The sequence below is a fragment of the Dendrobium catenatum genome, unplaced genomic scaffold (genome assembly GCF_001605985.2).
Source record: "Dendrobium catenatum unplaced genomic scaffold, ASM160598v2 fragScaff_scaffold_1090, whole genome shotgun sequence".
Taxonomy (NCBI): domain Eukaryota; kingdom Viridiplantae; phylum Streptophyta; class Magnoliopsida; order Asparagales; family Orchidaceae; genus Dendrobium; species Dendrobium catenatum.
The window spans coordinates 1,160,717-1,224,878 of record NW_021319552.1 but is presented as its reverse complement, the minus strand read 5'-3'; the positions used below and the strand labels follow the sequence as shown (position 1 = coordinate 1,224,878).

Here is a 64,162-nt window from a genome sequence, read left to right as displayed (position 1 = left end):
ATGGAGATTTGGGGATGCAGAAGAAGTGATGCTCAACATTCATATGCTTACATTACTGATCAACTTATTTGCGCCGATGGTACAAAATACAAAATTGTAAGTGAATGTGTAGCCTTTAGTTGATAGTTCTCCCTCTAAAGATGAGTTTGTTTGAAAGAACTTTGCTTCTAATTAAAAGGAGACATCATTTTAAGGGATTTTTTATGATAGGATGATAACATCTATACTTTCTTTAAATAGAGGAATTGTCACGACCCAACCCGACAGGGACGGATCCCGCCCGAGCCGGACCGCGACAAAACCTTCTTATCCAAGATCTGGCTTTGGAGTTCTTAAAAGAAAATGGAGATTTGGGGATGCAGAAGAAGTGATGCTCAACATTCATATATATATGCCAATTGTCTCTTACACCAACTTATTTGCGCCGATGGTACAAAATACAAAATTGTAAGTGAATGTGTAGCCTTTAGTTGATAGTTCTTCCTCTAAAGATGAGTTTGTTTGAAAGCACTTTGCTTCTAATTAAAAGGAGACATCATTTTAAGGGATTTTTTATGATAGGATGATAACATCTATGCTTTCTTTAAATAGAGGAATACCCAATAAAGGCACCTTCGACCCAACTCCAGAGTTCTGTCGGACCACCACCCGATGTCGGACTACCGCCGGACCACCACCCGAAGCAAGAGTTTTGCCAGATTACTGCCTAACGTTGAAGTTTGCCTGAACCACCCACTAATGCCAGAGTTTTGCCAAACCACGGTCGTACCACCAATTGAGGCCAAAACTTTTGTCGGACCACCAACAGAAGTCGGAGTTTCGCCAGACCATCGAATAACGCTCGAACTTTTGTCGTACCACCGCCTTACGACTATGGTCTTTCCAACCCCTGTCTCTTGCCGACTATGATTTGTCCGATCTCCTTCACCTACTATGATCCTTCCGACCTTTGTCACCTACTTTGGTCATTCCGACCACCATCGTCAGACAACGATCTTTCTGACCACTGTCTCCTGACGACTACTATCTCTTGAGAAAAGACATCATTTGTAATCAACAACAAATACTAGTGAATTTATTCCAACTAGGCCAGGCCCCGTTGTTTTTTCTTCTTTTTCAAAAAAATTCACGTAAAAATTATGATGTCTCTTATAATTCTCTCAACCCTCTCTCTTTATATGTATGTGTGTTGGATATTCATTCAAAATTAAGACATTGAACTTTTTATTTCTCTACCATTGAGAATGTTCTAAGATGCAATAGGACTAAATAGTGCAATAGTCCAAATCCATGCATTTGTAGATATACTATCATAATCTTTAATGTTATTGGAAGATGAGCTGTTCTATTAACTTTAAAATTAATTAAAGATGACACCTTAATTAGTTTTTATTCATCAAAATGAACAAGTTGTGTTATTAAAAAAAGACTATCTTAATGTTTATTTTTTTTATGAAAATAGATCATCACATATGCATTAAATTTTGAGTTGAAACCAAAAAAAAAAAAAAAAAAATAAAAAAAAAAAAAAAAATCTACAGATAAAATTTTGCCCCTTATAACAATTATATGTGTGACGAACATAAAGTAACAATCATTTCCAACATTAATCAGAGCACAACATATTCTTATAACTAAATGGCAAATAGGAACATTTTGGATATTTTGACACATTCTATTTGTCCGCTAGTAAGGCCGAACATATCCCACGAATAAACTTGGAGCCAACATATATATAGTCACTCTATATTTTTTAGTTTCAATTTCTTGAGCTTGCTGGCTAATAAGGTCGGGCATCACCCACGAATAAACTTGAAGACATCGTACACTTACACATATATAAAATCAACAAATTCATTGAATTTGGTGGGCTCCCAATATTTTTCCAACTCATAATAAGTATAAAATGTTCAATGAAGTTGATTAAGTAATAAATGAATAAAAAAATATATAAATTTACGTCAGACACTTGCATTACTAAGATAAGAAAATGATAAGATTGCATGTTTGTAATTCATTAGGGTGTCAGCTAAATTTGTAGAATTCTTATATGTTGGCTCAGTGGCACTTTTCTTTTGAGATTGGAGTTACTTTGAAGAACTGATGACCTTTTTAATAAAGAAAACTAAAAAAATTCAGATTGAAAGCAGCTTAAACTTATTTAGAAAGAGAAAAGATCATTCTTACTCGGGTAGTTATTATAATAACATGATAAAAATAATAAAAAATCACTTAAAATATAGAGTAGAAATATAAATTTAAATGATTTATATTATTTTTATAATATAATAATTAAATTTTAATATCTTTTAGTATATTTTATATTAATATTTTTTAAATATGTTTGTTCACACACTAATGAGTCTAATTACGACTTATTAAAATTTAACTTATTAGCTCATCAGATTCATCATGAGCTATTGATAGAATCGAGCTCGAAGCTCTTATAAACAGCCTTGACTCAATCGCAATCCCCAAAAGCAGAACATATAGCTACCATTTAGGATTCTTTTACGACATTTTTCTTATTGCTATTTAAAGCAACATTTTAGTACATAAATTATTTGAAAAGAATACAATTAAAGAGAATCCTATACATCTAAAGCAAGAAGCCGAATGGAGAAGACAAAGAACTTTTCCATTTCAATGAAACGCATACTGCATTCTAAGTTATAGTACAATGGGTTGTATTTATAGAACTATTGTTACACTTATGATGATATGATAGGTTGAGTTTGTTGGGTAGAATGTTCAATCCTTTTATTCGTACTATTTGGTAGAGCTTCATTTCTTGATCTTTGCTGAGCTGTTATTATTCCCCCACAAACTGGCGATGGTGGTTGAATCATTAGTTTGAATCGCAACAATTGAAATCTTTAAGTAGAGAGAGGTTTTGTTAGAATGTCAGCAATTTGATCAATTGTGCAAATTGAAACTATGATAATTTCTCCTGATTGAATATGATCTTGTATAAAATGGAAATCTACTTCGATGTGCTTCATGCGAGCATGAAACATTGGATTCTGCGTGAGAGTGATGGCCGATGTGTTGTCACAATGGATGACAATTGGGTTTGTGGATGGGATGCGAAAATCTGAGAGAAGGCGTCGAAGCCAAATTACATATGTTGCGGCTACTGCTAAGATCTGCATTCTGCTTCTGTGGAGGTGCACACAACAGTTTTTTGCTTCTTCATTGTCCAAGAGATTAGGGTGTTGCAGAGGAATCTGCAGCATCCGGAGGTGGAGCGGCAGGTGACAGGGTCAGTGGCCCAATCGGGGTCGGCAAAGGTCCCCGTGAAATGGAGATTGGATTTGAAGATAGGAAGACCGAAGTCTTTAGTGCCATTGAGATATCTCAGAATATGTTTTAGTAAAAGGAAATGATGGGAAATAGGAGAATACATATGTTGGAAAAGGTTATTGACTACAAAGGCAATATCAGGATGAGTTATCGGGACATATTGCAGCGAGCCAGTGAGCTGCCGATAGATGACTGGATCACAGGAGAGGATATCCGTGGCGATGGTGGTGGGAAGTTTGATGTATGAAGGATTGGAGAGAGGGTTGCAATTGGTGAGACCGGCTTGATGGAGAATGTTGTTAACGTAGGAAGTTTGAGAAAGATGAAGATGATTGTTATGTGTAGTAATTTGGATGCCTAGGAAATTGGTTGGAGTGCCAAGATGCTTTATTGAGAATTTTCTGTTGAGAGAATAAATGAGTTAGAGTAGAAATTGAGGATCATTATCGGTTAAAAGAATATCATATACGTAGATTAGGAGATAAGTCTGAATGTTGTTTTGGTGGAGAAGAAATAGGGAAGGATTGGATGAGCTATGATGAAAGCTGAGGGACAGAAGGTGATCAGAAAAAGTTTTGAACCACTATCGAGGAGCTTGTTTGAGTCCGTAGAGCGACTTTTGTAGAAGGAAAATATGATTAGAAAATTGAGTGTCTTCGAAGCCTCGATGTTGTTTCAGATAAACAGTTTCTTGAAGTGAGCCACAGAGGAAAACGTTAACAACGTCAAGCTAATGTATAGACCATGAATTGGTGAGGGCCAACGTAAGAAGGATGCGGATAGTGGGGAATTTGGTAACATGACTAAATGTTTCTTTGTAATTGAGACCATACTCTTGTCGATGGCCTTGAGCAACAAGTCTGGCCTTGTATATAGCAATGGATCTGACGGCATGTCATTTGGTTTTGTAGGTCCAACGATAGCCAAGGATGAGGGCATTGGTTGGAGGAGGAATAAGATGTCATGTTCCTTATTTTTGAAGGGCCAAAAATTCAATTGTCATAGCATTGCGCCAATGGAAGTGTTGAGCAGCTTCAGTATAAGAGGATGGATCCGGATTTGGTGTAGTGGTTGAGTGATTGAAGTTAAATATTTGTTTAGGCTTGAGAGAACCTGTCTTGAGTCAAGTAAGCATAGGATGAGAAGACGGTAGAGGATCTGGTAAAGGAATTGGTGGGATAGGAGACTCAGTTGGTGAGGGAGAGGAGATTGGAGACGAGGATTGGGCTATAACCGAAGGGATCTATGGGAAGATTTGTGAGGAGTGATGATGAGTATTGTTGGGTACAACATTAGAAGAATGGGTTTTGGATGAATTGGTAAGGGAAGTTGGTATAAGTAAATGTGGATTGTGGGGATGGTCGGGTGGCCTGTTAGGAGACAAGTTGGCATTGTTAGCAAAGGGAAAATAATCTTTATCAAAGGTGACATGATGAAAAATGTATATTCGTCTTGAGAGTGGTTCAAGACATTTATAGCCTTTATATGATGATGCATATCCTAGAAATACCGATTGTGGGGATTTAAGAGCAAGTTTGTGACAGGCATTTGATGGGAGGAGTAGATAACATGCACAGATGAAAGACACGAAAATGAGAGTATTGAGGAGGCTTGTTGTAGAATAGTTGATAGGGAGATTTATTGGAGGTGTTGGGAGATGGTATTAGGTTGATAAGGTACACTGCAGTGAGAAGAGTGTCAAGCCAAAAGTGCAGAGGAAGACTAGCAGTATGGTGTAAGGTTCGAGTGGTCTCTAGGATGTGTTGATATTTTCTTTCAATGAGACCATTTAGCTCGGGTGTGTAGGGGCAGCTGATTTGATGATTAATGCCATATAGTTTGAGATAGTTTTGGAACCTGTTGTTGAGGAATTCAATGCCACCATCACTGCGAATGTATTTGATAGTTGAAGAAAGTTGTTTTTCAACAGCAGAGTGAAAAGTGGTGAAGATATAAAATACTTCCAAAATTGCTCTACACATGTTACATGTCTGATGAAGCTCTACAAATAGTATGGTACAATAGGCTGTATTTATAAAACTAACGTTACACCTGTGATGATATGATAGGTTGAGTTTGTTGGATAGTACATTCAGTCCTTGTATCCGTATTATTTGGTAGAGCTTCATTTCTTAATCTTTGGTGAGCTGTTATTAACAATAACAATGGCCAAAACTGTCCCAAATAAAATTTTTATTTAAAAGAAAGAATTTAAAGCATATTCTTTCAGTTGCTTTTGATAAGCTTTAATAATTGATGGATAATGGTTGCTTCATTTACGGCTTTTAGTGCTTGCTGATTATGTTAGCTTTGTGTGGGTGCGTTTGTGTTAGGATGGCAATGACAGAAAAAATGAATTATGTTGGCTGCCCTTTCCGTTTGTAGAGATGATCTTTACTTTATTGGTATCTCAGGCTATACTTTGAAGAAATGATCTGCTGAAATATCACTCATAATTATTTTTTATATGATTTGATTTTATATTTCATTTCAATTATTTAGTATTATTTTTTATCAATACTATAATATAGATAAAGCAATTCAAAATCTACAATAATGAGGGCTAAAAATGATGAACATAAGCTATTATTATTAGGTGTATAAATTCTTTTATTTTTCATTTTTTAAAATTTTGAACTAAATAAATCACAAGCACACGCAACACATATACAAGTTTTGAGTCCAAAAACTCTTAATTAGAAGATTAAGCCACCAAACAAAAGATTAGAATGAACTGCATTTACTATTAATTATTTGATCATAAACAATTGCTCGAGAAGTCATTCCAATCATTTAATAAAGTGGTCGTAAAGTTCGCAACGATGGCAATTACGCGATGATGATTGTCCATCCAGCTCTCACATTGCTTGATTGCATTAAGATGCATATCAACCCTCCAATTAATACTAATGAAAATTATTAATAGACATCAATCTCACCTTCTAACATAATTCTAGCCCACCAATTCTTTAATAAGTAGTTCTTTTTAGGATCTATTTGGGACAACTTTCTAGTCGTTTTGCTTTTCACATACCAAACACAATTTTGTTTAACTACTGCTTTCTTATTGATTTTTAAAAATTTATGAGGTGGAAAGCTGTTTTCTATAATCATAGTAGCGAAGTTAGTTTCTCTAAGGCTTCGTTTGGGATGGCTTTAATTCTTACTGCTTCTTAAATCCTAAACTTTTTAGTACAATCTTTTATACTAAAAGTTGCTTTAAGAAGTAGTAAGAAAATCGTCCCAAACGAAGCCTAAGTCAACTTCATAATTAACTTTATAAAACTTTGCAGCCATCTCAAACAAACTTTTAATATTTCAAAATTTTCCTTTAAAAATAATGAAGATTATAATAATCTACATTGTTAGCGACAAAAACCCAATTAGTGGATCAGCATTATGCTGAGGAATATGCAAAATGTCCTATGAACCTTTTGTTCAGATAAAATTGGCCACGCACTTTTCATGGGAGAGAAATGACAGTAGGTGGTGAAGGAGCTGGAAACCAAGGGAGAAAGAAAGATAAAAGAATTGACTAAACATTATATGCATTGAAGCAATAAATTAATGAACCACCAAGAAAGGATACTTTGAAAACTACCAAAGCCTAAACGTGGAGGCAAAAAACTAATGCCCAACATTGTTTTTGTTACGCAACTCATCTTGATTTATTGGTTAAGAGTTTTGACTAACAATTAAGATATCTTGGATTCGAATTTCGCGTATATAATGTGTGTATTAATTTGTCTTAATTGACTTAAATGTCTCAAAAAAGTATTATTTTCGACAGCTATTTACTGTCCAAGGAAGTGTTTTGATGAACTTTGCGTGTAAAATTAATTTGTTCATAAATGGCACTTTATGGCTTTTTATTATTTAAATGTCATTCAAGTTGAATGACATGTCATGCCCATAAAATTAACAATATGACTTTGTAATCGCAGGACGGTTTCTCAAATGATGAGTGGGAAAGCTAATATTGTATATTTATTTACATGCAATATAAAACTTTGCTGAAAATATGGCACTATGAAGGAATGTAGAATGTATTTCTCTTTCTGTTTTTTTTTTTTTGATAACTCTGAATGAATGAATCGGAAAGCTTTCTTTCTGGTTTATCACAAGGTAAAGAAAACTGCATTAGAGATTTAAGATCATCTTCAACCGAACTGTATACCACTGTATGCCATTGGCCATTCGGTCCATTCAAACTCCAATTCTCACGCCAAAGTTCCGTAGGTGAACAATCCTGGGCTACGGGATTTGCCGAATAAGGGCATCTCCAACGGAGAACTCCATTTTTCACGGCAAAAAATAACAGAACTCCAAAATTCCGTGGTGCTGCTCCAATAAAACGTCATTTTATGTGCTTTTGCGAAGGTAACGATCCTTCTCCCTTTCGTGCGTTTTTCCATATGAGAGAGCAAAATAGCGCAGGTGAACAGTGTCACGCCAATATTGGCGTCGCACTGTTCACCCGCAAGTAAATGGCGGAAAATTTGGCGATCGGCTGGAGCGACAGAACGACGCCATACGCTCGTTTCGCGTTCGGTTGGAGATGCTCTAAGCACGAGAAAGAGGAGAAAAATGGTTACCTTCGCAGGAACCGTGTGAAAGAAGAGAAAAAATACAATTCGATTGGAGTGAAAAATGGGTTTTCGGTTGGAGATGTCCTAACATGCATATTTTTTACCTGGTAAATAACTTTTCTTTCTTTTTTCCCCTAAAATATATAGGTAATGTCACTTAAAATAGATTTTAAAAATTACTATAAAAATAGAAAATACGAAAGGTTTATAGGACATTTTGCCATACTAAGTAGTCGAATTTAATTGCCATACTAAGTTTAAGCAATAGCTCTATTTGTATTTCAGTTCTGTCTTCATAATTTTGCTTATGTAGTTGTTGTTTTCATTTTTTTCATTCATAACTACTTTCGTTATTTTATTATACTACTGCTATAAACTCTATTGATACAGTAGCTACTGTGCTCGGTTGGGAACCCCCCATCTCGAGTTTGATTCCCTCGAGCGTCAGTCGCCCCTTCAGTGGGGGCCCCAAAGCGCCGGCTGCGGGTACAGTGGCGTGGGTGGCCCAGTAGGTCGGCCGGGGTTTATGGACCGCCAAATGCGCTCGACGAAGCCTGACGTGGTAGCAGACGGTTCCTCGTCACCAAAATAAAAAAATAAAAATAAAAATACAGTAGCTACCCTATTAATGTTGCTGACCAAACACCTGTTAAGGTAGCTGCCACTTACTCAATTTAATTTATAAACAGTAATGACTAAGGCAAAATAAGTTTGGTGCTGCATTTACTCGTAGAGTATATGTGTATATATATATATACACATGCTTGAAGGCTCTTTTAAGGAAGATGAGAGCAAGTGCACTTCAATCTTTCTGATTAACTGCTAAGAAGTGTGAAGAAACTACCAAGACAAAGATGCTCATAGGAGGCAATGGATGCCCAAAAGCTTTGCAGAAGATGAAGCCTTACGTGGCCATGATTTTGCTACAGTTTAGCTATGCCGGTATGTTCATAATCTCTGTGGCAACTCTCAAGGATGGGATGAACCAATTTGTGCTCGTTGTATATCGTAATATTGTTGCTGCGGCTGTCATTGCTCCTTTCGCACTCTGGTTTGAGAGGTTATCTCCCTTTTACCTTATAAGAAGAATAAATAATTTAAGCTTCAGTCTGATTATAATGATTCTGTATGAAATAAGATTTTGATAAGTCAGTTCATATGCTTATAAAATTTTATGGTGTGTTTTGATGCTTAGAGCTTAAGTGAAAGAAAAAAAAAGGTTCAAATGATTAGTTATGGATTCATCATATTCAACCGGAAATTGTTAGAATTTTATTTCATTTGCTTCACTTTTCTTCCAAACAAATTGGAGATTGCAGGTAAGTAAGTTTCCAATAATTTATGGTGGAAAGTTTAAATCAATAGCGATAGATTCATAATCAATCAATCTGTTCTAAATCTTCATTTCATTTCTTCTCACTTACCTTCAATTTATCTAAAAAATCTTTTATTGTTTCATGAAACAAGTGTCTAAGGTTTCGTTTGGGACGGCTTTCTTAATGCTTCTTATAGCAGCTTTCTAGTACAAAATTTTTAATTTTTAAACAAGAAAACTGTTTTAAGAAGCAATAAAAAAGCTGTCCCAAACGAAGCCTAAAGCAAATAATACTCAGAACAAGGTTTCAGAATGATCAAGGTTGAACATTGAACTATGATGTATTGATACTTCATTGTTTTATTACAGGAAAGGGAGACCTAAGATCACACCAATCATCTTCATCAAGATATTGGCACTTGCAGTTTTGGAGTAATGGTTCCAGCCCTTTGCTTTCTTAGCTTAATATTCATTCAATAAAATATGTTGTGGTCCATAGCAAACTAACTATGCTTCTTGTTTTATAATTATAGGCCAGTGCTTGAGCAAAACTTCTACTGTATGGGAGCTAAGTTGACCTCAGCTAGTTTTGCTTCTACGCTTGAGAACATAATTCCAGCAATTACTTACCTTATGGCCCTTGTTCTCAGGTAATCCTTAAATTAATTTGTTGATACAAACACATAGGAAGTTATTTTCCTTTAATTTTACTTTATGTCAAAATATTACCTTCTTCAATTAAGTACAAAATTACATAGTTCAAATTCATTTCATCATCATGATTGTTAATCACACCTCCAATGTTCAGAGATCTGCTTTATGTGTTGTAAATTCTATTTCATCTAAGTTTTTATTTGAGTATACAGGAAACTTATTTGTAGTTCAATTTGATTTCCTTTATGATAAAATTTAAAAAAATTATATATATCCAACATGCATTTAAAAATAAGGGGTTTTAAATACATGACACTAAAAATTATAGAATTTATATGTTTAACCTATAAAATAACACAAAATAACATCCTCCTCTCCCTTTACGCTACAATCACCACACTGATGGCAAGGGAGAGGTTGTTGGTAGTAAATCGATGCAGCAGTGGGGTTTCAGTAAAGGGCGGCTGAAGTTATAAGAGAAGAATACAACGAGGGTGTCACGTTAGGCTAAAAGATTTGAGGATGATTCCGCTAAAGCAGTGCATCATAGATGTCAAAATTCCCGACAACATCCTTCGCGACTTCCTCATCTCTTCTTCGTTAATGGAAGCTCCTGCTGGCAGAGAAGGGGGATAGCGCCATAGCAGTTGAAGCCCCTTCCTAGTAAGATCCGTCGAGACTTCCTTGCGTTAGGCGAGATCCGTCGCAACTTCCTTTTCATCATTAAGGGTTTCATTGACTCTATTAACCTAGTGCTATATTATGTAATAGTGAGTTTTAGGCGTTAATTATGTAAATGCTATAATTTTGACTGCTTTGGATGTAAATCCCCCTTAAAAATAAGGAATATCTGATTGTTCAAAATTGTCTGCTCATAAGTTGGTTTTCTGTATTTCTTAAATCAAACTTCTTTATACTTTTCATCGAACTTGCACAACAATTTTCACCTCATCGTCCAAAAAACTTAACATCATTTATCCCACTTTCTCTTATTATCTTTACAGATATATAGTATACTCCAAACTTAATACTTTACATAAACTTGAACTTCATTTATAAGTTTTTTTTCAAAATTAATTAGAACTGAGAAGTTCGACATAAGGAGAAGAAGAGGCCAAGCAAAGGTAATAGGAACCCTCCTGACAGTGGCTGGTGCAGTTCTCATGATTCTATACAAAGGCCCCATCTTCGATCTAGTCTTTTACTCCAAAGCTCGAGAGAAACAAAGCAACTCTGCTAGTTCCATTGGGCAAGGCAAAGACAGATCCAAGTGGATGAAAGGCACATTTATGATTATAGGGAGCAGCACCAGCTGGTCAGCCTTCTTAATCCTACAAGTAATCCAAAAAAGCCCTTTTTAATTCCAATTTATTAAGTTAAGCATGCACTAATTGCAAGTGATTAACTAAGTATGTTCTATTAACACAGTCAAACACATTGGAATCATATCCAGCTGAACTTACTCTTACTGCTTTGATCTGCTCAATGGGTGCGGTGATGAGTACTACGGTTGCCTTAGTGGCAAATCATGCAAGTAGCAAGCCATGGATTATAGGTTTGGATAAGCGGCTTCTTGCCCCAATCTACACTGTAAGAATATCCTTTCTCTTATTTGTAGAAAGTTGTTCACATAGAGGAAAAGTTCTTTTGGATTTGTATAATGTTCTATATAAATTACAGCACTTGCTATAAGTGTAGAACTTGAAGAAGCCTGTGAAGGTTTTATGTCTGGAAGAGAGCAGCTCTCATGCTTATAATTTTGCAGGGGGTGGTATGCACTGGAGTTGCTTATTATGTGCAAGGGATAGTGATGAAGGAGAGGGGTCCAGTGTTTGCAAGTGCTTTTAGCCCTCTTGTCATGATTATGACTGCCATTATGGGCTCCTTCATTCTGGCAGAAAAGTTATCTCTAGGAATGTAAGCATTAATGAACTATGAATAAGATGTTATAATTCTTTTTAAAATAGTAAATATTATGTCTAGCAATTTAATTATTTGAAAAAATTTTACTCCCATAAATGGCCAACATCATTAGCAACATCTCTATGGGCGGATCCCCCTTAAACTCAGGGGAGGTTTATTATATGATTTTTTAGGTAATTTGTCTATCTTTATCTATTTTTTAGTCTTTATTACGAGTAATTATTACATCCGGACACCGAACGCGTCCAGAGGCCAATACCCACGCGCCACATCACCTGGAGCTTGGTATTGAGCACTCGGTATTGCTCGGTATACGTCCGGATTTCCGGTTTGTTCACCGAATGTAATAATTTTCCCTTTATTACAAGGGTTTTTAGGTAATTGCCCCCCAACATGTTTTAAAATACTATGGTCCTCCATTCTGGAAACCCCCCCCCCCCCCCCCCCCCCCCCATTCTGGAAACCCCCCCCCCCGGGCGAAAAAAGAAATTGTTCTGGGGGCGCTTCCCCCTTGACCCCACGACCTGATCTGCCAGGAGGCGCTAGCCCCTTGGACCCTCGACATATCTGTGAAGCGGATCAAGAATATAAACAAATAGGGGTCGAGCTAAATTCAAGGCAACTTCAACATACAATTTGTAGAAATTGAATGATTAATCATCTTTAGTGACCATTTTATTTTTGTCACTTTTTTTGTCGTTATTGACCCATTTTATTGTAGCGACACCAACAGTTACTTATAAGTTTGCCCCCATGAAAATTAAGGCTGAGTCTGCCCCTGCACATCTCAACTATAGATTTGGCTAATGAATATTCCTATTTTCTTAACAACATTCCATTATAAAGTCTATGCTATCAAAAGCATTTTCTCAATACAAGAACAGTTTCAAACAACCACTGACTGAAAAAATAGCAAACGTTCCTTTAATAACTGCATTGTTGAATTCTATCTATGAACTCTTTTGACTCTTCTTCATTGGTAACTTTTACAGGATTATTGGAGCTATTATAATGGTGGCAGGTCTCTACGCACTCCTGTGGGGCAAAAGCAGGGATTATATAAGCTCATCTGAAATTGAAAGAAATGCAGGAGAATCAGAGCTGCCTGTAGCTACATCCAATGTTAGCAATAGAGATTCCAGCATGAATGGTCAAGATACCAAAGATGAAAAAATATCAATTGTTCTATAATTATGGAGTGCGGTTATACACTCTTGTTTGATAAGTGTATTATCCAAAGTTTAAATTAAAATTAAGTATAAAATATTTATTTAAATTATTTATAATTAAGTTTAAATTAATATTCGTTCATGCAAATAAAGACTAGTTATATAATATCACATATCGATCATTTTAACACATATGAGATTTCTATTCATAAAAAAATAAAAAATAGGAGACATTTGATTCTAGTTTATGTCACTGTTAAATTTAAAGTTTTTCGTGAATCACGAATGACTATATTGAGATTATTGAGCGAAATAAGAGCAGAAAAAAAAGAGAAGAAATAATTTAGAGTAAGAATCTCTAAGATTTCCATAAAGTAAGTTTGAGTATAAAAAACTGGGTAAATTGATCTTGCCCTTAGGTAGGGCTTGAACCTTATAAAATTGATTATATACATGAGTATTCAAAAGATATCAGAAAAATATAGTTGTATATCTTAATTGGAATGCTTAACTATTAAGAAGTCGTCTACTTGATGTATATTAATAGACAAGTAGCTAGATAATCATTCATAGGTTATACATGTTAAGGTTGGTTGATAGGCTGCACTTGTCTGTTTGAGATGGGTTTTTAGATCATAGTCACTTGCTTGAGGTGAGTTCACTTATAGATTAACAACTACTTTTTAAGCTTAGATGGAGTATTCTGAGTTATATTAGTAAGAATCAGGCTGACTAGGCTTGAACCTGATTTTCTAGATATTTAGTTATGTAATAAGGGAATAATTGAAATCTCATATGAAAGAAAGGAAGTCCTAAAAAAATTTTATTGTCTTTCTATTCTCACACCCATAATGAGTTATAGAACTTAGCAAGCTTCAAATTCACACATAGAACCTCCATTAAGGCGGAGACACTAGCTAACTTAATATAATCAGTGTTATGGATGAGAGGACTATAAAGATAGACTTGTTATGGACTCTTTATGTTGATGGTGCCTCAAATGCAAAAGGAGTCTACATTGGAGTAGCTTTGAGGAGTCTAACAAGAACAACAATTTCCTACATGATCAAATTAGGCTTTCAAATCACCAATAATAAAGTAGAATAAAGTGTTGATCACAAGCTTAAGATTAACTATAGGAGTAGGTGTGAAGCATTTGGCTATGTACTATAGCTCTCAGCTTATTGTAAATCAAATTAATAGGAAATATGAGGTAAAAGATGAAGTTCTTCAAAATTATTTGTTCAAAATAAAAAGTTAAAGATTGAGAAATTTGAGTGTTTTAAAATTGGGCACATTCCTAGTCCCTAGAGATCAAAATCAATTCATTGGAATGCTTGGAATGCTTTCTAAGATGATTTTTTTTTTTTGAATGATGGTAATATTAATCTCACTTTGGTAGCCTAGATAGTCATTGGCCCACTGAGCCCTTTGGTTCAATTTATAACTCGTATAAATTTCATCCTAAAATGGGGATGTGTGATGAGGGTATTAAAAATGATTCTTGTGGTGTAATGGTCTTGAAGTTGTTGTGGCTGGGACTGATGTTCGGCAGGCATCCGATACTAATGTGTGTGTAGTCATTTCAAATTTGGATAATGTCACTTCAAGCTACATGTTTCACCTATTAATATTGTGGCTTATGATTATGGTGTTTGTAATATAATAGGTAATATTGTTGATGTGTCTTGTATCAACTAGGAGGGTGCCATGGTGGTTGTGAGCCTTATCTCGTGCTTGGTTAATTGTGTTTCTTCTCCAACTCCGTCTCCTAATGTGGGAGGTGATGCTAATGTTGAGGTAGATTGTAATTATATTTCTTTGGGAGTTATGGGCAGTGAAGCTGATGTTCATTTGGTATCTTCTGCCTCGAGTTTATTGATTGAGAATGTTAATGTCGGGCTTGCTTTGCCTCTTATCAATGATTATGAAAGATCAAAGGTGGAATCTTCTAGCCCTCTCATTAATGTCCCTATATCTCTAATAGGGAATGATGCTTTGTTTGCTAAACTGGCTGCTAATGGGACAGATTTTAAGTTGGCTAAGGGTGACTAGTTGGATGATTATGATACTCCTATGTGGGGTGCTAAGAATGACTTTAATGTGCATGAGTCTATGGGGATTTATGATCTTAATGTGATCTGTGTTGCTGAGGCTAGCTCTTTCAAAAAAGTAGGTTTTCGAAAACGGAGAAAAAGCTAACATGAAATGATTTTGGGTGTTTATATCTAGTCGCTTGTGGTTGGTTTTGGACAATGATGTGCAGATTTTCTGCATTCCCCTTGGACGGACTAGGATTGTTCAACAACCTTGGTGGTTTGTTTTCTCTCAGATTTCATGGTTTTTTATTTTTGTTGGATTTCTGCTGGTGCATTCTCTTCCTCCTTGGATGGCTCAAGCTTGGCATCTAGGTGGCGATCTGAGTCCTGTTGCTTTTGGGGCAGTATTTATTTTGTTTTGTTTAGACTATTTGGCCTCTGTTCTTTATTGTAATTTTGTTGGCTTTTTCCTTGCTTTCTTTGGCCAAATTTTGACCTCATGTTGTATTGCTCATCTTTTCTAATAAATTTTATTTTTTGGGGCCAAAAAAAAAATAGTTGTGCCTTGAATTGATTTATTCTCACACATTGGGTCAAGCCAAAAAGGAGAAAAAAGAATTAAAAAAAAAAGTAAGCCATAATAATATGCTAAAAAAGTCTTAAAATTTGATTCTGCTGGTCAAGCCCAAAATAAAAATCAGCCCATATTTAAAAAAAAATTAGTAAGCCCATAATAATCGGCCATATGAAAAATCCTTTTTAATTTTAAAGCTAATCCTAAACATCATCATGATTATGTAAAATCTCATCTATTCTCATCTAACTCACAAATCATTAAAGGCCCCACATTTCCATTATTAGAATAGTTTAAAAACAATTAATTTTCTGCGTATGCACAAACCATCACATGGCAGAATGCAGATCTCACGCTGATGCATGAAAGATAGAAAAATGAGAATATTGATATCAAAATTATTTGATTTATTTTAAGATATGTTAAATATATAAAATTTAACTAAAATTAAAAAAAAATATATCCAGATTATTCATATATGACTAATTTAGTTCAAGAGTATCATGTTGCCCCAATTTAGTCTCTTGATTATACAAAATTGATTCAAAATAGTCTCTCATATTATAATTGTGATATAAAGTTGATCCCAATTTATTCCATCATGTTTAAAAAATTGATCTCACTTTAGCCCCAAAGAAACCATTTGGGATCAATTTAGTATAGTTGATGGACTAAATTAGAACAACGTTATACTCTGAAATTAAAATTATCATATACAAATAATTTGGAGACTATTTTCAAATTTAATACATTACAATTTATACCATCATCTCAATTATTCTAGTTTTATTTTTATGTCATACACATAAGCAAGCAGAATAGATCCATAATCTTACATAAATATGAAAAACTCAGAGTTGTAGTTTCATAATTAAGGCACAATGCTTATTGTTGTTGTTGTGCACGTCATGTGGTGGCAATTGCAATATAGGTCTTAATGCAGTGTAAGATTTTATTTAGGACAACTTTCTTATTGCTTTCTAAAATGATTTTTTAGTACAAAAATTTTTTGAACTATAAAGTTTGTATTATGAAGCTGCTCTAAAAAGAAGTAAAAAAGACGTCCCAAATAAAGTCTAAGGCTTCGTTTGGGACTGTTTTTTTACTGCTTCTTAAAGCAGCCTTTTAATACAAAAGTTTTAACTTTTATACTAAAAAGTTACTTCAAGAAGCAATAAAAAGCCGTCCCAAACAAAGCCTAAGCTTTGTTATGGTACAAATTCATGACTTTCTGCACATCATTAGTAAAGCAAGTTATGAAAGACTTATGTCTAAAACCAAAACTTCTCATCCTCAGAAATCCTCCCGATTGATTATATCAAGCTCAAGGTTGATTATAAGTTTATAACTGATATATCGAGATAAACAAACGACAAAAATGCAGCCCTCTCAAGCAATCCTAAATTCCTAATCACTTAGGCTGAAGCTGATTATCAATTTTATTTTCATTCAATAAATAAATCTCTCTCTAAAATTTTCTTCAATTAAAAGAAGAAATACTAAAGAACTTTAGAAATCTCATATTTATAAGCTAATCTAGCTTCTTATGTGACAGCTTTTTTTATTGTTTTTAAAATATTTTTATAGTATAAAAATTTTGAATTTAAAAAATATTTATACTAAAAAAATGATTTAGAAAATAATAAAAAATTATCTCCAACGAAGACAATCTAAAGTTTTTCTTATTATTGGCCACATAAAAGTCCAAAACTATTACCGTATATTTAACGAATTCTTATGCTAATTCCTAAGAACTACGAAGCAAGTAAGCAACATCTTATTATTTTAATTTATGTTCACAATATTAAAACAATATAACTAAACATAGTACAGATTAAAATTTCACGCTAAGCCTCCACGTTAATAACGTCAAGGTAACGCTTGCTTTTTTTACAAAACACCCCCAGAAATAAATAATAGCAGACGTACTACTTTCCTAACGTGAAGAGAGGATGCTCCGCACGTTTCATGTTTGATTTTGAGTAGGTTTGCATCAATTGTTCTTCCTTCTAATTCCCCACCAACAACTCACATGCCATTAGAGGACCCAAATTATTATTATTCATTTATAGTCATCGTCATATTTATTATTTTTATTATGTGACAAAATACTTGTGACATTAGAGCATCTGAATTTATTATCTTAGTATTGTACGAAATTAGAATGCATAAAAAAAAAGTTATAAGAGATGGCAATATTTTTATGAAAAGCTGTTACATATTTATGGCTGAAAAAGTTCTATGATATGTGAGTTGTCTTTAAGAGATTATTTGCTAATATGTTTGATCGTAATCTTTTGAAGATGGCAAGTGCAACATAAGTCCAAGTGATGACAATGAGAGTAAAAGTCGGTGCAAAGATATACATCAATTTTATAAGAGATGATGTGCATATATATTATTTGCAACTTTGGTGATTAAATTAATAGGCGTCAGAGTAGCTAGGCGATAATGGATAGAAGGCTTAAGGTCTCGGGCAACGATGGTTGAAAAGCCAAAGTTGGACAATGATGGTTTAAGGATTGTGTTCAGGTAATGTTGGTTAGAAGATCATAATCAAACGATAGTTGTCAGATGATCATATTTGAGCATCGTAGATGGGGTAATGTTTGTTAGAGGATCAAAGTTGATAATGATGGTTAAAGAACTGCATTCGGACAATGGTAGTTGGAAAATCATAGTCAAACGATGGATATTGAAAGACCATAGTTGGGACAAATTGGTCTGAAGACTATAGTCGAGTGACATAAGTCAAAGGATCATGATAGAGCGATAATGGTCAAGAGAATCGTAATTAGGCGACGAAGGTCAGAGAACAGTAGAAAGGTGACAATGTTCAAAGAAATATAGTTCAGTAATTATAGCCAGAGGTTTCATAGTTAGACAATAGCAATTGAAGGCCCATAGTCAAGTTATCGGGGTCGAAGGACCGCAAAAGGGCAACAGTGGTTGGAAAACTATTGTTGGGAAACTATAGTGTGAGGACCGTGGTCGAGCTGCGGTGATTAAATGACATTGGTAGGCAGTTGTCCGAAAACAATGGTTGCCTGGTCAGAAGGTCTAGTGGTGGTTTTGGGTGGAGCTTTCAAATCAATCCTTTAATCTCTCTTAAATCTCAAGCAAAAGTCCAACTCCAAGCCCCCTCATATAAAGAGTGTGCGCTTATTTATATATTTTTTATAGTGGCACACCCATAAATATAATCAAAATAAAATTTATCTAATATGTAAGTCATATTAGTTCCCTCGATCATAAATTGCTCCTCCAATATTTAGCTAATTTTATATTGTGAGAATTAAACAATCTTATACTCTGATTCATCTCATTGATACGCCTGATATGATTATAAACATGCAGAATTTGGATATCGTTTGTCTAAACTCGTGATTGCCTATGCAAGTACTTATTCATAGGTGTCTTACATGTTACATTTGGGTCGAGCAGAAGGAGGATCAAATCCTCTCTTTTAATAAATTGTTCGATGGACCCTCTAGGAGCTGGGAAAGAGCTTAACACACGAGGATGACCTCAAAAGTTTATCTTTCAGTCAAACAGATCTTTATTTAAGGCTCTTATGTGAGATACATAAAATAGCTAATGACACACATTAAATATTTGTATGTTATTATTAAAATAAATTTAAAATTTAAATAAATTATTATTAAAATATATATCTAATTAAATTTTTAAAATGTTAAATTTGATTTAAACTTTGATATATTGCTCTTTTCTAAATTTTATGTCAAATATGATACTTTTAAAATTCTGATTTTTTAATGATTTTCTTTTATTTTCTTTAAGTATTTACATAGTATCATCTATGCCAACGCCGCCGCCGCCTCCCCCGGCCCCGTCGCTTGACTCCCCATGGATCATGTCCATCCGCGAAAAGCTCGACCAAGCCCGGCAATACGAGGCCTCCTCCCCCTGGGCGACTCTATCCATCTACCGCGTCCCCAAATCCCTCCGTGACGTTGACGAGACCGCCTACGCCCCTCAGATCGTCTCCATCGGCCCCTACCACCGCGGCCGCCGCCGACTCCGCGACATGGATCGCCACAAATGGCGCGCCCTCCACCACGCGCTCACCCGCGCTGGCCACGACGTCCGCCTCTACCTCGCCGCTGCCCGCTCCCTCGAAGACCGTGCCCGCGCCTGCTACGAATCTCCCCTTTCCATCTCCGGCGAGGCCTTCGTCGAATCCCTCGTCCTCGACGCCATATTCGCCCTCGAACTCTTCCGCGGCGTTGCCGGCGAGGGCTTCCCACGTCTCGGCTACGCCCCCAACGATCCCGTCTTCGCCGTCCGCGGCATCATGCACTCGCTCCAGCGCGACATGATCATGCTCGAGAACCAGCTCCCTCTCTTCGTCCTCGACATAATCCTCGCCCTTCAGCTTGGCCACGAACCGTCTCGCTCAGGCCTCGTCGCTCCCCTTGCCCTCCGTTTCTTCGACCCCCTTAGACCCACTGACGAGCCCCTCTCTTCCTCTGCATCCTTCGATCCTCTCTCCGACGCTGGCAGCAGCGGGGCCCTCCATTGTGTCGATGTCTTCCGCCGCAGTCTCCTCCTCGCGTGCCCAAAACCAGCTTCACGGCCATGGATCCGCCGTCGTTGGTCCCACGCGCGGCCTGTCGCCGATAAACGACGTCTGCAGCTCATCCACTGCGTCACCGAGCTCCGCGACGTCGGCATCAAATTCCGGCGCCGAAAAAGCGACCGGTTTTGGGACATTAAGTTTAAGGACGGTATCCTGCACATTCCCCGCCTTCTTATCCACGACGGGACCAAATCTCTCTTCCTTAACCTCATAGCATTCGAGCAGTGTCATTTGGAGTGCAGCAACCACATAACTTCCTACGTTATATTTATGGATAATCTTATAAACTCAGAGGTGGATGTCGGGTACTTGCATCACAGGGGAATCATCGAGCATTGGCTCGGGAACGACGGGGAGGTGGCCGATTTGTTCAACCGGCTTTGCCAGGAGGTAGTGTTCGACATTAATAATTGCTACTTGTCGGGGCTATCGGAGCAGATGAATTGTTACTATAACCATAGGTGGAATGCTTGGAGAGCCAGCCTGAGTCATAAGTATTTTAACAATCCCTGGGCTATCATCTCCTTAGTCGCTGCTGTTGTTCTGCTTCTGCTCACTTCTGCACAGACATTTTATGGTATTTATGCCTACTACAAGCCAAATTAGCTACATTTGCGCTCCGATGATTCATCCATTCTTGGATTCTTTTATATTCTTTTTCTGTTGCTTCTTCAACCATGAATGTGTTGTCTGATTGTTTTCATGGATTTATCTGGTTCATTGAGCTGCTGGTAAGGGTCTCCAGCCGAACTCCAAAAGACTTTAAAGCATAGTATTAATCAGCAAAAAAGTCATCAATATTGGCGTTGCTATGTTCAACCACACGATTTTTATGTCTCAACCGGATTTGCCGAAGAAACGTCCGAAAGAAGAGAAGACGGTTATCTTTGCAGAAGCGCAAAAAAATGAAATTCGATTAGAGATTAAATTCAACATTTGTTTAGTTTCTCAGCATTTTGGAGTGAAAAAAGGAATTTTTCGGTTGGAGAAGCCCTTAACTAGCTATAATGACCCTGCTCTGTTTTGTTTGCAGAGGAGGTGACAATTGTCGATTCTGTGATAAGTTTATATATGATGAATAAATGCAAGTCAGCATATTAGATTACAATTGTTTTTTTCTTGGAAAGCCTGTAATTTTAGTGAATTGTATTCGCTATAAATTTGAATGTATTCATTAAAATAGCTATTCAATTAGTAGGTTCAGATTACATAGGATTAGCTTCTTTTTCTGGTATTTTGGGTTGAAAATGCTTGTTTTATTGTAGAAATAACGTTAATTTTAGAAAGGGGGAGGGTGAGGGGGCGGGAAGCGAACTTTTTTCTTTGGGCCATGCTGACAAGAAAAATTCTTGAGCTAAAATTAGTATTTTGTTTAATTTTGTTCTGTTTGGGTAGTATTAACATTGCAGTTGTTAATAATACCAATCATTATTGAATGATACTTAAAGGAAATAGGAGAATTTATATGCTTCACTGTCCCCTGATTACGGCCCTTCCAATCACTGTCGTCCGACTAAGGTCTTCCAATCACCTTCGCCCAACTACGGTCTTTTTGACCTTTGTCGCCCGCCAACTATAGTCCTTCTGACCATCTTCGCATGACTACGGTCCTTTCAATCACCATCATCTGTTATAGCCTTTCCGACTGCCATTGCCCAACTGCGGTCCTTTCAACCTCTGCCGCCCGCCGACTGTGGTCCTTCCGATCATTTTCGTCCGACTATGCCCGCTATAGTCATTTCGATTGATGTCGCTCGATTACAGTCTTTCCTATCATGATCGTCTGACTATGGTCCTTCCGACCTCTGTCATCTGCCAATTATTGTCTCTCCCACCTCTGTCACCTGCCAACTACAGTCCCATAGACTATCGTTGCCTGTCGGCTATGGTCCTACCAACTAAACACACATGTCAACACACTTTTAAGAACAACTACAATGTAACGAGCTCTATATAGTATGTATTTGTTACATAAAGTACCAATCATTATTGAATGATACTTAAAGGAAATAGGAGAATTTATATGCTTCACTGTCCCCTGATTACGGCCCTTCCAATCATTGTCGTCCGACTAAGGTCTTCCAATCACCTTCGCCCAACTACGGTCTTTTTGACCTTTGTCGCCCGCCAACTATAGTCCTTCTGACCATCTTCGCATGACTACGGTCCTTTCAATCACCATCATCTGATTATAGCCTTTCCGACTGCCATTGCCCAACTGCGGTCCTTTCAACCTCTGTCGCCCGCCGACTGTGGTCCTTCCGACCATTTTCGTCCGACTATGCCCGCTATAGTCCTTTCGATTGATGTCGCTCGATTACAGTCTTTCCGATCATGATCGTCTGACTATGGTCCTTCCGACCTCTGTCATCTGCCAATTATTGTCTCTCCCACCTCTGTCGCCTGCCAACTACAGTCCCACAGACTACCGTTGCCTGTCGGCTATGGTCCTACCAACCAAACAGACATGTCAACACACTTTTAAGAACAACTACAATGTAACGAGCTCTATATAGTACGTATTTGTTACATAAATTCTTTCCCCCAATGAAGGGCCTCATTTGCACTCAACCATCAATATTAGTGGATTTAATCAAATTAGGTCAGATCTCATGGTTTTTATCTTTTTCAGGACTTTTCACGTAAAAATCTTGGTGTCTCTTATGAACACTACACCCCTACTTTTTTATTTGTATGCATGTTAGATCTTCGTACAAAACTAGCACACTTTCTTTATATTTATCTACCACGGTACCACCGCGAATATTCCAGAACACAACAATAAATCTTCATTATTTATGTAAATCTCCATCCCACTTCTTCATAAGCTTAATAAACTCGAATAAAATTCTATCAGTGAAGAAGAGGAATTCACAATGCTATCTTTCCGTTGCTAAATTATTTTCTTTTATATAGATGTTACGTTAATTTCGTTCAGTAAGTTCATAGCTTAATTTCTTTAACTAATCTGCTTTATTTCGTTTGACCCCTTATGAGATGATTTTAAGTCGGGAAAGCATGTACTGGGAGGAGCTTATTCTTCTTACCATCGGGAACAAAGTATTCGGCATCCTTGAAAGTTTTTCTTTTTCCAAAAAGGTACTTCAAAAACACCATCCACTCTACACACATGCAAAGCACAGCCGCCTGCCAACAGACAAGTGGAGCAGACACCACTCAAACAGAAAAAATAAGAACCGTAGGATTACAACAAATCAGAGCAATCTCATCCATACACATGTAAATCAACACCACACTCACATATAAATATACACACAATGCTAATTATTGTATGTATGAAAATACTTTTACACAAAAATGGATCCGGATGGTACAGCCTTTACTCCTTCTCTGCTTACCTCTGCATAGTTTATTTTTTGTTTTAATGCTTATACAACATCAATGCTCTAAGGCTGCTCTGTTTACATGGTATCAGAGTCCATCGGCTCACAGCCCCAATCCCTCAAATGGCGTCGTCTCCCTCATCTCACACTAGTGAGACATATACTAATACCCTTTTTGAAAACACTCATATCCCTTCCTCTTGCAAGTTTCTCATCTCCAACATCAAGAACATCATGCCCATCTCCTTGTCAAACGAAAACTACCCAACATGGAGATCTCATATTCTAAGGTTGTTTAGTGCCAACAACTTTGCTTCCTTCCTTGACAACATTGCAACTATCCCCTCTCGTCTAACCCTTCAACAGGATGGTACCTCATGACCTAACCCCACCATCAACCACTAGACGTTCATCGACCAGAATCTCGCAGCTGCCATTTCAATGACTCCATTTAAAAATACATATTTAACATCCATTTGATGAATAGACCAATTATTTTATGAAGCAAGAGAAATAATTAAGCGAATAGTTTCCATACGAATAACGGGAGCAAATATCTCATTGTAGTTGATGGCTTCTTTTTGCTTGTATCATTTTGCTACTAATCATGTCTTTTACTTTTCTAATTCACCTTTTATATTTTTCTTCATTTTATATACCCATTATAAACCAAAATAGCTTTATGTTCTTTTGGTTTTGTGAGCTCCCATGTTGCATTCTTTATTAGAGATTTGATCTCTTCATCCATAGCACATCTCCATCTTTCATCTTTTATGACTTCTTCAAATTTCAATGGTTAATTATTTGCAAGTAAGCAAATAAAATGAAGCTTATTAGTTACCTCATAAAGCTCTCTTAAATTTCTTGTCTTCCTTCACTTTTGAATATCTTGTTAAGTATTTGGAGAATGTAAATCTTGTAAATTTGAAACAATTGTTCTTCATCTTGTAGTTCCCCAGGTACTTGTTCTTCCTTTTGAGTATCTTTATTTTATCAATCTCATGCTCCTTCATTGAACTCTACATCTCTACTACAAATTATTTTTGAAGTTTTAAGATCAAATAGTTTATAAGATTCATATTGATACCCGATGAGGATGAGTTTAGAACTTCTATCATCCAACTTAGTCATTCTTTATTCAGGAATATGTACATATGCAATGCTCCCAAACACATTCAAATGAGATATTTTTGACTTTCTTCCTGTCTATACTTCTTGTGGTGTCATATCCTGTAAGCTTGAGATTGAGCATCGATTGAGTGTATAGACATCACATGACACTACCTCAGCCCAAAATTCTTTAGTCATATTCTTGATTTTGATCATGCTTCGTACCATATTAAGAATAGTGCAATTTTTTCTTTCCACTACTCCATTTTGTTGGGGTGAAAAATGTGTTGTTAATTGATGTCGAATGTCATGTTATTCACAATATTATGTAAATGCTTTGGACATGAATTTGCCTCCTCGATCTGATCTAATGTATTTTATTGAAAACTCACTTTCTTTCTCTGTACGTGCTTTGAATTTTTTAAACATAATGAAAGCTTTTGATTTCTCTTTCAAAAAATAAACTCATGTTTTCTTGAATAATCATCAATAAAGTTAAGAAATATCAATGCTTACCAAAAGATGCTAGAGCAATGGGTCTGTATACATCAATGTGGATTAATTGAAGAGGCTTCTTTGCTCTAAAGCTTGCTTTATTTGGAAAACTCTTTCTAAGTTGTTTTCCAAATACACAATCTTTATAAATTTGATTTGAATGATTGATATTTGGTAACTCATGTACTATTCATTTTCTCAAAATATATTTAGATCTCCAAAATTTAAACGCCCAAGCCTCATATGTCAAAGCCATGATTGATCTTTGACACATCTTTAAATATTTCATTACTCCATTTTTATATTAAGAATAAACATCCTATTATTTTTCATCCCCACTTAAAAAATTATTTCATTTGAATTAGTTTTAATAGTGACTTTTTTATCCTTCATATGAAGGTTAAATCTTTTCTAGAGTAATTGCCCTAAGCTTCAAATATTACTTTTCATATCCACCACATAATAAACATCAAAAGTAAATTGATGAATTCCATACAACAACAACAACAACATCAAGCCTTTATCCCACTAACGTGGGGTCGGCTACATGAATCCTTTTTCTCCATTGTGTCCTATTAAAAGTCAAATTCTCGTTTAAATCTAATAAAGAAAGGTCATTCCTAATATTTTCTAACCAGGTCTTTTTAGGTATACCCCTACCTTTCTTAACAAAAGTCAAATCTAATACCTCTACTCTCCTAACCAGGTCATCGCAAGGCCGCCGTTTTATGTTTAAGAAAAATAAGAATTTTATCTTTTCCTTTTACAGGAATTTTTGAAGAGATGCCAAAATAAATTTGACTCTCCATTTCTATGAATATGTTTTTATCCCTGCACATATGATTACTTGCTCCAATATTTAAATACCATTTTTTTCCATCTTCTTCTTTCAATGCTAATAATAAACTGGATCATCTTCCTTTTCTTTAATAAGGTTAGCTTTCTCTCTTGATTATGATAATATTCAGAAGCATAACGATCAAATTTCTTGCAAATATAACAACGAAACTGACATTTGTTGTACCTTTGATATTTTGGCTCTTTCTTCCACTCTTCATTTTTTTTTGTATCGACTTTCTTCATTATTATTTTGATATCCACCACGTCCTCGGCCTCTTCCAAAGCCACGATCACGACCTCGACCTAGACCACAACCTTGTCCATAAATGTCTCGAGCATTTGAATTATCTCCATTTTTGTGTCATCTTTGGCACCTTTTAATGAGACTTTGATTGGAGAACTTTCTCAATAGTATCTTTTTTTTTCTTATTTTTTCTTTGCTCATAAATCATTAAAGAGCCCATTAGTTCATCAACTATCATTGTCTCTAAATCTTTAGCTTACTAAATAGCTACAACATTATGCTCAAATTTATTATTTACTGAACGTGGAATTTTTTTCTATCACTTGAATATCTTTAATTTTTTCTCCATACCTTCATAGTTGATTGACGATAGTTAAGACTCTTGTGAAATGATCCTCCACATTTTATGCTTCCTTCATTTGAAGTCTCTCAAATTTAACACGGAGAGTTTAAAGTTGAATATTTTTTTATCTTATCTATGCATTTATATGCAACTTGAAGAATCTTCCATACTTGCTTAGAGGTAGATGCACTGGCCACTTTCTCAAAGTTTGCTTCATCTAATGTTTGATAAATGAAAAAGAGCGCTTTCTTATTATTCTTTCTACTTTCTTTCAATAGTTCCCTTTCTGTTGTTGATAATGATGCTTCATCTTGATGCTAGATATAGTCTTTTTCAAATATCTCCCAAATATCTTGTGAATCAAATAATGCATTATTTTGAAGACTCCAATTCTCCTTTATGAGACGAGGCACTTGTAGATTCATATTATTTGCCATCGAATTTGACTATGATATCACTTGTTAGATATAAACTATTTATAAGAGTGGAAGTGGATATGACAAAAGAAGATGAACTTTTATTATATTTCTTCCTCTCTTACATCAAAATGATAAGATCAAAGGTCTTTTAATACTTATACAAAGATCGTTCTAGAAATACAATCTAGAGATTTCTATAATAAAAATTAAGCTAACAACTATAAAAAAATATTTCATATTTTAAAGATTTCTTCCATACAATTTTCTAGATACAAAAAGAGAAAATAGGATGCGACCGTGGTTGACAGCCGCCTGTTATTGTAATCGGCTATTCTTACTGAGCTTCAAGCTCTGATGCTAATTTAAGGTGGTAGTAAGTGGTAAAAGGAGATGCAAGAAATAGGGTAGTTTTTCAAACTGAGCTTCAAACAGTAACACAAGTTTTCAGAATGCAAACGTGTAGTTTTTCATTCTCTTCCCCTCATCTTCCTAAGAATATTTATTCAGTATAAAGATACGTACATGATGCGTAGCAAAAGGTTTAAAGTTTAGTGTTATAACAGAAAAAGCAAATAGGAAAGTGGAAAGCAAATATAAAAGAGTAAAACGTGCAGTAAGGTAAGATGTTCCTTTAGGTGCTCATAATATAAGATGCACCGCTTGAATTAAAGATTTAAAGTCTATGGTATTTCATACTAAATTACTAATCTTCATTATTTACACATCAGTGAAATTCACGATGTTTGCTGGTTTTTTTCTTTTACATATGCTACGTTAATTTTGTTTTGGGGTGCAAACGAGTCGAGTCAAACTCGAATCAGGGTGTGATCGAGCCAAGCTCAACTGAAAAAACCAAGCTCGAATTTGAGCTTGTTAACCAGCCCAGCGTCTGTGTCGTCCACGTCTGCGGCAGCCTCCTGCGCCGCGTCAACCCTCCTGAGTCATCAACGCCGCCTGTGTCGTTTGCCTGGGTCATCCGCACCCACGTCTGCGTCATCCACGTTTGTCTGCGGCAAGTGGCAGCGTTTACGTCGTTCGAATCTTCCTGTAAACAAGACATCTGACAGTACTTCACCGTGACAAATCTCAGACTAAACGCTCCTCTTCCTGTCCCGCCTTTCCAAGCAAGACGAAGGAGCCGATTCCACCGGCAATCAGACATCTGACGGCACTTCACTGCTAATCTCACTCAAAGCTAGTCCCAATCTTACACGTTGGTCTCAAGCTCAAACCCTATGCTCAGAACTCATCTTCTTGCAGGCGATTGCCCCGTGTTTTCATTTTCCCAGCGGACTGTGTTCGAACTCTAGATCGTTTAGCTGTTGAGCTCGAAATCGTGTTCGAGCTCGACTCGTGAGCTCGATAAGCTCGACTCGTCAAGCCTATAAATTAATCGAGTCCGAGTTGACTCACGAGCCAATTTGACTCAGTTGCATCCCTAATTTCGTTTAGTAAGTTCGTAGCTAAATGTTCTTTAGTTAATCTATTTTATTTCGTTTGATCCATGGGGGATGATTTTAAGTAGCACGTACTGAGAGGCAGCATATTCTTTTTGCTAGCAGGAATAAGGTACTCGGCATCCATTAAAGTTTTTCTTCTTCCTCACGTACTCGGTATCCAGTGAAGAGATGGTAGCCCTCTTAGACCAGCAGCTGATTATCTTGTACCTCATCACCCTCAAGCTCAAGTAAACCATCGAGGCTAATCTCTGCATACCCTAGGCAAAGCCAATAGCCAAACCTATTCCCCTCGGCTTGTACAATCCCGCGCTCATTCTCACGTCTCAGCCGTTGCTGCTGCCGCTGCCGCCGCCGTTTGACTCCCCAAGGATCATGTCGATCATCGAAAAGATCAACCAGGCCCGACAAGGCGAGGCTTCCTCCCCCTGGGAGACCCTATCCATCTATCGCGTCCCAAATGCCTCTGTGACGTTGATCAGATCGCTTACACCCCTAAGATTATCGCCCTCGGCCCCTACCACCGCTGACGCTGCCGCTTTCGCACCATGGATCCACAAATGGCGCTCCCTTTACCACGCTCTCGACCGAACTGGCCGCGATGTCCGCCTTTACCTCGACGCCGCCCGCTTCCTTGAAGACCGTGCCCGCTCCTGCTACGAGGCTCCCATCTCCATGTCCTCTGACGCCTTCGTTGAATCCCTCGTCCTCGACTCCATATTCGCCCTCGAGCTCTTCCGTGGCGTTGCCCGCGAGGGATTCCGAGGTCTCGGCTACTCCCCTAATGACCCCGTCTTCGCCGTCCGCGGCATCATGCACTCACTCCAGCGCAACATGATCATGCTCGAGAATCAGCTCCCTCTCTTCGTCCTCGACTGGATCCTTACCCTCCAACTCGGATACGAGCCATCTGGCTCATACCTCGTTGCTCCCCTCTCGCTCCGCTTCTTCAACCCCCTTATGCCCACCGACGAGCTCCTCCGTCCCACCGCGTCTTCTGGTCCTCTCTACGAAGTCGACAGCGGCGGAGCCCTACATTGCATCGACGTCTTCCGCCATAACCTCCTCCCGTGCCCCACGCCAGCTTCTATTCCACGGCTGACCTGTCGTGGCAAGCAATCCGCACGCCCCTTTGCCGCCGCTTGCCCAACGCCCTTCTCCGACGCTTGGTGGCTTCCAATCACTAACAAGCGGCGTTGGCAACTCATTCACCGCGTTGTTGATCTCCGCGACGCCGGCATCAAATTCCGTCGCCGGACAGGCGTCCGATTTTGGGACATTGAGTTCAAGGACGGCGTTCTGTATATCCCCTGTCTTCTTATCCACGACGGGACCAAATCACTCTTCCTTAATCTCATAGTGTTCGAGCAGTGTCATTTGGAGTGCGACAACCACATAACCTCATACCTTACCTTTATGGACAACCTCATCAACTCGGATGTGGATGTCAGATATTTACATGCCAATGAAATTATCGAGCATTGGCTCGGCAGCGATGGGGAGGTGGCCGTTATGTTTAACCGGCTTTGCCAGGAGGTGATGTTCGACCGCCATGATTGCTACTTGTCGGAGCTATTAGAGCAGGTGCGCTACTATAACAATAAATGGAATACTTGGAGAGCCAGCTTTAACCATAAGTATTTTAGTAATCCATTGGCTTTCATCTCTTTGATTGCTGTTGTTGTCCTGCTTTTGCTAATCGCTGCACATACGGTCTATACTGTTTATCCCTATTACAAGCCAAAATAACTACTTTTGCTCTCTGATGGCTTATATTTAAGACTTTTATCGTCTGTTCCACTTTTATTTAATGATGTAAGTTTGATGTCATATTGAATAAGTCCCGAATGATATGGGCAATGTATCTCTCTACCTCTGTTTGGATAGCCATTTATCATTGTCATTAAGTGATTCAAAGCTAGCTCTCATTGGAAGATATCTTAGCATTAATTTTTGCGGACTAAATAATTTGAGATGATGATAATGGCAAGGTGTCTTGCAAGTTTCATTTTTATGAGTATTAGTGAGAATGTTGAACATATAATCATTGTATTGAATGATAATGGCATGGTGTCAACAATCAAATAATGATGATTTATGATGATTGTTGTATGATAATAATTAAATAACATTGAATGGATTATGATAATTATGATGATTGGGCGATGTTGGTTAGAAGATGACAGTAGAAAGACAATGATCGGAAGACAGTATTCGAAAGATGGTTGTTAGACAATGACAATCTTGCAATTGTGGTGGCAAGTAATGATTGTTGCTATCGAATGTCATTTAGAGCTCTACAATTATTCAAATCTCTAAGCTCTCTCTCAAAACTCGTGTCTAGATCCATTCATGTAGGGAATGATAGTCTATTAATAACATTTTTGGAGCAGATAAATTTGTTTTGACTCTTTTCATCATAGATCACTCATTTAGCATTTTGATGTTGTTGGGTTCGTCTTTTCAAGATAATCAAATTAAGTTTATATTAGTTGAAATCAAAGTTAAAAAAAATTAAATTTAATTATGAAAGTTTTGTTGCGTAAACAATATATTGAGATTTGTAGCATTCAAATGAATTTTTTTAAGATGTATCAACTCTTTTTTTTTTTTTTTTAAGATTAGTTTAATACATTTTTTTTTAAAAAAAAAAATTGTCTTCATAGGAACTAGCATAACAATTTAGTATCACAAATCTTTAAATCTCAAGACGCATCTTTTTTTTTTTTAATTAAAAGCTGAGAAAAATTAAATTAAGATGGCAATAATTTAGTCCAATTAAACTCCTAATTTCTCACGTGCTAGATTTGACATGATTTTTTTTATTGATTTTTAAAATAGTAACTTTTTTGCACATATTTTAGTACAAATTTTAGTTAAAAAATTAATAATTGAAGAATCGCAATAACTGAGAGAAGATAGGAGAAGATGATACGAAATGGAGAAATAAGAAATAAAGTGTAAATTGATACATAGAAGGGTATAGGACCTATCTATATATAGGAAATAAAAATACACAGAAACTAATAGCCTATTGCCACGTAGATAATATAATGCAATTAGATTAATTGTTTTTGTGATCTAATACGCCCCTGCAAATTCATGAATGTGGATTGACAGTCAGTTTGTTACGTAGAGTGATGAACCAGGGTGTTGAAAGAGCCTTTGTGAATATGTCACCTATTTGATCTATGATGTTAATTGGGAGAAGACAAATGTTGTTGTTTTGGATGTGCTCCATGATAAATTTTTGATCAATCTCGATGTGCTTTGTTCTAGCGTGAAACACCGGATTGTTAGCTAAAGCAATTGCGGATGTGTTATCACAATACATATTGGTGGGTTGATCTTGAGGTATGCCGAAATCTAGAAGGAGACGACGAAGCCAGATTATGTCGGAGGTCAGCGTCGCCAATGCCCTGTATTCTGATTTTGTAGAAGATCTTGCTACCGTATGTTGTTTTTTGATAGTCCAAGATATGATAGAATCCCCAAAGAAAGAGCAATAGCCGGATGTTGATCTTCGAGAGACTGGATCGTCAGCCCAATCTGCATAAAAAAAGATTGAAGAACAAGATTAGACTTGGTGATAGGAATACCATAATCTAAACTATCTTTGATATAACGAAGTAGATGTTTGAGAAGATAGATGTGTTGAGGAAGAGGTTGATGCATATGTTTAGAAAGCTGATTGACATTGTAGGCTATATATGGACGCGTTAGTGTAAGATATTGTTGTGATCCTATCAATCGTCTGTATAGTTTCAGGTCGGATAGAATTGGATCTTCCGGAAATGTGGACGATAACTTTTTCCAGGTTGGATTGGCTAGATGATTGTAGTCAATTAGCTGAGCTTGTTATAATATCGATGCTGCGTATTTCTTTTGAGAGAGAAAATAAGCTTGGTTGTTATAATTGATCTTGATCCCTAAAAAATCGTGAACATTTCCAGATGTTTCATGCTGAATTGACTGCTGAGTTTTGTTATGACCGTTGATATCTCATCTTTGTTGTTTCCCGTTATCAGAATGTCATCGACATACATTAGAAGATAAATTTGACTATCATTTTGACGAAGGATTAGCAGTGACGGATTTGCATTGCTGTGAAAGAATCCGATTGATATAAGATATGATGTGGAAGTATTATACCAATGTCTTGGTGCTTGCTTCAAACCGTATATTGTTTTGTGAAGACGACATACATATTTGGGATGAGTTGAATCTTAAAATCCTTTTGGTTGCACCATGTAAACAGTTTCAGAGAGATGACTGTGCAAGAAGGCATTTGCAACTTCTAACTGGTGGACTTGCCAATCATGATGGAGAGCAACAGTGAGCATGATACGTATTGTTGGTAGTTTTGCAACGGGACTAAAGGTTTCAGTGTAGTCCAATATGTATTCTTATTGTTGCCATGAGCGACTAATCGAGCTTTGTGTTTAGCAATAGTAACGTTTTCATGAAGTTTGATTCGGTGGGTCCATTTGCAGCCAAGTATGGATGAATTTGGAGGTGGCCTAACCAAACTCCATATACCTTGCTTTTGTAAAGCTAAAAATTCCATGGCCATAGCATTTCTCCACTCCGACTGCTTAATTACCTCCGAATAAGTATTAGGAACCTTGGTAGAATCTATCGCAGTGTTAGTATGCAAATGATTTAAGCAAATGCGAGGTTTAAGAGAGCACGTTTTTGTTCCGGGTGACCATGTGGTGGTGAGACATAGAAGGGATGGTGATGGAAGGTTCAACCGATATGCTTTGAGAGTGAGAATGAGATGGCTGTTGATTTGAATCAGCAGAAGATGAATTTAAAGAACTAATATTGTGCTGATTAGTATTTTGAGAATGGACAGAAATTGAGGTGGGTTGAAGAAGAAAGGGTAAAGTATCAAATGAGATTTCCGTGGATGATGTGGGAATTAGTTTGAACGGAAAAGAGTATTCATTGAAAGTAGTGTCTTGAAATATGAATTTTATTAGTGGTAGTGTCGAAGCACTTGTAGCCCTTATACATATCTGAGTAGCCGAGAAACACACAAAATTTGGATTTCGGTTGAAATTTATGACGGTTATGAGAGGGAAGAAGAGGAAAGCATTCGCAGCCGAAGGTGCGAAGAAGCCCATATTGAGGAAGCCCATATTGAGGTTTGATGTTATGAAAAATTTCAAAAGGAGAGACATTGTGATTGTGTATAGATGGCATTCGATTGATTAAATAAACGGAAGTTAATACAACTTCCGGGTAGTGAAGATAGGGAACAGAAGCAGTGTGGAGGGTTCTAGATGTCTCTATAATGTGATGATGCTTGCATTCAGCAACATCGTTTTGTTCAAGCGTGTAAGGGAAAGAAATATGATGGGTTATGCCATTAGTTTGACTATAGGTTTTAAACCGCTGATTTGTGTACTCAGTGCCACCATCGGTCCTAAGCATTTTAATAGAATGAGATGTATACTTTTCAACTTGTTGCTTAAAAACAGTAAAAAAATCGAAAACATCAGATTTATATCTCATGGGAAATATCCAAGAAAACCGTAAAAAATCGTCAATAAATAAAACATAATAACGATATCCCTGAGCGATGACAACAGGTGCCAGACCCCAAATGTTCGAATGAATTAGCTCAATAATAGTGTTTTGACGGTTAGTAGATGATTCAAAAACTAGTTTGTGACTTTTTGATTCTTTATAAGAAGAACAAGAAGAAGTATTTTTATGTATATTAAGATGTGAGTTACATCTTGAAATGATTTGAAGCAACCTCTCGTGGGGATGACCGAGCATGTGATGCCAAAGAGAAGAGTCGTGCTTGGTGACCGATAGAGCCCTTGATGGAGTGAATGACGGCGAAGCTTGAATAGGATACAACCCATCATGGCATGGTCCTTGAAGAAGCACTTGTTGCGTCTTCAGATCCTTCAACATGAAACCCGAAGAATTAAAAGTAATCGAAATATCAATATCTTTGGTTAATTTAGAAATAGAAAGTAAATTTTAATGCAAAGCAGGGCTGTGTAATATTTGCGACAATTTGAGCTTATGAGATGGGGTCGGTAATAATCCAACCTTTGAGTTCGCAATGTTGATAGATCTTCCATCTCCGATGACTATGCTATCTGATCCTTGGTATGTTGTTGAGATGGATAAATTGTCGAGCGAATTCGTGAGATGAGATGTAGCTCCTAAATTAAGAAACTAGCTGTTGTGGGGGTTGTTTGATTGAATGTCCAGAAGAAGACGTGGATTTTCCTCGGGTTCGTCGTCCTCATCAACGAGAGGTGTATAGGGAAAAATTTGGATCATTGACTGAATTGTTTCTTGCAGCATCTGAAGCGAGAATTATTTCCTCGCTGAGTAGATGTGGGTACATATGATCGAGACTAATCGGGCTGAGCATGGTACGAATGGAGGTCTTGAACGATTTATACGAAAAAGGTAATCCATTGAGGATATATAAGATTATATCCTCATTGTCAACGACTGATTCAACTACCGCTATTTGATAAACAAGAATCTTGACTTCAGATGGATATTGGGTCATAGTCATATTCTTGAATGATATATTGTGTAGGACATTTTTAAGTTAAATGAACTTGAATCTATTGGTAGCTTAAAAGTGATTTCAAGCATGGACCAAATGGCTGCTGATGAATCAAGATTTATAAGCCTCGATGCTTCCGAGCTTCTTCATAATTGTGACATTCTTATTATTATTTTATTTATTCAACTCCCAATGCAAATAATTTTTTTTCCTGATATCCTCAGCAAGGCCATTTAAGAATAAAGGGCGGATTTTTTTTTTTTTGAAGGAACGTGCAGATATTCTCGGCTACACATGGACAAAATACTCGTCGGCCAGAGAAGAGATGGTCGCCGTCTTCAACAAGGAGCTCCTGAGCTGGTACCTCATCACCCTGAAGCTTAAGGAAACCGTTGAGACCAACCTCCCCCAAAACCAGCTGGAGCCAACCGCCAGCTCCATTCCCCTCAACCTGTCCAAATCTGACCCCGAATTCGAACCCGCTCCCACCAGCACAAGCCACCAAAGAGCCAGCAGAAGGCTAAAGTCGCTCTCAAAATTGCTACACTTTACTCCCCCTATCAGAAACCGCCTGCTGCCCCCAAACTTTTTTATCCTCTGCACCTTCACATCTCTCTACACAGCCGCCAGGGCCCCGTCGGCGCTCTGGCCTATGTTGAAGCCGACTTCCGGTAGTCCTACCTCAAAAAGCACTGCCGAGCCTGCATTAGGATACCATACCACAAAATACACCACAAGATAACACCACACAAGAAACCCATACCAATGGCATAAGGGTGGGTATGGTAACAAAATGATCGTGGGTGGTATGGGTGGTACTACCAATATACAAGAACGAATTATATATTAATAATCATAATAAAATAGAGTAATAATAAATAAATTACTAGAACAATATGCACACTGAACGGTACAACCATGATAATTATTGATAGCTGCAAAGAATTTGAAAGATTTGCAGTCAGAAATGGCAACATACAATCAAGGCATATCATATATGGAGACTGCATTAATAAGGTGGAAACAGTGGTGGGAGTGGATGGGTATACATAGGAAAAGTCATTCGTTGGCTCGGGAATGACGTGGAGGTGGCCGATTTGTTCAACCGGCTTTGCCAGGAGGTAGTATTCGACATTAATGATTGTTACTTGTCGGAGTTATCAGAGCAGATGAATTGCTACTATAACCATAGGTGGAATGCTTGGAGAGCCAGCTTGAGTCATAAGTATTTTAACAATCCCTAGGCTATCATCTCCTTAGTTGTTGCTGTTGTTTTGCTTCTGCTCACTTCTGCACAGACATTTTATGGTATTTATGCCTACTACAAACCAAATTAGCTATATTTGCGCTCCGATGATTCATCCATTCTTGGTTTCTTTGATATTCTTTTTATGTTGCTTCTTCAACCATGAATGTGTATTCTGATTGTTTTCATGTACTTATCTGGTTTATTGAGCTGCTTGTAAGGATGTCTCCAGCTGAACTCCAAACGATTGTAAGGCTTTGTTTCATTCGAACGGCAAAAAAATCACTAATCGGTGGAGGGTTAACTGGCGTCGCACTGTTAACCTAGGCTAGTTTTCTGTCTCAACCGAATTTGCCGAAGAAATGCCTGAAAGAGGAGAAGACGGTTACCTTCATAGAAGCACACAAAATGGTGTTCGATTGGAGATAAAATATGTCATTTTTTTAGTTTCGCTATATTTCAGAGTGAAAAATGGGATTTTCAATCGGAGATGCCCTTGACTAGCTATAATACCCCTGCTCTGTTTTGTTTGCAGAGGAGGTAACAATTGTGGATTCTGTGATAAGTTTATATATGATGAATAAATGCAAGTCAGCATATTAGATTACAATTTTTTTTTCTCGGAAAGCCTGTAATTTTAGTGAATTGTATTCGCTATAAATTTGAGTGTATTCATTAAAATGGCTATTCAATTTGTAGGTTAAGATTACATAGGATTAGCTTCTGATTCTGGTATTTTGGGTTGAAAATACTTGTTTTATCGTAAAAATAGCATTAATTTTAGAAAGGGGAGGGTGAGGGAGCGGGAAGCGAACTTTTTCTTTGGGCTATCCTAACAAGAAAAATTCTTAAGCTAAAATTAGTAATTTGTTTAATTTTGTTCAGTTTGGGTAGTATTAACATTCCAGTTCTTAATAATACCAATCATTATTGAATGATAATTAAAGGAAATAAGAGAATTTATATGCATCATTGTTGCCAGACTACCTGACTACGACCCTTCCAATTATCGTCGGCTGACTACGGTATTCCAACCACCATCGCCCAACTACTGTCATTTCAACCTATGTCGTCCGCCGACTATGATCCTTCCCGCCATCTTCGCTTGACTACGGTGCTTCCAATCACCATCGCCCGACTACGGTCTTTTCGACCACCATTGCCTAATTACGGTCCTTTCGACCTCCATCGTCTACTAACTACGATCCTTCCTACCACCGTCATCCGACTACGGTCCTTCCGACCAACATCAGTCGATTACAGTCTTTCCAACCACGATCATCTAAATATGGTCCTTCCAACCTCCGTTGTCCGCCAATTATTGTCTTTTCGATCTCTGTCATCTGCCAACTACAGTCCCTCCGAACATAGTCGCCTGTCGGCGAGTCCTACCAACCAAACAGACATGTTAACACTTTTTTAAGAGCAACTACAATAGAACGAGCTCCATTTAATATGTATTTGCTACATAAAGCCTTCCCCCCAATGAAGGGCCTCATTTGTACTCAACCATCAATAGTTCAATACTAAATTCTATGGTTTTTCTTTTTTTTTTTTCAGGGTTTCTCATGTAAAGATATTGATGTTTCTTATGAACGCTACATCCCTACTCTTTTATACATATGCATGTTGGATTTCGTACAAAGCTAAGACCACACTTGACACCCGAATTTCTATCGTATAATTGTTACTTGTAATATGATCGCCCTTGGAGGCGAGTCAGCCCACTATAACCAACACAAATTTTAGTGGAATCATTTTCAACTGGGCTAGGCCCCGTGGTTTTTCCCCTTTCAAGAGTTTTCCACGTAAAAAAGCTTGTGTTCTCTGTGTGTAAGCTGGATATCTGAGCAACGCTAAGACGTAAAATTACAACTCTATCGCCGCGTATATTCTAGCCCGCAACACCTCTATTTTTTTTTTTGGAAAATTAGAGGGCAATGAGCCCTAATTTCATTAATGAAAAATAGTTACATGTGAGTAAAAGAGAAACCTATAAGAAAGGAAAAGAAAACCTTCCAAAATGGAAGCAAAAGAAACAAAAATATTACAAATTCGGCTAAACAAAAAGGCTAGCCCAAGTGGTTGGGAGAACCAAAACCAGGCTCAGGGTATTACCAAGAGAGACGGACTCCCCCTGGTTGAAGAGGAAGAATCACAAAGAGATCACAGAGGCGTCAAGATGCAGGCCACTGCCATCCAAGGAGGCAAAATGTTGCAATACTGACATCATTGCCCACAAAAACATCCAACCGAACAGCCATAGTAAAGTTTCAATTGAGCACAGCAAAACGGGCTTTGAGATCATCAAAATGTTTCCATCTCCTCGCCTTGAGGAGGATAGTTTGTCGAAGGATAAAACAGATCCTGGAAGGACTATTCCAAACATTATCGAATCGACGAGAGTTCCTTTCCTTGCATAAATAGTAAACCGAGCAACAACTAACAAGAAAACAAAACTTTTTATCACAACATGAAAAATCTTGAAAACCATTTATGAAATCAAACGTCTGCTACAGGATGGGCCTAAGGAGGAAGCAATCCAGCACATGCAGTTGTTTGGAGATAACAACAAAAGAAAATTCACAACCAAAGAACATAGGCAAATGAGATTCAAGACCATCTTGACAAAACGGATAAGCCGAATTGATATCAATAGATCTAATATGAAGCAAATCTGCACTTTTCAATCTTCCTAAAACAGCCAACCAAGCATAAGAAGAAAATCTTAAAGAATGATGTTTATGCCAATAATTTTGTACCAACTAACCACCTCCAAATTACCATAAAATCTAGCGTAAAAGGTAGAGAAAGAAGGATTTTGTAAGCCATCCCAAGACAAAGTTGGTTGCTCTCAAATGGTAATATCGGAGACCTCAAAATGAAGCAGTTCAGGGAAAGTAGTGGGAGAGCCCATTGGTTGTTATTGAGATAGCATTTGACATAGGGCAACTCAAGCCTAATAGATGGAAAAATATCATGAAGGGATTTCCCGTTACACCAAGGGTCCCAAACCATAAGAAAATTGCAATTAGTTGAAACAGCCATAGAAATTGAGCTCTTAAAAGTCTGAGCAGTAGAATAGAGCCTCTTCCAAAATTTAGAAGCATTAGACAGGAGATGCTTCCATGGGGATAAATATTTTGATTTAAACCAGGAAATGACCAAACAATCCTTAGTAAATAATCTCCACAAAAAGAGCAATTACTAGTATGATAAAGAGCTTCAATAAATGTTATGTCGAGGCCACCCAAATGTCTAGGAAGAGTAGTTTTGTACAAAGATATTAAATGAAGTTTCCTCTCAATGATACAGCCGTGGAATAAGAACCTAGAGCAAAGTCTCGAAATAACTTTACACCATGATTTGGGTATGATGGATCCTCTGATCCAATAAGTAATCGTGTTTGCAATTGTGAATTTTAAAAATTGTACTCTGCATGCAAAAAAGAGAAACTTAACTTTCCAACCATCAAGTAGAGCAATAATTTTACTCAATAGTGGATGGAAGTGAGTGGAATTAAGCCGAGTGTGGGAGATAGAGATACCCAAGTATTTAAGAAAAGAGCTCACATGAGGGATACCCAAAATATCACAAATCACCTCAGGATTTAAAACATTTTTAGAAAAGAGGATTGAGCTCTGTGGGTCTCCGAAAGAATTCTGCTCATGGGGTTCGAATGGAAAGAGTACGATCACACTATCTCGAAGGACAAAATGGTCGTAGACCTCTACACCCGACACAAGCAGACCAATGGGAGGGCAGTTGAGATTATACATACGATTAACTATGGAGGATAACGGCTTTCATCTACACACCTCGATGGGTAATAATATGCATAACCTAAAGTTCACGAGATTTCCCCCATTCGATATATCAGCTCGAATGGGGTTTATTTGATTGTGGGGATCGGTTCCCTACGAGCGCAAACCCCCGTAGTTAATTACATCCTAAGCCTTGACTTAAGAAAACTCTCGATTAAGAGTGTTGCATTATTCACTTCTTGATTTGGTGCACAGAAAAAGTTCATAAGTTCTATTCCAAAGAAAATAAACTCTTCTTTTTATCCTTAGTGGTGATTAGATTTTTTAAATGAATAAAGATGTGATTGAAATTTTGAGTTTAAAAGATCAAAGATCGGATTACTATTCTAAGAGAAATGACATACTCAAAACACAGATGAAAGGAGATACACTGAGGGGTGTACAATCTGGGCTTATGCTTGCCTGGAGTGAGCTACCAGCTAACATCCTAAACACAATCAATCGTCATATATGTATATAAGATAATAAGGCTCTATCCTAGGAAATCAAAGATTTATAGTTCAAAAAGTTTCAATCAAGAACTCTACAATATACAAAATGATGTGCATATCGTTGTATGATGCATGAAACATATACAAAATATTCCTATGTCTACTGATATAATGTATGCATGTGAGTTAAGTGCAATGCAAAGGTGTGTAACAACAAATGCATGCATGACATCCAGAGTACAGAAAAAATAAATAAACAAATCAGATACCCTCCAGGCAAGATATCTGCATCATATCACAATAGAAAATCATCCTAGCGATGCCCACTTCGTGTGGGAAAACAACGATGCCCATGGCATAATAGGTGGCCTACTCTACAGGACTAAATGACCCTAATGGTCTCTAGGGCTCACAAAAGGTGGGGGTATCATACCCAAAACCAGAAAAAAGCCAAAATCCTAAAAATGCCCACTTCGTATGGGAAAACAACGATGCACAATGGCACAAATAGGTGGCCTACTCTACAGGCCTAAATGACCCTAATGGTCTCTAGGGCTCACAGAAGGGGGGCAAGCTTTGACCTATAGGGTCAAAACTTCGTTAGTGAACTAACCTAAGGTTGACTACCTAAACATGCTAGAATACCTATTAACAAGCAGTGTGTGATGTGAAGCAGTTCCGATATATAATTAGGAGTTTATTAGTTGCAGAAATTATACCTGAATGTATATGGCGCTGCCACTTAATAGCTCCAAGCAAGCAAATGATCTCAGATTGTGGCGCTGCCACTTAAAAGCTTCCAAGCGAATTATCCCATTTAATTCTCGACCGTCAAGATCCGATGTACCTCGCAATATAAGATAATAAACAAAGATACAAATAAGCGTAGATGCCAATCAGAAAAGAAATGCAAGTAAATAAAAATATAACAAACAGGAAATTTAAGAATTGCATTTATAAAACATGTATATGTAGTAAACATTGAATAACAATACAAAGCATCGGCCTAACCTAATGCTAGAAGACGTATCCTAACCAAACAAGTCTAAGGTGTGTGTAATAGGCTGTGTGGTTTAGGTTATATCTTATGTGGGATGATTTAATTATAGTTGCTTACATTTTGATTTGTTAAAAGGGAAAAGAGAGATTTTGATTGAAGTTTAAATATTAGTATTTTAGGATTGCTTTTAAGGATATATTTTCTTATTTGATTTATTATTTTATTGGTCGTAAATTAAAAGAAAAGGTGGATTGAATGATTTATTATCAATTGAGGGGTTAGATTAGTTAAGTTTGCTATCAACTGGTTCGTGGTGTTGTGCCACCAGGCTCGAGAAACCAGGCCTCCTTAGGACACTTAGCCCTGCAGCCCGAAGTAGTCCATCCTAAAAACCAAGTTGATATAGTTGTATTAAGAGGTTTGTTGATTGATTTTAAAATATTAGCTTAAGATTGATTGAATTTTAGGTGAGTTAGTAAATTTGGGTTTTAAAAGGGTTTTAGCTTAATGAATTTTAGTTTAGGTTTGCCCACCTAATTTAATCTACATCTTTTAAATTTGAGGTTGGTTAGGAGGTTAATTAAGAGATTGATTGAAGTTGATTTAGGTTTTGCATTTTAATGATTATGAAAAATTAGTTATGATATGAATATAGATTAAGTGTTTTAGTGTATTTTTAAGAATTGAATTAAGATTGATTTGGTTGGTTAATTATTAATAGATTAAGGCACAACAAATGTAAAAAAATATGTCACTAAGTTTACATTTTGATGTATCTATCATTTGAGGAGCATGCACCCTAAGTCTATGTTATCTAAGACCCGATCCTTAATTTTGGTCATTAGGTGTCACTAATGTCGTAGGACTAAAAGCAAGTATTTTTCTAACCCCTCTGGACATTCATACATATACTAGCAAGTTTAGAAATCTATGAATGAAATAAGACAAGCATGAAAGTAGTAGAAATATAAGAAGAACGAAAACTACAAAATACCAAAAAGAAAGAGAGGAGAGAAAACAATATAATAAAGGAATGTAGGCATTTCATTATTGAATACGCTTCTTCAAAACCAAGCATGTCTCTAAAACGTCATTCACTCTCATTCAATGTAATATGAATGGGAGAGAAGATGTTTTAATGTCATTTGCTGTCCCCACGCTCCAAACAAAGCACTTGAGAAAACTCGACTCACCTACATATAATATTCCCTAAACGAAACTCAAAATACCAAGGGGAAAGCAAGCTCCCAAAACTAGAACCAAAGTGGGCTTCCAACTCACATTCTTCCAATCCCAACTTTTAAAAGCGAATACGATCAAGAGAAAGGCACCCTCACACTAAATGTCATTTTGTTCCAAAAAGATATAAAGAGACCTCACTACACAAAGCTAATCATAAAACTAGAAATCCCAAAATGACTTATGAAAGCTTCGAAATGAAATAACACATAAAACTTTACATAAACAATCCCCTAAAACTTTTCCAACAAAAACAAAGACGATCAAGTGCTTTTCTCATTTTGGCGTGGGGTAACACCAAGAAAAACCTTATAAGACATTTATAAAACTCATCACAAAACAACTCATAAAGCCCTTTGTAAAACTTCCAACAATTAAAGGAACTCATGAAACTTTCCAAACTAATACAAGCCATAAAATTTTCCAATATATAGAGAATTAAAAATACTTTCCAACATAAAACTTCTTGTAAGACTCTTCATCCCAAAGATAGCTCGCGAAGTTTTCCGACACAAGGCCAATACACTTTCAACTTTATAAATACTTTACCACATCTCGTCTCAAAGCATAAGTAGTAAAAGAAACAATAGAGAAAGAGATAAGCCATTAGAAGGAGAAGAGAGAGGGGTGGGAAGGATAAGAGACTTAACGAATGCTTGCCACAATTCTATCTTTCCAACCACCACCCGATAAACCCAAATAAGTTCAACTCTCCGACATGCTCCACTATCCAAAATTTCACAAAGCACTTCAAATGACTATTCATTCTTATTTATGCAAAGAGATGACATATCATTCTTCTTCCCAACACAAACCACAATCATAAAATAGCACAATATAATCATTCTCCCAAACATTCATGAAACTTGCCAACCATCTCCAAAGCACCACTACATTAAGTCCATACATATTTTCATAAGAAACATAAAATGACATGGATATTCTTTAATGCAACAATTACACAAAACACTAAAGATTTAGCAGATAATGCATAAGTATCACATCAAAAATTATAATCCCAAAGAGTCAGATAAACCTCCAATGCACTTGTTCCAACACAATCAATATACACATAGAGTGAACAACTATCCTTTATGTGAATAACTTTGATAGTCTATAACTTTGATAATCAACTCATTCTTCCAAACCATGCAACACAATGTATTTAGTTCAGATAGCTAATTCATCCATAATTTATAATAGCCACGTGTGTCGAAATCAAACATGAGAATATTCAACTCTTCCAATACAAGATCAATGTCGGGTTTTTTTTTTATATATAAAGTAAATGGGCTCAAATAATGAGTAAGAAGATTTGTGTCGATTCGATGTAATAAACATTGCATTTCATCAAAAATAATAATAATAATAATAATAATAATAATAATATTCTCCAAAGATCATCATAAGTAGGAATCTGTGCATGAATACAAACCTGAAATAATTTTTCATTCTCTTTTCAATTACCGCCATGTATCAAATGCACTAAAATATATATGTGTAGAGAGAACTTGTTTCATATGAAGGTTAGTTAAGCTCAAACTCCAAATGACTAAGTGTATAATCAAACATATGTAACAATTAAAACAAAACCAGTCAAATTTAAATAGAATAATTAATGCTAAAATATCGTTATTCTAAAGAGTTTTAGGACTATCACATATATAAGCAATTTATATTAAAATGAGAATAACAATATTCCATGTGGTGTGTGTTGGTGTGCTTGTGTTGAATATACGTGATAAATTGTTGATATTCTTTGAATGTGTTTAGTGTTGGCTGTGTGTGTGAAATGTGTTATAACTATCGATGAAGTGTATTTCCTTACTAATTTGATAATGTTTGTGTGTTGTACTATATATTGTATTATATATATATATATATATCACAAATAATATTAATCTCTAAGAACCAATAATGAATTACAAAGTTATTATCATAAGTGTATGAGGCTACTTCTGAAAATTTCTTCATAGAAAAGAAATTCAGAATAAAACAAAACAGGCACATGAAATCTTCCTTTTCTGAATTCACATTGGAGGGGATCTTATCAATACGCATTATCACATGGACATATAGCTAAACAGGAGAGCAAAACCTTGTATAAACCCTGTCACTTATTCATGAACCAAAGCTCTTTGAAGGAAAACTTTCCAAAGAAACCCTTGAAATATTCTATTTCTTTTCTTTATTTTGGAGATGCGAAGTTATTAACTAAGCAATGATGAAACTCGCTCATCACGAAGAGTGTATATCAATGTCTAGATTTATAGAGCAAGGGACCCCTTAAACAAAACGACCAATTCTCACAAAGATCTCTAACTTAAAAAAGAAGAAGAAGCTTTTATGCAACTATAAGCTTTATGAATTATGACCCATGTAAAGCCTCAACTCAATCAAGACTCTATAACCTCTCTTTTTTTTATGACATTCCACCAAACAATAGATATATAATATTCATAAGACCTTCATGAAGTAAACTAAAGTGGATATCATCACCTTATAATCACAAACCATCACAAACTCTCCGCATTCATGCTTTATTGAAATCATCACAAAAAAAAAATTATTTAAGATTTACCAAAATTTTAGAATGAAAGAGAGCAACTACGATCATCCAAGACTTAACATTACACCTCAAAATGAGTTGCCAAAGTTTCGATACATAAACTAAAACATGTTGATATATACTAACAACATATGTTTCAAAGAAAATGGCCAACATATCATAACTCTTCCATTATAGCATTCCATCGAACACTTGGTGTGCAATAGTTGCAAGATCACACAAAACAAATCACCATTAAAGGCCATGATTTACACACCTATTTGATTAAAGCCACTTAAGTAATTTGCACAAGATCTTTCATGATTCACATAAGAAAAGATATATGCATCTATATCAAAAGAAGACTGAAAGAATTTCATTCTTTAGATTTTGTAAAGAACCCAAGCACAAGACATGTTGATTCAACCAATGCTCATGAAGTACAAAAGTCATAACCATATATACGATTAAGCAAAACCATGTAATCCAAGCTCATGACCCTCTTGGAGACATAGAAATTGTGAGATGTAAAGCATAACCTCTTGGTATCCTCACTTGATCAAAGCTTGAACGTGCACATCTCCAACAAGCATTACAGCAAACACCCCATATGCATGCCTTGACAAAGGATTAACATGGTTCCTTATGACTTGCCACCATTCACACCTAAAGCTTTATGCTATGTGACATGATTCATATTAATTGTTTGCTACCAAGACAACACAAATCAACCCACACTTTGTCTACACCTTACAAAATCGTTTATGATTAGCAATAACTATCCTCCTCTCCCAAAAGCACTAGGGTATCACTTGACAACCAAATAAATACAATAAAACTGAACAACAAGAAATGATAGGAATGCTTTGTCAAACTGATTCTAAACAATCAAATCATTTTAACTTCATATTGATGAAAAGACACTAACTGGATAAGGAGAAGAAAGAGAGCAAGGGAAGAAGAAAAAGAATAGAAGAAGAAGGAATAAGAAGAAATATAAGAAGAAGGGGAAGAACACTCACAGAGAGCAATTCGGTCAGTCCAACCGTCGACAGCGTGGGTTTGATCCTGGGCGACTTAAGATAGGAGGAGGTCGTCGGGTTCGGTCTGGACCGTGCGAAGCCGGGGAGGGGAGAAGCTAGGGCGTCGGCCTTGGTTGGATCTCGCGAACACCAGGGAGAGCGAGAGAACGGGAGGTCGGGGCCTCTGGGCTTCTGCGAACCAGAGGGAGAGGGAGAGCTTCGCCTGAGCTAAGTCACCCGAGAGAGGAGCTTTGGCTCCTCCTGCTTTTTTTTTTTTTTTGCAAACCGAGAACCAGAGAGAGGGAGAGCGCGGCTACCCACACTAGAGAAAGAGAGGAGAGCCGAAAGGCTTGCGGCTAGGGCTTCTTTTTTTTTTTGGGCCAGAGAGAGTGTCCCCTCTATTTCCCGGTTCAGGAATGATTCCAGAAAAATGCTCGGGAAAATCAAATGGGTTTCATTATGATCCAATCAGGCTGACTTGGGTTGGACTTGAGTTCAAATCAGTCTTGATTTCACTCAAATTGGGTCAAATTGGATACGCCAAGGTTAAAACAATCTACTCGAGCTCAACTCGACCAAATTAATGCAATAAAAAAAAAACAGATCCAAGTTAACGTCGATTCGAATTAAAGCAAACCCAATGAAGACTGATCAACTCAATTGAATGTGCTTGAGGGCAAAATTAAGATAAAAACGAGGTCAACAAGCTCTTGGACGGGTTGGTGAAAAGACTCGAAGCATTAGTAAAGTGGGAAAGAGTGTTGGCTAAGCAGGAAGCATTAGCAGGTGTGGCGTCTCCAAAAACCAGAACATCATCAGTGTAGAGGAGATGATTAATTGTGCAACCATTTAATTGAGGCCCTAAAAAAGGGGTTTAGTTTGAAGTAGGCAGCAAGAAAGCTCATCCATGACAATACAGAAAAGTAATGGGGATAAGGGACATCCCTGACGAAGGCCCAAGGAGGACCTAAAGCCATTGAGAGTGCAATGAGCCCTAATTTCATTAAAGAAAAATAGTTACATATGAGTAAAAGAAAAACCTATAAGAAAGGAAAAGAAAACCTTCCAAAACAGATGCAAAAGAAACAAAAATGTTACAAATTCAGCTGAAAAAAGGTTAGCCCAAACAATGGGGGAAATCAAAATCGGGCTCAGGGTATTGCCAAGAGAAACGGACTCCCTCTAGTTGCAAAGGAAGAATCACGAAGAGATCACAGAGGCGTCACGATGCATGCCACTGCCATCCAAGGGGGCAAAACGTTGCATCATTGCCCACAAAAACATCCAACCGAATAGCCACAGTAAAGTTTCAATAGAGCACAGCAAAACGAGCTTTGAGATGATCAAAATGTTTCCATCTCCTCACCTTGAGGAGGATAGTTTGTCGAAGGATAAAACAGATCCTGGAAGGACTATTCCAAACATTATCAAATCGACGAGAATTCCTTTCCTTGTATAAATAGTAAATCGGGCAACAAATAACAAGAAAACAAAAATTTTTATCACAGCATGAAAAATCTTAAAAACCATCTATGAAATCAAACGTCTGCAACAGGGTCGGTCTGAGGAGGAAGCATTCCAGCACATGCAGCTGTTTGGAGATAACAGCAAATGAAAATCCACAACCAAATAACAGATGCAAATGAGATTCAAGACCATCTTGACAAAACGGCCAAGCTGAATTGATATCAATATATCTAATATGAAGCAAATATGCACTTTTCAACCTTCCTAAAACAGCCAACCAAGCATAGGAAGAAAATCTTAGAGAATGATGTTTATGCCAAATAATTTTGTACCAACTAACCACCTCCAAATTACCAAAGAATCTCCATAGAATCTAGCATAGAAGGTAGAGAAAGAAGGATTTTGTAAGCCATCCCAAGACAAAGCTAGTTGCTCTCAAATGGTAATATCGGATATCGTAGAATGAAGCGATTAAGGGGAAGTGGTGGGGAGAGCCCATTGGTTGTTGTTGAGATAGCATTTGACATAGGGCAACTCAAGCCTAATAGAAGGAAAAATATCATGAAGGGATTTCCCGTTACACCAAGGGTCCCAAACCATAGAAAAATTGCAATTAGTTGAAACAACCATAGAAATTGAGCTCTTAAAAGTCTGAGCAGTAGAACATAGCCTCTTCCAAAAATTTAGAAGGATTAGACGGGAGATGCTTCCATGGGGATAAATATTTTTATTTAAACCAGGAAATGGCCAAACAATCCATAGTAAAGAATCTCCACAAAAAAGAGCAATTACTAGTATGATAAAGAGCTTCAATAGATGGTATGTCGAGGCCACCCAAATGTCTGGGAAGAGCGGTTTTGTACAAACATATTAAATGAAGTTTCCTCTCAGAGATACGGCCGTGGAATAAGAACCTAGAGCAAAGTCTCGAAATAACAATACACCATGATTTGGATATGATGGATCCTCTGATCCAATAAGTAATCGTGTTTGCAATAGTAAATTTTAAAAATTGGACTCTGCGTGCAAAAAAGAGAAACTTAACTTTCCAACCATCAAGTAGAGCAATAATTTTACTCGATAGTGGTTGGAAGTAAGTGGAATTAAGCCGAGTGTGGGAGATAGAGATACCCAGGTATTTAAGAAAAGAGCTCACATCAGGGATGCCCAAAATATAACAGATCACCTCAGGATTTAAAATATCTTTAGAAAAGAAGATTGAGCTCTTGGACGAGTTGGTGAAAAGACTCGAAGCATTAGTAAAGAGGGAAAGAGTGTTGGCTAAGTAGGAAGCCTTAGCAGGTGTGTCGTCTCCAAAAACCAGAACATCATCAGTGTAGAGGAGATGATTAATTGTGCAACCATTTAGTTAAGGCCCTAAAAAAGGGGTTTAGTTTGAAGTAGGCAGCAAGAAAGCTCATCCATGACAATACAGAAAAGTAATGGGGGTAAGGGACATCCCTGACGAAGGCCCGGGGAGGACCTGAAGCCATTGAGAGCCATTGATGCAAATAGAGAAGTAAACATTGGAAATGTAGCCTTTAACCCAATTTATAAATTTATCCGGAAAACCCTTCTGCCTCATTCTTTGAATCAAAAAATCATGGGACACAAAATCTAATGCATTTAGAATATCCAATTTAGCATATAAACTATTACTGGAAGAATTGAAGCCTTTGAGAAGCTCAACAACTAAAAGAATATTATCAGTAGAACACAACTTATGAATAAACCCTGGCTGGCTATCATGAATAATGAGAGGCAACACTTGTTTCAGTCTATTAGCTAATAGTTTAGCCATGATCTTATACAGCACATAGCAGAGAGAAATGGGCCTATAGTCAGAAATGAAAGACACATAAGCACCTTTAGGAATTAAAGTGATTGTCGTGGCCTGACCCCTCTAGGTAAAAAACCATAATTATAAAAATACATAACAGTTGTTCAGGCATGTGGGTCTATGATGAGTCAAACTCTTTTATAGAAGACAAAAGAGAATCCATCAGGACCAGGAGTGGAGGAATCATTCCCTCCAAAAACTACTTTTTTAATCTCTTCATAAGAGAAAGGAGCCACCAAGAAGGTTGCCTGATTGGGAGGGATACAATTCCCAGAGGGGATTGAGAAGTTATCAGCATTAATTGATTTTGGAGAGTTGCAGTGACCTTAAAATGTTGAATGAAGGAAGCTGCAATATATTGATGAGAAGAGAGGGTGTCATTAGCATCAAAAATTTCATAAAAATTATTCAAATTCCTTCTGCACGAATTTTGTCATACAAAAAATCAAGATCATCTTCCCCCTGAGACAACCATCTCGCTTTAACTCTCTAAGAGATCCAAGAAGCCCAAGATGCATGAAAGCTGGCTAGTTGTTCATTAATATCTTTAAGAGAAGTGTTTAATTGATTGTCCAAAGGAGAGGTTCGAATGTTGGCAAGGCAAATCTGATGTTTATTTTTCAATTCCAGAATTGAGTTAGAAATGAAGTTGGAGGAAGCCCATGGTTTTCAAGGGATCTTTTAAGGTCTTGCAGATAATGTTGGAGGAAGGAGATAGGGCAGCTAGTATTATGCTGGGAAAAATAGTCAAGACTTCATCCCAAAAATCATCCATAAAAGTTCAGTAATACTTGAAGAGGAACCGATTAGGGGGATTAAGATAGGTGGATGTATAGATGATGAGGGGGGAGTGATCCGAGCACACATGTTGAGTAACATTATAATGGGCACAAGGGAAGAAGTCCATGAAATGAGAATTAACCAACACCCTGTCAAGTATAATGTGTATAAGCTGATCAGTCCTCTGATTGAACCAAGTGTAGTACAACCCAACCGAAGCAAGGTCATGAAGGCCACATTGAAAGATGATACCATTAAGCTCATTCAGCCTGTTGGCAGGTAAGGGGGTCCCACCAACTTCATCTAATGTTTGATAAATGAAAAAAAGTACTTTCTTATCCATCTTTCTACTATCTTTCAATAGTTCCATTTGGGTTATTTATAATGCTGCTTAATTTTGATGCTTGATATAACATTTTTCAACTATCTCCCAACTAATCAAATAATGCTTCATTTGAAGACTCTAATTCTCGTCATTTTCCTTTGTTAGATAAGGCACTTGTAGATTCATACTACATACCATCAAACTTGGTTCTAGTACCTCTTGTTAGAGATAAATTGTTTGTAAGAGTAGAAGAAGATATGACAAAAGAAGAGAAACTTTCATTAGACTTCTTTCTCTCTTACATCAAAATGACAAGGCCAAAGATTTTTTTTATACTTGTACAAAGATCATTCTAGATACACAAATTAGAGATTTCTATAATAAAAGTTCAACTAAATACTACCAAAAATTATTTCATATTCTAGAGATTTCTTCCATACAATTCCTTAGATACAAAAAAAAAACTTGATAATTAATTCTGATTTATATTTTCTGGGCCTTGAGGGTGCGCTCGTGGCTGACAGTCGCCTGTTACTGTAATCGGCTATTCTTACCGAGCTTCAAGTTTTGATACTAATTTAACGTGGTAGTAACTAGTAAGTGGTAGAAGGAGATGCCAGAAATCAAACAGTAACACAAGTTTTCAAAATGCAAACGCGTAGCTTTTTATTCTCTTCCACTCATCTTCGTAAGGATACTGATAAGCCTTCATTATTCTCCACTACCACTGTGAAACTTTCTTTAGGCGCTGCAGCCACTACCACTGTAGCTGCCGCTCCTTTCAATTGCCTGTAACTATCAAGGGTAGTTTAGGCTTTCGCTTTATCTTGTTTACACGGTGTATTTAATGACCGGTATTGCTACAGTAAATGATATTTGAATTCCTTAGCCAATGTTAATGGCTACTTCTCTGTTTCCTTGCTTAGTTCTCGTTTGCAGGTCAATGGAGATGAGAGGAGATAGTTTCTCATGGTATCAGAGCTACCTTGCCTAACGGCTTTCCTTCTTTTTTTCTTCTTTTTGAATGGGAGACTCGACGGCGGCTTCCCCACCTTCCACACCTCCGGCGATCATTCACGAAACTCAGACCAACCCCGAAGTTCTCATTCCTCCCACCCTCAAGTTTCTTCTCTCGAACATTAAGAATGTCATACGCATTCAGCTGTTCCCGGAAAACTATCCCACATGGCGCTCCGCCATCCAGAAACTGTTCGTCGCAAACAGTTTCTCCAGCTATCTTGACGAATCTCAACCTCCGCCACCCAAGCACCTGCTAACTGCAACCCGCCAGCTGACTCTAAATCCTTAGTTTTCTTCTTGGACTCTCGTTGATTAGAATCTATCTGTTCCTCTGTTCTCTACCATTTCTCCGTCAATCTTGCCTTATGTTCTAAATCTAGACACCACTGCATCCATCTGGAAAACACTTGATCAACGATTCTACTCCACCAATCGATCCCGTGTAATCCAATTAAAAAATGAACTCCACTCGTTATCTATGCAGAACAAATCAATGACTGAGTATCTCGCCTCCGACAAAGTTCTTGTCAATAACATCAGCGCCGCCGGTGGATCTGCCGATAATGAAGATGTTTTGCATTACATTCTGAACGGCTTACCGCCTGCTTACCAATCTTTCACGACCTTCATCAGATCATCCCTTCATCCGATTAGTTTAGATAATATCTATTCCTCACTTCGGAGTGAGGAAGTACATAAGACGACTGATGCCGTAAAAGAACTATCATTCGCTGCCTCTTTATCTCAACCAGATCCAACTATCGCTCTGTATTCCAACCGAGGACGTGGTTGAGGTCGTTACAACGCCTCTCGTGGTCGTGGGCGCAATTCAAATAATACCCGTACTTCACGACCACTTCGTTTTGATGGACAATGCCAAATCTGTGCCAAAATAGGGCACTCCGCTGTTACCTGTTGGCATAGAGGAAATTTTCAGTACTCCTCTCCAACACCTACCACAGACGTAGCTCTCGTTGCCAACAACAACCCATCGACAGATACAAATCCTTGGTATCTCGACAGTGGTGCGACTGCTCATCTGTCACCGTATCCCCTACCGCTCCAGCAGCCTTATACAGGTAAAGATCATGTGTTGGTTGGCAACGGTGCACCTCTACCAATCCATCATCTCGGTAATGGCTTACTTCCCACTCCCAACCATAAGCTTCTACTTACTACATTACTTTACGTTCCAAATTTAACTCATAAGCTACTCTCACTTTCTAAGCTTATTCATGACAATAATTGTTCCATTGTTTTTTTATCATCTCGGTTTTCATATCAAGGATCCGAAGACCAACAAAACTCTTCTCAGTGGTCCCTGTCGTAATGGACTTTATCCAATTTCGCTCGCCTCTACACCTCCTCGAACCGAGGCCAATTCTATTACTGTTCCCACTCCCTCCTCTGCAACGACCTGACATCGTCGTCTTGGCCATCCACACTACAAAGTTCTTCAATCTATTTCCAGGCAGCAACCTAGCTTATGTATTTCCCCTCTTAGTTCTAAATGTACCTCCTGTGCACTTGCTAAAAGTCACAAACTTATCTTCTCCCCCTCCAACCATGTATCTAGATTTGCTTTGGAATTATTACATATAGATGTTTGGGGTCCTCCGATTCTTTCCTATGATGCATATCATTATTACTTACTAATTATTGATGACTATACAAAATTCTCGTGGCTTTTCCCTTTAAAATTAAAATTAGATGTTCCACAAATCTTAACACAATTCATTCGTCAAACTCAAAAACAGCTTAATCTCTCTGTTCGTATTATCCGCTCCGACGGTGGCAAAGAATTCGTGAATAATACCTTAAAATCTTTCTTTTCCTCTACTGCGTTATACACCAGCTCACCTGCCCACATACGCCTCAACAAAACGGTGTTGCTGAGCGCAAACACCGCCATCTCATTGAAACAGCCCGCACTTTGCTCATTGATGCTAAACTGCCTCCCAATCTCTGGACTGAAGCTCTCACCACCTCCGCATACCTTATATACAGGATGCCTTCATCCCACAATCCAAACTGTTCTCCATTCCAACTTCAATATAACATTAAACCACACTATAGCCATTTGCGGATATTTGGCTGGCGTTGCTACCCTTGGCTGCGTCCATATTCTCCACATAAACTAGCTCCATGTTCCTTACCCTGTATCTTCCTCGACTAAGCTTCTACTACATATAAAGGTTACAAGTGCTATCACTCAGATACCGGGAAATTATACATCTCCCGGCACGTTTCCTTTGATGAAACTATCTTTCCATCCCAGCTTCCTATCCCGTGGTCTATACCAAGTCCCTCCACTGTACCAAGTTCTCCCATTCCACCCTTTCTACCAGTTCCAATACAACACACCTCCTCACATTCTCCTACAATCTCTTCACAACTTAGTGCTTCCTCTCCACAGATATCATCACAACTACCCTCCTCTACCTCCTCTTCTTCCACCTCTCCACATATTTCTTCAACCAATCAGCCCAGCTCTAGTTCCTCTTCCATTGCACCACATCATCCTATGGTCACCCGGTTTCAAACTGGTTCTTTAAAACCTCATCAAATTCTAAATCTCACGCACATAACTGAGACCATTCCCACTTCCTTTACCACAGCAAACAAATCACCTCATTGGCGGAATGCTATGTCTGCGGAATACAATGCTCTCACTACTCAACGCACTTGGTCCCTCGTTCCTCCTCCTTTAAATCAACAAGTGCTAGGCTGCAAATGGATCTATAAAATTAAAAGAAACACCGACGGTTCCATTGCTCGACATAAAGCGCGCTTAGTCCATCAAGGCTTCCAACAAGAATATGGGATCGATTTCCATGAGAAATTTAGTCCTGTTGTTAAATTTCCAACCATTCGCATATTCCTAACCGTTGCACTACATTTCGATTGGTCAGTTCTTCAATTAGACGTCGTCAATGCCTTCCTTCACGGCAAGCTTGACGAAACTATTTACATGGCCCAGCCTCAAGGCTTCCTTGATCCACAATTTCCTCATCATATCTGTCTCCTAAATAAAGCTATCTACGGTCTCAAGCAATATCCTTGTCTTTGGTTTGCCACCTTGACAAATTATCTACTTAACATTTTCATGTCAGCACATCCGACACCTCAATTTCATCCAAAGAAATTTTGAAAGTCTACATATTAATTTATGTAGATAATATCCTAATTACCGACAATAATTCCTCATTTATTTCATCTCTCATTTCAAATCTCCACCTCAAATTCCAAATCCACAATCTGGGTACTCTGTCTTCCTTTCTCGGTATTTCCTTCACTTGACAACCTACAGGTTTTCATCTCACTCAAACCACCTATATAGAGGACCTCCTCCTAACAGCCTCTATGAGCAACTGCAAACCTATCCAAACTCCAATGCCCAGCAAACTACCCATCGATCCTTCTCTTTTACAACCGTTTGCTCAACCAGCACTATTCCGACAATTGGTAGGCTCCTTACAGTATCTGTCATCCAGTCGACCGGACATTGCCTTTGTTGTCAACAAATTGTGTCAGCAAATGCATTCACCTCTGCTTCTCCATTTTCAGCTGCTCAAACAGGTATTACGTTACTTAAAAGGCACAATCAACTACAGTCTGTTCTTTCCAAAAACAAATCTTATCTTGCATCATTCGCTGATTCTGACTAGGCCGACGACACTCTCAATCACAAATCGGCAACAGGTTATTACATTTTCCTTGGCCAAGCTTTGATTGCCTGGACCGTAAAGAAACAGTCAACCGTTGCTAGATCCTCTAATAAGCAGGAATATCGGTCGCTAGCGGCTGCCGCTGCAGACCTCATCTAGGTTCGTCGACTGTGTGGAGATTTTCAAATTACACTGGAGCAATCTACTATCTTTTGCGACAACATATCTGCTCTTTCCATAGCTCAACATCCCATTTTTCATGCTCACACCAAACACATTGAAATAGACCATCATTTTCTTCAGGATAGCATCCAGGCGAAGCATATTGCTGTTCATCACGTTGCCAGCGATGATCAAATCGCAAACATGCTTACAAAGCCTCTACATCATTCCAAGTTCAACACTCTTCCCACCAAGTTAATGGTTGTACCACCCATTAACTTGAGGGACGGTGATAAGCCTTCATTATTCTCCACTACCACTGTGAAACCTTCTTTAGGTGCTGCAGCCACTACCACTGCAGTAGCCGCTACTTTCAGTTGCCTGTAACTATCAAGGGTAGTTTAGGCTTTTGCTTTATCTTGTTTACACAGTGTATTTAATGACCGGTATTGCTACATTAAATGATATTCGAATTCCTTAGCCAATGTTAATGTCTACTTCTTTGTTTCCTTGCTTAGTTCTCGTTTGCAGGTCAATGGAGATGAGAAGAGAGAGTTTCTCAGATACGTATTCACTATAAAGATACACGATGCGTAAAAAAAAACGCCCAAGCAGCTAAAAGGTTCAAAGTTTAGTTGAAAAAACAAATAGGAAAGTGGAAAGGAAATATAAAAGAGTAAAACGTGCAGTAAGGTAAGATGTTCCTTCAGGTGCACATAATATAAGATGCACGGCTTGAATTAGAGTCTATGGTATTCCATACTAAATTACTAATCTTCATTAGTTATGTAGATCTCCAGCCGAGTTTTTCATAAGCTTGAGAAACTAGAGTCAAATTCCTTGGAGGTAGAGAAATCTGAAGCAGCGCCTAACGCGAATCAGTGAAATTCACGAAGCTGTCTTTCTGTTTTTTTGAAGAAGCTACAAAAGATAGCAAGAAGGAAAAAACAAATTATCAACAACATCCAGAAAATACCCAAGAAAAGTTTTTCAGATGCCTTAACCAACTTAACAAAGCCGAATTCCAAAGCAAGTATTTTGACATACTCTTTGATCAATAGCTCCATCCTCATGTAACTTTCCCCTTTGTTAATAGTAAGGAGAAAATCAGTAAGGATATTAATGAGTTAAGTGAGAAGAAAGTTCTTCATCCTGATATTAGCCATCTTTCTTCTAGGTAGATCTTTCACCGGTCCTAAGATTTGTAGTTTTTTGAACAATTTGTGATTAGAACCAGTAGAACCATTCTCCTTGAAAGAATCTGTTTTTCCCTTCATTAATACAACCTTTTTAAAATTTAAACTAATTTCAAAAGTAGGAGTAATAATTTCCCCACAAACACCTCTCGTTCCATCATTAGTAGCCTCTATTTCAATAGTTCTCATAGCAATATTTGAAGGCAATACAGAATTTGGTTCATCAACTACCTTTGACTCAGTCACAATATCAGATGAAGGAAAATTCGGTACAGGAGCCAATTCTGTTATAGTATTAACAGCATCCGCTCCTTCATCCAATATCTGTTTAAGTTTGAATTCAAAATTTGAATTTTGAGCTTCCAACGGTACCTCAAACAAAGGATGATCCACGGGATTATCAGAAGCATCCAAAGGATCAGCAAAAAAAACATTTTCAGACCTATTAGCATTTTCTTCTACACCCAATTTTTGTGTAAGATTGAATTCAAGTTTTGAATTCTGAACTGCCAATGGCTGAAGAACCGAATCAGACGATGGGGTAGTAACAAATTCAGTTTCAGCAAAACTGAATTCCCTCATTTCGCTTAACAGAGCATCCGATCTACCATAATTCTCGGTATTAACAGCAGATGTAACAACATTCGGTTCAGCCTTATACCGAGTAACAGCTTCCACTCCAATATCCTGATTCAATTCCTTTAACAATTCAAATTTTGAAATTTGAATCTTAACTGATTCCTCTCCTCCATCCTGATTTTGAGCATTCTCTACTCCTTCCAGGAACCGTGAATCAATTTCTGAATTAGCAGAATCAGGAAACGGTATGGCTTGATCAGCATTTGATTCATTAGCATTTTTTTCTTGTATATATACATAGATGTTATCATGTTATGTTAATTTCGTTTAGTAAGTTCGTAGCTAAATGTTCTTTAATTAATCCGTTTTATTTCGCTTGATCCATGGGGGATGATTTTAAGTAGCACGTACTGAGAGGTAGCTTATTCTTCTTGCCAGCAGGAATAAGGTACTCGGCATCCTTTAAAGTTTTTATTTTTCCTCACGTACTCGGCATTCAGTGAAGAGATGGTTGCCCTCTTAGACCAGCAGCTGATTGTCTTGTACGTCATCACCCTCAAGCTCAAGGAAACCATCGAGGCTAATCTCTGCAAACCCCAGGCAAAGCCGATAGCCAGGCCTATTCCCCTCGGCTTGTACAAGTACAATCCCGTGCTCAAACCCATTCTCACGCCTCAGCCGCCACAGCCGCCGCCGCTTGACTCCACACGGATCATCTCGATCCTCAAAAAGATCAACCAGGCCCGACAAGACAACGCTTCCTCCCCCTGAAGACCCTATCCATCTATCGCGTCCCCAAATCCCTCCGTGACGTTGATCAGATTGCCTACACCCCTGAGATCGTCTCCCTTGGCCCCTACCACCACGAATGCTGCCGCTTCCGCAGCATGGATCGCCACAAATGGCACTCCCTTCACCGCGCTCTCGCCCGAACTGGCCACAACATCCGCCTTTACCTTGACGCCGCCCGCTCCCTCGAAGACAGTGCCCGCTCCTGCTACGAGGCACCCATCTCCATGTTCTCCGATGTGTTCGTTCAATCCCTCGTCCTCGACTCCATATTCGCCCTCGAGCTCTTCCGTGACGTTGTCCGTAAGGGCTTCCCAGGTCTCGGCTACTCCCCCAATGACCCCGTCTTCGCCGTCCGCGACATCATGCACTCACTTTAACGCGACATGATAATGCTCGAAAATCAGCTCCCTCTCTTCATCCTTGACTGGATCCTTGCCCTCCAGCTCGGCTACGAGCCTTCTTGCTCATACCTCGTCGCTCCCTTCACGCTCCACTTCTTCAACCCCCTTATGCCCACCGACGAGCTCCTCCCTCCCACCACATCTTCTGGTTCTCTCTACAAAGCCGGCAGGAGCGGATCCCTACATTGCCTCGAAGTCTTCCGCCGCAGCCTCCTCCCGTGTCCCACGCCAGTTTCCTGTCCACACCTGAGCTGCCGTGGCAAGCAGTCCACACGACCTGTTGCCGCCGCTTTCCCAACGCCCATCTCCGATGCTTGCTGGCTTCCAATCGCCGACAAGCGGCGTCGGCAGCTCATTCACTGCGTTGTTGATCTCCGCGACGCCGGAATCAAATTCCGGCGTCAAACAGACGTCCAGTTTTGGGACATTGAGTTCAAGGATGGCGTCCTGTACATCCCCCGCCTTTTTATCCACGACGGGACCAAATCTCTCTTCCTTAATTACATAGCCTTCGAGCAGTGTCATTTGAAGTGTGACAATCACATAACCTCATACCTTATCTTTATGGACAACCTCATCAACTCAGAGGAGGATGTCGGATACTTACATGACAAGGAAATTATCGAGCATTTGCTCGGGAGCGATGGGAAGGTAGCTGATATGTTTAACTGGCTTTGCCAGTAGGTGGTGTTTGACTGCCATGATTGCTACTTTTTGAAGGTATCGGAGGAGGTGAATCGCTACTATAATAATAAATGGGATACTTTGAGAGCCAGCTTTAACCATAAGTATTTTAGCAATTCATGAGCTTTCATCTCTTTGATCGTTATTGTTTTCCTGCTTTTGCTAACTGCTTTACAGACGTTTTATATTGTTTATCCCTATTACAAATAAAGTAGCTACTTTTGTTCTCCTATGACTTCTATTAATAATTTTATTAGTTAATTATTATCGCCCGTTCCACTGTTATTTATTGATTTAAGTTTGATGTCATATCGAATAAGTCCCGAGTGATGTGGCCAATGTATCTCTACCTCTGTGTGGATAGTCAATTATCCTTGCCATTAAGTGATTCAAACCTAGCTCTCATTAGACTATATCTTCACATTAATTTTTGCGTGCTAAATAATTTGGGCGAAATTTTTAAAAGGAGCATAATTCATAAATATTTTAAGGATAGGAGCATAAAAATAAAAAAATTTAAAAAAGAGCAAAAAAATGAACATGGATCCTGTTTTATAAAGAAAACGCAAAGGATGATTGCATTTTAATTTTTAAAAAATTAAATTTCTTTTAATTAAAAAGTATGATGACTTAAATAAAAATATAAAGCAAATATAAATATAAATTAAAAGTAATTTATTTATCATAATTATAATATATAAATTTAATATACTTTAATTAATGCAGTAGGGTTTTGCGTTTTCTATAGAAAATGCAGTAGGGCTTTGTGTTTTCTTCAGAAAATGCAATCCTCCTTTGCGTTTTCAACAAAAAATGTAGTAGAGCTTTGCGTTTTCTTCAAAAAATGCAATATTCATTTGCGTTTTTTTTAGAAAATGGGATCTCTGTTCACTTTTCTGCTCATTTTTAATTTTTTTTATTTTTCTACTCCTATCCTTAAAACATTTATGAATTATGCTCATTTTAAAATTTTCACCTAAATAATATAAAGTTATTAATTTACATAACTCAAACTTGACATTAAACAGATGTCAGTTTGACTTGATGCAAATACTTACCAAAAAAATTACTGCTAAGATATCTTCCAATGGAAAAATTATTATTAGGTCTGGCGTTCGGAGGCGAATTTGGACGCACCATGTCAGCAGGACTCCGGTGCATCCGGGTGGATCCGGCTGCCATGACACATTCGGATTCGCCTCCGAACGATTTGAACACCGGACCTCTAACTTTGAATCACTTAATGACAACGATAAACGGCTATCCACGCAGAGGTAGAGATACATTGGCCACATCACTTGTGACTTATTCCATATGACATCAAACTTACATATTTAAATAAAAGTGGAACAAACGATAATAAACTAATAAAAGTTTTAATATAAGTCATTAAAAAGCAAAAGTATCTACTTTGGCTTGTAATAACTATAAACAGTATAGAACATCTGTGTAACAGTTAGCAAAAGCATAACAATAGCAGCGATCAGATAGATGAAAGCCCGTTGATTAATAAAATACTTATATGTAAAGCTGGCTCTCCAAATATTTCATTTATTATTATAGTAATAATTCACCTGCTTCGATAGTTCCGACAAGTAGCAATCATGACGGTCGAACACCACCTCATGGCAAAGCCAGTTAAACATATCAACCACCTCCCCATCACTCCCGAGCCAATGCTCGATAATTTTTTTATCATGCAAGTATTTGCATCCACCTCCGAGTTGATGAGATTATTCATAACAGTAAGATATGAAGTTATATGATTGCCGCACTCCAAATGGCACTGCTCGAACGTTATGAGATTAAGGAAGTGTGATTTGATCCCGTCGTGGATAAGAAGGCGGGAGATGTACATGACACCGTCCTTGAACTCAATATCCCAAAACTGGACGCCTGTCCGGCGCCGGAATTTGATGTCGGCGTCGCGAAGATTAGCAACGCAGTGAATGAGCTGTCGACGCCACTTATCGGCGATTGGAAGCCAGCAAGCGGTGGCAACGAGCCGTGCGGATTGCTTGCCACGGCAGGTCAGCCGTGAAATAGAAGCTGGCGTGGGGCATAGGCGGAGGCTATGGCAGAAGACGTCGAGGCAATGTAGGGCTCCGCCGCTGCCGTCTTCGTAGGGAGGATCAGAAGACGAGGTGGGACAGTGGAGCTCATCGGTGGGCATAAGGGGGTTGAAGAAGTGGAGCGTGAGAGGAGCGACGCGGTATGAGAGAGAAGGCTCGTAACCGAGCTGGAGGGCAAGGATCCAGTCGAGGACGAAGAGAGAGAGCAACTGATTCTCAAGCATTATCATGTCGCGCTGGAGCGACTGCTTGATGCTGCTAAAGGCGAAGACGGGGTCGTTGGGGGAGTAGCTGAGATCTTCGAAGCCCTCAAGGACGCCGCGGAAGAGCTCCAGGGCGAATATAGATTCGAGGAAGAGGGGTTTCAACGAAGTCGTCGGAGGACTTGGAGATGGGAGCATCGTAGCATGAGAGGGCACGGTCTTCGAGGGAGCGAACGGCGTCGAGCTAAAGGCGGACGTCGTGGCCAGTTACACAAACTTTTCGCTTCATCTTACACAAGCACCACCCTTTTCAAGGTATACATTTTTTTTCTTTTCGAACATCACACACTTGATTCACTTTTCAACACATACACACTTTTCCTTTCAAATCCTCACAATTCTCTCTTCCAAATTATACACAAGTTCAACTAAATCTCTACCTTTACACACAAGTTTAAAAACAACTTTACCTTTACACATCACTTTTCAATATAGGCATAAACTCTATATCTCTAAAACTTCCTAAAGATATACACGTTACCTTACTTTTCACTTATTCAATTTTCACCTTTCCAAAATGCACAAGTTCCACTTTTATACATTTCATCTTTCAAGTTTCAACAGAAACATACACATTTTACTTCCTAAAATTTTCCAAAAGATACACACACTACCTTTCAACTTATACATACATAAGTCACTTTTTTATATCCATACACTTTACTACTCCACATTTACACATTTCACCTTTCAAAAGCATATACAGTTCACCTTTCCAACTTTTACACATTTCATCTTTCAATAGAAACATACACTTTTCACTTTCCAAAATGTACAAAATTCTCATTTCTAAAAATTTCTTACAAATCACCTTTCAAAGTAACACAAACCTCTCCCTTAACACAAGCACTTTTCAAAAACATTTCATTTTTATATTTTAATATACATACTTTTCACTTACCAAACATTTGTTTCTTTTCATGCATGCACAACAAGATTCCATTACCTCTCTTTCCCAAATATGACAACTCTTATTAGAAATGTGTAAAATAGGTCATCAAAACTTTCTCTTGCATAGATATAGAGTATAATAAAGTGTATCAAAATTTTCAATATACATAAAACCCATGTTATTCTAAAAGCACCCATAACTTCTCTTTCAAATCATCGTATGAGAATATGCAAATTGTTTAAACCATGTCTCAACTTGAATATCTATACAAAGTTTAATAAAAAAAAACAATTTCAACAAAATTCTTTTCAAAATTCAAAGTGTACTACCAATGCAATCATTGAACTTTCTCTTTAAAGATAATGCAACAAACACAAAGAATCTTGACAATAAATGACACGATTATATGAAGAAGAAAACATTTCTTACAACCAACAAACACCATTTCATCTACTCCTTTTATTTCAACAATTGTGAAAGTGTTATTAAAAGAAAGAGAAGTTGGAAAACTTCATTTTCTCCAACACTCATGAAATTTCCCAACATAAAGCTTACATCCTTGTATTTGAACTACGAAAACTCAAAATTGAATTATGAAGCATGTTGTAGAAAGAGACCACTAGATGATTTTAATGGGAAAATCAACAAAAATGTGAGAGCAAGTATCTCTCCAAACATTAAAATACATTTTCCCTAAATCATCAAGCATATGAAATTGTAAATTAAGAAGTGACAAAAACTTAACTATCATAAAGAAAATCCACCAATATCAAACTCCATAGAGCAAAGAAAACATAACAGCCCATATATAAATTGCCACAAGTTTCTATCAAATAAGAAATTTTGCTTTTCCATATTCATAGAGAAGATCTACAAAATAAAACATCATGGCCTTGTGAAGGATTTTGCATTTTGCTATGAATTCAGAAAATAGTCTTTCCCAAAGAGAATGTTTTCAAGCATGAAATCTGTTAATGCAAGATTATCCTACCATCTCAAATTAATTCAAGAACATATGCAAAATCTTTATTCTATTCTCCCAGAGGTAGCAATAAAATTTCAAAGTAAGAAATCAACATTAGCATTTCCTCTTTAAATAATCATTTTCTATAGCAATCACTTTTCTAATCAACAAAGAATAATATGGATGAGGATGTAGAAGAAATTACCCAAGGTTGAGAAGGATGCTATCAACGCCAACAAGGGAGGCGGAGAATTCCGTTTGGCTTCCCTGAGTTCGATCAGCCAAGAAAGATGAGAGAGGGGTCGGTTAGGGCTAGCGATCGGCGTCGGAGACCCGCGAGAGGGAGATGCGGCCGGTTCTTGCGAATCCAGAGAACGATGGAGAGGGGGAGAAGGACTGAGCGTCGTTCGTTCTCTGCGAATAAGAGAGGGATAGCTTCGGCCTTGGCGTCGTGCGAACAGAGAGGCGACGGACAGGGGAGACCTTGGCTTCGTGCGAATGAACCGAGAGAGAGGGAGCCTTCGATTTCGCGAACTGGGAGGAGACGGCTCGGCCTGGATCACTTCTGTCTAGGGCTTACGAACCGAGAGAATGAGAGATTGAGAGGAGCGGGTGAGACCTGGGCTTCGTGCGAACAAGAGGTGACGGGAGAGAGATCTTGCCTGGGATCGTTGCCAGAGAGGGAGATGATCGGGTTGGGGCTTTCGTCCGCTGGGTTTCTCACGCGAGAGATCGGAGATGGGGCAGTTCGCGAATGAGAGAGTGAGGGAGAGGGAGCGGTT

The 64,162-nt window shown here is 37.8% G+C and overlaps 2 protein-coding genes and 3 pseudogenes across 2 annotated transcripts; 4 read left to right on the top strand and 1 right to left on the bottom strand.

Annotated features, from left to right (window-relative positions):
* The first annotated feature begins 8,577 nt into the window (after positions 1 to 8,577).
* On the top strand, positions 8,578 to 13,060 carry LOC110111224 (WAT1-related protein At1g44800-like). Its single transcript, XM_020842995.2, has 7 exons — positions 8,578 to 8,952; positions 9,577 to 9,639; positions 9,741 to 9,857; positions 10,943 to 11,198; positions 11,290 to 11,451; positions 11,627 to 11,778; positions 12,777 to 13,060. The coding sequence occupies exons 1-7, from the start codon at positions 8,747 to 8,749 to the stop codon at positions 12,973 to 12,975; spliced, it is 1,155 nt and encodes a 384-aa protein (XP_020698654.1). The 5' UTR covers positions 8,578 to 8,746; the 3' UTR covers positions 12,976 to 13,060.
* A 6,334-nt stretch (positions 13,061 to 19,394) lies between these two features.
* On the top strand, positions 19,395 to 21,346 carry LOC110111223 (UPF0481 protein At3g47200-like). The gene has a single exon (XM_020842994.2). The coding sequence runs from the start codon at positions 19,441 to 19,443 to the stop codon at positions 20,770 to 20,772; it is 1,332 nt and encodes a 443-aa protein (XP_020698653.1). The 5' UTR covers positions 19,395 to 19,440; the 3' UTR covers positions 20,773 to 21,346.
* Positions 21,347 to 25,795: 4,449 nt separating this feature from the next.
* Positions 25,796 to 38,653, top strand: LOC110111225 (annotated as a pseudogene).
* A 5,913-nt stretch (positions 38,654 to 44,566) lies between these two features.
* LOC114580552 lies at positions 44,567 to 59,768 on the top strand (annotated as a pseudogene).
* A 20-nt stretch (positions 59,769 to 59,788) lies between these two features.
* LOC110111239 lies at positions 59,789 to 62,259 on the bottom strand (annotated as a pseudogene).
* Between the last annotated feature and the right edge of the window lie 1,903 nt (positions 62,260 to 64,162).

What these genes read in the sequence shown, in the direction of transcription:
- LOC110111224 (XM_020842995.2), top strand. Translation starts at nt 8,747, where the DNA reads ATGCTCATAGGAGGCAATGGATGCCCAAAAGCTTTGCAGAAGATGAAG. An exon ending in TTGGCACTTGCAGTTTTGGA is followed by an intron (nt 9,640 to 9,740) that starts GTAATGGTTCCA and finishes TTATAATTATAG; the next exon opens with GCCAGTGCTTGAGCAAAACT. An exon ending in TTCTTGCCCCAATCTACACT is followed by an intron (nt 11,452 to 11,626) that starts GTAAGAATATCC and finishes ATAATTTTGCAG; the next exon opens with GGGGTGGTATGCACTGGAGT.
- LOC110111223 (XM_020842994.2), top strand. Translation starts at nt 19,441, where the DNA reads ATGTCCATCCGCGAAAAGCTCGACCAAGCCCGGCAATACGAGGCCTCC.